This window comes from Rattus norvegicus, chromosome 9, assembly GCF_021556685.1.
Source record: "Rattus norvegicus strain SHRSP/BbbUtx chromosome 9, alternate assembly SHRSP_T2T, whole genome shotgun sequence".
In the NCBI taxonomy this organism is placed as follows: domain Eukaryota; kingdom Metazoa; phylum Chordata; class Mammalia; order Rodentia; family Muridae; genus Rattus; species Rattus norvegicus.
Window position 1 is genome coordinate 7,952,670 of NC_141542.1, and position 72,089 is coordinate 8,024,758.

A 72,089-nucleotide genomic window follows, 5' to 3' on the forward strand; every position below is an offset into this window, starting at 1 on the left:
GCACACACATGAGCTCACTCTCCCCAATGTATAAGCGGACTCTCTCCATAACAAGTACATCACACACACACACAGACACACACACACAGACACACACACACAGATATACACACACACACAGAAACACACACACAGACACACACACACAGATGCACACACACACACACATACACGTAAAGTCTTAAAATATCTGGTATAATTCAACAGTGCATCTGTCCCATCTTATCCTTATTGGAGAATATGGACACTTTTTTTTTTGCTACAGCTTCAATATCATTGCTTCTTAAATGCATATATTTGGAACAAGGTTTTAGTGTGCCTCTCTGGCTATCCTGGGACTTGCTCTGTAGACTAGGCTGATATAAAACTCACAGAGATCTCTGGGCTTCTGCCTTCCAAATGCTGAGATTAAGGTATGTGTGTCACCAAGATCAATAACATTGTTTTTTACATTTCATTTAGGTGTTTTTATACCCTGCAAATGGTTATGAGTCATGAAGTGGGTGCTGAGACTTGAACTTGGTTGCTGTGGAGGAGCAGCTGGTCCTCTTAACCACTGAGCTATCGCTCCAGCCCCTTACATGATTTTTGGTCAAAGGAATAAGATATGAATTATATTTCTCTCTCTGAGTGGAAACATGACAATCTGAATTATTCAAGGCCTATAATATAGATACATAGCATTTTGGCTCCTCCCATAAAATTAATTCAGATGGTCTTGTCAATCACATGGACAGAAAACAAACCTCACAAACTATAACCTTGAAACAAAAGTCATCTAAAGACCTTAAAAGGATACAAGAGATAACTATCCCTTTGATGAACTGATGTACTTATACATTCCAGGAGCCCCTCCCTTGATGCAGCTGCTTACAGATTGTCCTGGTTAGATTTATTTTTTCTTTTTGGTCACCTTGGCAAAAACCAGGATCCACAGGAAAGAAGAAACTTCTGTTGAAAAATTCTCTCCTTAAATGTGCCTATACAGAAATGTGTGCAGGAATTTTCTTGATTAAGGACTAATGCAGTAGGGCCCAGCCCACTGTGGGTGAGGCCACCTAGATAGGGGTTATTGTGTGGTATAAGGAAGCAAGCCATGAGCAAGAAGCCAATAAGCTTTCTTTTTCTCCCCAGCCTCTGCTTCCGGCCCTGCTCCAGGTTCCTGCCTTGATTACTGCTCAGTCCGTGTTCCATGGATGATGAAGGACAAGCTTTAAAATGAAATAAACCTCTCCCTTCCCACCTAGCTTTGGTCTTGTGTTTATCATAGCAACAGAAATCCTGACAAAAATTCACCTTCACTAAGTCTGACATCTTCACAAGTTCTAACTCAAAAACTGTAATTTTTATCATCCTGACCCCCCACACACATACACACCACGCCTTATAACTACTGATGAGATTCCTAAATCTGTTGGCCATAATATTGGGAGCATTCCCACTCTCTCTAAAGACACCACCCCCCCACACACACACCAATGCATCTGATTTTGCAAGCTTCCATATTGAAGCTGCCTGCTTTCGCGGTCTCTAACTTGGAAGACATGTCCCCCCCAGCCACCAGTCACCACCCACCACTACCTACCCATCACCCACCCACCCCCTCGCCTCCCATGCCCCTGAATATTATTCTGCAGGTCTCCATGCTGAACCTGCTTGCTTTCTTTATATCTAACCCTGAAAGCATGGGTTTCTTTCCTCTTTTGCACATTTCTCTCCTGGCAGTTGAGGAAGTTCTATGGTGCCTGCCATGTTGATACTGTCCTCTCAAACCCCATAAAATGGGCCTTCAGCCTCCTCTTGAGTTTGTTAAGTTTTTATATCTATGAGATGAAGAGCTCTCAGAAAGGCAGCCTGAATTTCCCAGGAATGATCATAAAGAAATGAAGACACAAGGGGGCAGCATATGGTTGTTGTTGTTGTTGCTGTTGTTATGGTTGTTGTTTTGTTTGTTTTGTTTTGTTTTGTTGACATGGTTGTGATAAAGAGTGGACAGGCATGACGTCAGCTTAGAGCAGAAGATAAAGGAGTGAATGGGATCTAAACGGGAATTTAGAAAGGATTGTATCAAATTTAGCAAATAGTTTTCTCCTCTGTGTCCCTGTGTTTGACAGGATGAGGTTGGTCCTTTACCCGAGGTATACTAAGGGAACTAACTTCTCAATGATAGCCACTTCTCTAATGCCAGCACACCTCAGCAGTGAGGGGACAGAGACACAACTCCATGCTTTTGACCTTGGCAACTTGGTAAGTTCCCTGGAAATTGTAGGAACCTTGACAAAGAACAAACCAGGATTCACAGCTTCAATAATAAAAAGAATTTTGGGATTATACGGTTTATAAAGAAGAGTTGGAGACTTTTATTAAACATATTTTATGATGGACTTAATCATGAGACACACTCAGAAGAAAGTAAGATACACAGGAGAGTACAAATGGGGGTTTCTAAAAGAGAGCAAAATGTACCTAGGTGTGGGAACAGTCTCCCCAAGGGAGAGGAACAACTGGTTGTGTGAGCATTAGCCATATGGTCAAGTTTGGTGGCTCTTGGGTGTTTGCTTCTCCAGAGAAGAAGCTGTTTCTGCAGAGAATAATTGACTGAGTAAAACTGCAGTCGTGTGGAGACTTTGGGATTCTGCCGACCCTGATGCTAATTCCCTTACCCAAAGCTAGCTTTAGTGTCTTGAATTCTGAGCCATGCCTTGCCCACTTCTATTACTGAAACCATAACAGTCCCATTCACAACAACAGTCTCTGCATAGGGAATGGGGTCAGTCCTCCTGCTTACAGAGGAAGTGAGACTTGGCTAGCTAGTTCTGTGTCAACTTAATACAAGCTAGAGTTATCTGAAAGGAGGGAAACTCAGTTGAGAAAATGCCTCCATAACATCAGACTGTAAGGTATTTTCTCAATGTCTGATATGGGAGGGCCCAGCCCACTGTGGGTGGGGCTATCCCAGAGCTGGTGGTCCTGGGAGCCAAAAGGAAGCAGGCTGAGCAAGCCATGAGGAGCAAGTCAGTAAGCAGCACCCTTCTGTGGCCTCTGCAGCAGCTCCTTCCTCCAGGTTCCTGCCCTGTTGAGTTCCTGTCCTGGCTTCCTTCAGTGATACTATGAGGTGAAATCCCTTTCCTCCCCAGACTGCTCTCCTTGTGGTTTCAGCAAGGTGGTGGAAACCTTGACTAAAACAGTTTAGGCCAGTACAGCCTTTGCTGTTACCTCAGACTTCATGTGCTTCCAGAATCCATGTTCTTATCCACACAGAATTCTGGGATAAAATTCACCACTGTGTATAAAACTTTCCACTCAAAGATAAGGAATATGGGAAGAGGCAGACAGCACAAAATGGCTACAACCAGGAACTAGCAGACCTGGACTGTCCACAGGAAAGCTGGGTCTTGATTCCCCTGGTAAACAGAAAGAAGCCTGAAGCCAGGAGGAATCAGAAAGGGCCTAGGAAACTCTTTCAGGAGCTTTGTAAGCTGACAGGATTCTTGTGTGTGGGTTCAGCTGCCCTTCCTTCACATTCCTTTCCATTTTCCTGAACCCATACCACTCTGCCCTGGAAGGATTTCAGTGCTAATCATGCTCTCTGAGACTGCATGGACTCACTGGGCTGCTTCCAAGGGCACCACAGGAAGAATTTACAATTTATCACACACTGCTTTGTTCCTCTCTAAGAAAAAAGAAAGAACGGTGTGATATAGGGTAAAGGGAAGGTCTTAAGAGGTAATGACTGGTTTTCTGTGAAGGCTTTTCCTTAAACTGCCTTTTACAGAACAGCAGGGTCCCCACACTTCCCAGGGGCTCCTTAGAACATTTCTTTCTTTTCATTCTTCAGTTGGAGTTGAGGGAGGGTTGGGATGGCTCTGCCTCCACCTTCACTGTCCCTTCAGGGAGCCCAGCAGGAGGCTCTGCTCTCCAGAGTCACCAGAAATGGCAGGCATCACCAACACTGAGCCAGGAGATGGAGACAGGAATTCAGTGTGCTAGCTAGCTGGTGGCCCTAGAGTAAGTCTCCTGTCAAAAACCTTAAGAGTGTGCTCTGCAACAGGACAAGCTTGGGAGCCACTTGATAAAGCAGAGAAACCTACTGGAGGAAGGAACCATGTCACCAGCGCTTCATGGATCCCTTTCCTCCACAACGGAAAGACACTGGCGAGAAACATAACTTTCTTCTACGAAAAGGCATTTTTTTAAAGGTTAACTAAAAGAAAAATTAGACCAGCCTGCCTAGTGGAAATAAAATACAAATCACATTTGTGATTTCAAGTTTTCTAATAGTCATATATTTTAAAAATAATAGGTCAAAAGAAGTGAATGAAATTTGAGAAATATATCATGATTCTAGTCAATGCATTATCATTTAACATATAATCAGTATAAAGATGTTACCAATGATGTCATTAACACTGATGTATTTCGTATTAAACTCTGTATTCTGGTATGCATTTTACATGTGTTGGCACAAAACAAAGCTCTTGCTTCCAAGGGGCTAAGAGTGAAATAAATGTGACCAGAAACATGGATTCAACTTGCTGGATATAAGATGAAAGAGAGGGGGAGAGAGAGAGAGAGAGAGAGAGAGAGAGAGAGAGAGAGAGAGAGAGAGAGAGAGAGAGAGCAGCCAGACGCATCTAGAAGAGTCCAGAGCAGAAAAAGAAAGCTGTAAACTGAACGTGGCCAACAGACTGGACAGGGCCAGACTCTCTGCAGGAGCATAGAGAACAGAGAAAAGAGGGAGAATAGCAGGGTTGGAAGGAATTTGACTGGCTGGGGGCAGGGAGCCTGTGAACTCAGGAGGCTGGGGTGCTGGCATGGACTCTGAAATGTGCACTAGTACTGGGTACCTGTAACATTGAAGAAGCCTGGAGCTCCCACATGGTAATGAGAACCACAGGTAGCCATGTGTGCCTTCTGCTGGGTAAGGGGAACAGAAGCTGTTTCACAAGTTCCAGAGGGATGCAGACTCTTACCTAACTGCCACAGGCTGAGCTGATTGGACTGCCCCTTGGGATTCAGGGAACTGGAGTTTCCTTCAGACCTGACACCAGGGGAGTAGTTCTTTTATAATGATAAAACAAAAGACAGTCTTGAATCAATTTACTAAGTGAATTATTAGGGAAATTAGGTTAAATTGGCTAATACCCCAGAAGGGAAATCTCTGGTACAGGTTTCAGATGCTGTCAGATGACATTTGCACCTTTAGGGTTGTTGTGATCTAAGTTAGAACATCTCAAACATTTTACCTAATAGTCACAAGTATGAGGGCCCATGGCTTACCAAAGAATGATACCCAGACTCAAATAGTATGAAAAGACATTGAGTGTTTTATTCTGCAGAAGTCCAGCATGTTGGAGTCCCCCATTAGCAAGTCAGAGACCACCAATGATCTTGTAGGCCTGATTTAAAGTACATTAGGGAATTCTGGGGTAGGTGACTGTACCGGCTGGTTTGCCTGTCAACTTGACACAAGCTGAAGTTATCACAGAGAAAGGAGAATCAGTTGAGGAAATGTCTCCATGAGACAAATATGCAGGGGAGTGATCTCAACTAGTGATCAAGGGGGGAGGATCCAGCCCATTGTGGGTGGTGCTGTCCCTGGGCTGGAGTTCCTGGGTTCTATAAGAGAGCAAGCTGAGCAAGCCAGGGGAAGCAAGGCAGTAAGTACCATCCCTCCATGACCTCTGCACCAGCTCCTGCTTCCTGACCTGCTTGAGTTCCGGTCCTGGCTTCCTTTGGTGATGGACAGCAATGTGGAAGTGTAAGCTGAATAAACCCTTTCCTCCCCAGCTTGCTTCTTGGTCGTGGTGTTTGTGCAGGAATAGGAACCTGACTAAGAGAGTGACCTCTATGTTAATGTGTCAGGTCCATCTCATCTGTATGAGAGTGTCAGGGCTGGACACTTCTCAGGGAGGTCTGGAAACTGATGCTGACCCATTGTCCTTGCCTCAGGCTAACTTCTGAGGCCTGGACTTGCTTGGAATTGCCCAGTTCGTGAAAACAGATATTTAGGCCTAGTCTCCTTAACTGCCAAGGTGAAGCCTGTCATGGAATCAGCCTATCTTTCTCAACAGTGATATCAGGGAACATATAGGTATTGATAACAAATAGCTATGAAGGGAACTAAATATAGGACAAGGTCTAGAACATTTCATCTCTTTACAATTTCCAAGTTCTAATCAGACTGTGATCTTTAACACAGATATGGCTTCTGCTGAGAACTGCAGTTCACATAGAAGACACCAAGGGCTCTACAGTGGCCCCTGTGGTGCTGAGACAGAGCAGAGACAGATGCCGATTAAGGTCCTTGCAGGTGTGCAAGTCTAGAGACTGACCTTCCTCCCATCCACTCTCTGGGGCTTTTAATTGAGTTTGAAGAAACAAATCAACAATTGGCAGAAATAAAGGAACAGAATTACTAATGTGCAAGTAGACAGCTGTCATGCTGAGCATGAAACTCAGAGATGAGCCCTGACGATTGTGGCTTAAGGATTCTTTATGAGGAGGACAGAAGTGAGGCCACACCAATTTCAGAGGAGAAGTCAATGATTTATAGGGGACATGGGCCAGGCACATAGAAGTGACAGCATCTGGGAACACAGTCTGCCTGGGATCTATGGGCGTGAGCTCTCCCCTTGTCTCCTGCTTGTTACCCTTCAGGGAGTTCATCCTTAGGACCTTTACACAGATAAAGGAGCTTCAGGAATGATTCTTAGCTTTTATTTCAGGTTCAAAGGAGGACTGCAAGCCAGGGCTCCTGAAGCCGGCTTGTTAATTAAAAAAGGAAAAAAAAAAAACAAAAAAGCAAAACAAAATAACAAAAAAACAAAAAACCAAAACAAAACCACCAGGCTTCACTTTGAAGTATTTGTGTTTTCTGAGTCCCAACACATTGCTTTACTCAGCTCTTAACAATAAGATCCAGAGCTTCTAGAAGCATGACGTGTAATTCCACATTTCTTCAGCTTTCTCTCAAGTAAATAGCAAACACCTTGAGAAAAGTGTCCTCTGTTAACCCAAGTCCTTAAGTCAATGTCTGGGCCCTGGGAGCTCTAACAAGTTTGGATCAATGACCACCAAATGTGTGTGTGTCTGTGCATGTGTGTGTGTGTGTGTGTGTGTGTGTGTGTGGTGTGTGTGTGTGTCTGTGCGTGTGTGTTTGTGTGTGTGTGTGTGTGTGTGTGTGTGTGTGTGTGTGTGTGTGTGTATACATATACAACTAGCCACATTAGGAGCAAACCAAATAATGAGACCCACTGACTCATCCAGCCAAGTCCATCTTCAGGGTCCTGCACAGGATTAGGCTTGAATACAAAGTGGTCAGGATGTGGTCCATCCCACCCATTGTTGATCCTGGCACTGTCTCAGTGGCACTCTCTCCTTGTGAAATCTCTTTCCAGGGAACAAGTTCCTTCCTTTTCTTCTTCTTCTCTTTTCCCCAAGGAGACTCCTTGGAAAAATGCAATTCCTTGGAACCTCTATTCCCAGGGACAAAAGGCATCAGGATGTCTTTCCTTAGAACATCTGATGCTACCAGGGTGGTGATAATTTGCAGCCTGATTTGAATTATTCCCATGTTTGAAAGCAGTGTTGAGAATTTAGTGGGTGGTTTATCTCTCTGTAGGGTTTATATAAATACTAATTACTAATCTTTCATATTATTTGTTTTTCTTTTAATTTTTCTAAGACAAGACCTGGTGTATCCTTGGCTGACCTTGAACTCCTGATCTTTCTACTTCTACTTCTGCCCAACTTCTGCGTGCTTGCAAGTATTATAATGTGCTTTTAGTATTACACGGCATGCATGTGGCACCAGGCCTGGCTAGTCTGCTAGTTTTTATGTTATTCTATTTTAAATGTCTTATTTTTGAAGTGATCTCCATACATTTGTATCCAACCATCTATACAACTCCAGGCAAATGTGCACCCATATAAAGAAGCCAATACATACATACATACATACATACACACACACACACACACACACACACACACACACACACACACATATATATATATATATATATATATATATATATATCCAAGATATATATATATATATATCCAAGAAAGACTTGCTCTGCTTTTCCTTCCTTCCATAGCCCAGGCTGACCTTGAACTCCCTATCTAAGCCTCTCATGTGCTGGGATTGTAGGTGGATGCCATCACTCCCAGTCTTGATAGTTTTACCTTGAAAAGCTCTTGTAAGTTTTTGAACTTTAAATGTCTGTTTTTGTCTCACACCAGCCTTCTTGGGTTGGTTCAGAATACACTATCCAACACAGGACCCCTTAGATTTAGTAAAAACAGCAGCATAAAAATGTAATTCTCACCTTCCCTTCTTCCCTTCACAAACTATAACATCTAGGAAAATTTTCCTAGATTTCCCATTTTCCTTCGCCATAGCAGATAATATGACCCTCATTTAAGAGGCGACTTTCCTGTACTCGGGTGAAAAGAGCACTCTACTCTTTTAATCTTAATCTCTTCCTTGTACTAAAAAGCCATCGATTATGTAATTTATGAACAACAGATTAGGTTGCTAAATTGCTCACAACTCTAAAGGTTGGCCTCCAATGCTATTTCTCCATGACAGCCCACTCTTCCTTAAGACTGAGCACGAAACTGCACAAGTCGGGACTGGAGAGTTGGCTAAGTGGTTAAGAATGCTTGGTACAATTACAGAGGATGCAGGTCTGTAGGTTGATGGTATTATGCAGGTGAAGGCAGGCAGGAAAAAACAAGGCCTGTCATTGGACGAGATGGAAGGGAAGTGGGAACTCTCTTTAGAAGTGAAGGAGAAGCAGGAGAGAAGGAGTCAGAGGGAGGGAAAGGACCTGGGAGAACATGGCACAGATGTTAAGATTCTTTTCTGTGCATTGATACAGGTTGTAGTGAATATTTCCAAGGGATGGGTATGTACAGGACTTTGTGATGTCTAGATGGGCAAATTATCTTATCAATTGGATCAGAGGTTATTATGTGATGTGTTCTTTCATGTGGTGACTTAATTGAGTTCAAGAGAAGGTGTGATGGCAGGAAGCACCATGCCTGGCTCGGAATTGGGATGTGTGTGCCTGGTGTGGAAACAACCTGCCTTGGGGACTTGATGGGTAGATAGATTGCTGCCGGTCTCAGAGAGTAGCCATCAGCAGTGTGAGATGGGAGGGAGCTTAGCAGGTGAGATATTTGCTGACTGAGATGAAAATATCCCACAGATGCCATGTGTGTTGATACTAGTGGGGAATAAAAAAAACATTTTTATTTTTTATAATAACACAGGTTTGTTACCCAGCACTCACATGGTGACTTCCAAACACCTTAACTCCAGTTTCAGGGACACAATACCCTCTGAAGACACTCTTCTTCAGAGAGCCCCACCACGACCACTCATCAAGGCTTGCTCGAATCTCCTATCTAAGGGGGACCAGCTTAATCCTGCTCTCCCAAATCTACTTCCTTCTCTATATTCCCAGTGTTATCCAGTCTACTTCCCTCCACATGTCCCTGAACACTCCTCTCTCATATACCACACCCCTTCCCTCACTTAGAGGATAGCACATGATATGAACCTGATAAATATTTATTGACTGCATGAATTTCTGCTATGAAAAATGATGTATACTGTCAAAGCTTCTAAAATAGTTTAAAATATTTATTTTCTTCTCACACCTTCCATAAAAAAACTTATGGGCAATTTTATTCAATTTCGTGGCATCATTACAGCAAAGTGCAATTTGATTCTTTGCAAATTTATGATGTCACTGTTTACTGAGGCACCTTGTCTTTTTTGACAAGGTGCCCTGATCTCTATGGTTTTCTCCTGTATGTTTAAGAAACTTTATTTAGGGCATTAGCCTGAGGGCAACAGAAAAGTGACAGAAATGTTCTTTGTCCTCATTGTTGAGTGCTGCAGCCACCCGGCAATGTGTGGTGACCAAATACTCAAATACTCCAATGTAGCACGTGCAAGTGAGAAGGCAAATTTTTTACATTATTTCACTGTGACAGGTTTGCATTTAAATGGCTGCATGGCTAATGGCTTGTGTATAGGAGAGAGCAGCTCCATCCTTAAATACTGTATATAAGCTGTTTTCTTACCAAACTGGTCGACAATCTCCTTCTTAGTTACGTGCAAGGAGACCAATTAAATCACCTCATATCTTGAATATGGGAAGGGTTTGCAGAAGAAATGACTGGTTAAGAATAAAATTTTCAGCAAACATAAAGTTTTTAATTAATCTAAGATGGTCAGTCCTCTGGAGCAAGGCGGGGCAGATCCCCAACTCTTCCTCTCTTCACTGCCAACCACAGCAACGACAATAAATAATACCCATGCTCCTCTGCAAGCATGGTCATCATCAGTCTCATGGGCACAGCCCCCAAAATTGTCATCACCCTATTTCCCAGATGCAGAAACTGAGGTTCCAAGAGCACTACTTCCCAACTGCAGACCCAAGACGCTAAAAGTTTATGTGGTCCCAGGGCCAGGCCTCTTGTGCCATATCACTTCCCTTCCCACACCAAGATCCCAGATATTCTTAAAATAGATGAAAGATCATTTAAGAGCATCTCTTGCCAGCACTGCTTCTTGTACACATCAATGCTGTACACACACAAAAGACTAGGTGGATTCACATCACAAAGCAAAGTTGACTTCCAAGTCATTCATTAAATTATTGAGCTTCTTAATAAAAGGAAGTGTGAGCAGGGGCACTGGAGACTCTAATTGTGCAGCACAAACACTCCAACCCACATGCCACCCCCTCAATATGATTCTGTGAAGGGGGCACAGAGGATATCCATAGCCTTCATTTCACTCAGCTCTTGCTAAAACTGTGAACATACTAAGTCATCACTGTAGTTCATAGCAACAAGGAATCCAGCCCACCCCATCGGGCTCTCCTCTGCCAGTGAGGGAGCCCAGCACTTCCTAATTCCACATTAATGAAGAGCAGAGTCCATCCTTGTTTCTATCTTGCATTTCATTTCCACAATAATTTGAAAAGCATGCGGAATGGGGCCCATGTGAGGAAATGTAAACAGTGGTCTGTTACCACAGCTCTGAAAGATGTGTTCTTCCAACAATGTAGGTGACTACTGTACCCAAGCCTCAGGGCCATGTCCTTGACCTGGTTACTCCCTGAACTAACACATGCATAAGAAATCCTTTTTCAAAAGGTGACTCCCTGAGTGTTCTCTAAACCTGCACACGTGCTACTGGAGAAATGGCCAGAGGAAATGCACCAATACCTACGACCTTTACGTTGTCCTTCGAGTGTATATGTGTTGTTCCCTAGTCTAGACATTCTGACTCTGTCCTACACTTTCCTACATGACAGTGGCTGCTCTCCATCTTCCTCACCCTCCTTCCCTATCTGTGCCTCAGCCATTGGCAAGTTTTTCAGAGAAAACAGAAATGGCCAGAAAAGAAGCTTTGCAAACTCCCTCGGGCAAGTGTCCCAAGGACCCTGTGTCCCCATCTGTGAACGGTGCTGCCTTTATCTGAAGCCATTTCATTCTCTTCTGTTAAACTCCCAGCCCATGAGTGCCAGGGTTAGTCTTGTGTTTGTCAGACTTGCTGGTGGGACAAACTATCTGTTAGAAATTACATAAGGGAGGGACATCTTTTGCTTTTGTTTCCTTGCTTGTGGTTTCAGTCCAGGTCAGCTGGTTCCTGTGGAGAGGCAGAATATCCTGGGAGGAAGCTAGGGTGGGAGGAAAGCTCCAATCTATGAACAGCCAATTGACGTGGGGGCCAGGAACCAGAGTGTAATCTTGACCTATCTCCCAACTTCCTTTATTTCACTTGGAACCCACAGCCTCTGGAGAGCCACCCACATCCATGGTGAGCTAATCCTCTCTAAGACAGCATCCCAGCCACTCAGAGGCATCTTCACTAATCTCCTAGGTGCTTAATACAATCAATTCCATAAGCAAGAGCAGTCATCACAATTCCCATTTTAAACATTATGTGCTACCTATCTTCTTATACAAACAAACACCTCTGTCAACCCCACTGCCACAGCTAATACCCCACCTTCTCCAATCTTTTAGAGCAGAACTCCCTGGAAGATCCCTTTCTGTGTCCTATCCCCCCTTTGCATTCTCAGTTGACTCACTGTGTAACAAACTGCTTTTGTTCAAATTAGCAGTGACTGCTACATCCCTAAATCCAGTGGCTGTTAGTCCTGATGTCTGTTTTCATACTGGCCGCTCCATTGTTTTGTATCTGCTCTCCATTTGGTCTTCAGGAACCCTGCTTTGCTGAGGACTCCGAAGTCTCCCCACTGTTCTCCCCTGGAGTGAGGAACCACACAGACCCTTGTTCCTCATCTCCTCTCTTCTCCCTTCCCATGCATTTTCACGGCTCTAGCTGCCTGCTGGCATGCTGACCTGTGTGATCCAAAGGCACTGTCCCCAGACGCATAGCCAGTTGTTCATTTCCCCTGGGAACTCCAGTGTCTGGTAGATCTCTCAAAACTTAGCTTGTCCCAAACTAGCCAGAGCCATTCCTGAACCTTGATGGACCCAGTCTTCTACTTCTGAGTCCATGGCAAGTCCAGCCTCCTGTTTACCAGGTCAAAGTCTTACCTGACTCCCCACTCCTTCTTCCTCTCATGTCCCAGGCAGTGCACCACGGTCCACAGTGTGTGTGATCCAAGTGTCCTGAGCCTCCGTCCACTTTTCACCCTCTCTGCTCTTGCTCAGCCCCACCAGGTCCTCATAGCTGACCTCAGCTGGGATGGCTTCCTGAGTAGTCTCCCTGCTCCTTGCGTTGCTCCATAGTAGTGGATTACAACAGCCAAAGTAGCTCCTGTAAAATGTCAGTGAGAGAATGTTCCTTGTATGTCATTTGCCTTAGTGTAAAAGCTGGAGTCTTGGGTGATGGGGAGATGGCTCAGCAGTTAAGAGCGTTTGTGACTCTTCCAGGTGACCCAGGTTTGATTGGTTTGACTCTGACTGCAGGTGATTGGATGCCTCTACCTTCCAGGAACCTGCACTAACATGCATGGATCCACATAGACATGCAGACATAACCAGAAATGAAATAAATGTTCAAAAAGATCCAAGCCCCATTATCTTCCCCCGGCCCCCAAACCTCCCACCCAATCCGCAGGCTTGCTCTACTGCACTGAGCTCCTTCATGTCTTCTGCACTGAGGGTCTCTAGAAGGCTCTAATGCATGGCGAGTGCATAGGCCAGATTGATAAACACAGCCCACAGCGCACAGGGCAGTCCTCTCTATGAAGAATTACCAGATCTGAAAGTTCAGAGTCAGGCAGAGACTCCATATAAACTGAGGCATAGACAAGAACTCCAGGCTAAGTTGGAGCCTTGCAGAAGTTGACTGGATGGCTATTCCTGCTTCTGATGTCATAGTGAAAGTATTCACTGCTGGAGGAAACACCTTTGTCACAGAGCTGGCCATGCAACCAACTCCTATTGGAGACACTGGGAAGGATCTAGCTGCAGGCATTTTTTCAACAGCTCAGCCCATGTCAGCACACAGGAACAGAATAAAAAGGCGATTAGGCTTGCTGTCCTTGCTCCCCCTTACTCTGATGAGACCCCAGCCTATGGGATGGTGCCGCTCACACTCAGGTGGACTCTCCTATGTCAGCAAATCCTCTGAAAATGCCCTCACAGACCGAGCGGTGGGTGTAGCAGAAACAAAAGATTGCAGGTGTTTTACATGGAGATAAACTTCTAAGAGCTAATACCCTACTTTTACTCAGCTCTCTAGGATCTCAACCTTCAAACCACATAAATTCAGCAGCAAAATAGTACATTCTGAGGTTGAACTTTCTCCTCTGCAGGAAGAAGAGAGGAACCTGGCAGCTGGTTTGGTCCAAGCATGGTGGCTTTCCCTGTGCTCTGCTGGAGGCATAAACTCCTTGAACTAAAAATAGCCAAGAAAACAACTATAATTGCTTCCTTGCTTCCTACAAAGGATTGAACAAAAGTGCTCAGGCCCTCCTGGGCGATCATAAAGAAGTTTTAAAATTTCAAATTACACTAAATAGGTAAGTAAATGGGCAAAGCTTCAATTTCTGCCAAGTTCATTTTTCTAGGATAATAATATTCTCTGGGGGCTGGAGAGATGGTTAAGAGCACTGGCTGCTCTTCCAAAGGTCCTGAGTTCAACTCTCAGCAAGCACTTGGTGGTTCAGGACCATCTGTCTGTGAGGGGATCTGGTGCCCTCTTCTGGCATCCCCGTGTACATGCAGCAGAGCACTCATTAAACAGGCAAACAAATAAAATTTTAAACAATCTGAGGTTATTCTGTTCCTTAAAACCAGAAGACCATTGCTAACTCATGAAATTCTGTGTGAGAAAAATACAGGCTCTGTTGCTAGGGACTTTTATACAAATGCCACTCCCAGGAAGGAAATTTGAGAGTGGCTCTCCCCAGGAGAGAGTGAGGTGGGCAGAAAACACCATAACATCTATTTAAAAGAGAGTCTATTGTGAGAAGTGCTGATATATTTTCAAACACTTTAATTTGGTCCTTAAAATAATCATATGAAGTATACAAACCACATGCTATACTCTTTTTCAAGCTCTCTGTGTATATGTGTGTGTACATGTCTGTGTGTGTGTACATGTGTGCCTGTGTGTCTGTGTGTGTGTGTGTGTGTGCGTGTGCGTATGCTCAAACATGTGCACCTGTGCATACATGTGCACTGGTTCAAGTGCTCCTGTTTGAGCATATATCACATATATGCAGGTGCCCACACAGGACAGAAGAGGGTACTGGGTCTTCTGGAAATGGAATGGTTTTGAGCCATCTGATTTGTGTGCTAGGAACTGAACTCAGGTCCTCTGTAAAATCAGCAAGTACTCTCAACTCCGGAGGCAGTGCCCCACATCCCTGCTTCTATTTGTAAAGTTTTTTTTTTGAAAACCTGGTCTTCCAGCACAACATCAGAAATATTCCAATACTGCTCTTCGCAGAATTCTATTCACCTTCAACCAAGCAGCAAGGCTTAGCACATGGCTCACCCAACCACAGAGCTCAAAGTTGTTTCCAGAGGTCCCCATGCTACAGCAGCTTGGCTCTTTCCACTTGGAATCTGGGCACTGAAGCATATTCTCCAGCCCAATCAACAAAGGCACGGACTCAGAACAAGAGAGCGACTGACAAAATACTTGAGTGACCCTAAGTGCTTGGAGATATCTGATGGTCAGAGAGGGCGGCAAAGGGAAACATAATGCTGGTTAACAATAAAAGTTCTCCTGCTTTAGAACCGATGGTTTCCAGAAACTTTGCTTCAACTGAGCCTGTTTCTTCATCCATCACAGGGTTACCCTGTAGGGTTAGGTACTTCAGACATCATGGTGGCACATGGTGCATTTCAATATAGAAAGCCTCATAAGTCACTTCTAGGAGATGCCAGAGAAGAAAGCAAGGAAGTACAGCCCTCTCTTGCTTCTCACAGAGGCAGAACAGGCAACCTCTGTCCTTCACTGTGCTATGGGTGTTGGGGCCCTGCTTCCAGGTGGGAGATAAACTCAGAGAGACTCCATAATTTATGGCTTTAAGTATGAAAAGAGATGCAAGTGAATTCAAATTAAGTAATTGTATCAATTATTTTAAGTGTTTGTTTGGTTTTCATTATATTTAGGAACCTTCGAAATCCTCTCACTTAATACTTATCTCAAAAACAAGACTCCTAAAATGATTTAGTAGGTGAAGGCCAGTGTTGGTCACAGGCATATGACAACTTGAGTTTAATTCCCTAAGATCCACATGGTAGGAGACCAGAGCTGATTCTAACAAGTTATCTTCTGTCCTCCTTGTGCCTATGTGCTCCCCTCCCCCACACAAAATAGCTACATTAAAATGAAATAAGAAAAAAAACAACCTCAAAAATAACTTCCTAGAATTCACACATGCACGTGAGCACACACCCAGACACACACATACCCAACCTGCTGATCTCACTTAGTGCTTTTTATATATACATTTGTCCAGGGCTGACTTGACTGAGCACTGGATAAAAGCAAGACATTCCCTCTCCCCTCCCCTTCTCGTGTTCAGATAATTACTCTGGACTCTGAAGGACCCTACCACTCACTCACAGGTGGTGAGCTCTAGACTTTATTCCTGCTTTGAGGTAAACAGTGACATTCCAACATGAATGGCAAAGAGGGAATCTCTCAGAATCCTCTTCACAGACAGCCATGGCCAACAAGTCCTTGACTTTGGATCTCTAAAACTCAGGCAACCCTTTATTAGCACACATGCCGTGGGTGTCTTAGAGTCCACTGAGCAACTCAACCAGGGAACATCTTCTGCTAGTTGCTGTTCAGTCATGATGGCGGGCCTGCTTTGCTTTGTAGTGCTATGTTAAACACCATGTAAACTCTGGGAGGAGGGATTTATTTGACGCACAGGTCTGATCATTGAGGGAAGCCAAGCAGGCACTCAGGCAGGAGCAGAGGTGGGGACTGTGGAGGAGTGCTGCTTGCTGGCTTCTCTCCAGGATCACATTCAGCTGCCTTCCTTATACCTCCCAGAACCACACGCCCAGGTACTTCACTGCCCAGAGCAGACAGGGGCCTCCCACACCAGTTAACAATCAAGACAATCTACCGAGACATTCCTACAGGCCAGGAAGATGGAAACATTTCCTCAACTGATGTTCCTGCTTCCAGACGACTCTAGTTTGTATCAAGTTGGCAAAACTAGCACAGGGAGTTTAGACGGCCAGCCATTGGGGCAGGGTGTGGGACAGAGAAGAGCTATTCTCTGCCTTGGAAATAGTGGCTCCAAATACTTGGCAGATTACTTGACAGGCAACAACACAAAAGGTCACAACTTCTTAGCATATCTCACTGGTGGGGCTACTGAGATGGCTCAGGAAGTAAAGGCACTTGTCATGAGGCCTGACAGCCTGAGTTCCATTCCCAGATTCTGTATGGCAGAAGGTGAGAATGACTTCTTCAACATTCTTCTAACATCTACATTGTGTGCTCTGGCACATGCATGTACACACAAATGTGTGCCTGTGTGCTCACTACCCCCACACACATATAAAAATCAACAATAATAAAATTCAGCCCAATCCCCCAAAGGAAAACTCATCCTAACAGGAGTCTTAGAACTCAGAGTTTTCAAAGGTAAATTGGAGAGAGACTCATCATCTCTGGAAAGGGAGCTCAACAAACACACATGACTTACAGGTTTCTAACTCATCTTCTCTCCTCAAGTTTAAACAGAAATTTCCAAGCCCTGGCTCAGTTCTTCATGTGTTCAAGATAATATACTAGCAAGAATCAGAGCCATGGGGCTAACATCATTCCTTTTCCAAATAAGAAATACAGTAATAACTAACTTTCTACAGAAGCAAATAATACAGTAAGAATTGAAGCAAAATCATTTTACACTAAATTATACACGAAATCTTTAAAAATTAAAACAACCTTTTCAAGGAGATCTCACACTTGTGGTAGTATAATGAACCACATTACTGAACCATAAACTCTGGGGCTCACTAGCAACACCATGGCCACCAGCCCTGTGGCTGCCCAGTACTTGCAATGTGGCTACTTCAGAGTGAGCTATGCTGGAAGACTAAATATGTCTCATATTCCAAGTATTTAGCACAACAGAAGAAATAAATACCAAAATAGTTTTATGGCTCCATGTTGAACTAATGTTTAGGATAAATTGGTTTAAGTAAATGACATTACTGAATTTAATTCCACTTGCTGCTTCTTGCTGTTTTAATGGAAGAAAGTCTCTTAGCAGCGGTCCACAGAACTTTCTCAAACTGAGCAGAACTTTGGAGTAGAAGGTAAAAGATTACAGAAAACACCTGTGGAGACGGTGCAGCACGGAATGTTCTTGGGAACATCAGGCTACTTGGGGATAGATTATCCGATGAAACGAATAGCAACCATGGGATTTGGGTTTGTGCGTGCATGCGTGCATGCGTGCCTGTGTGCGTGCGTGTGTATGTTTGGTACTTAAGAAATTGAGGAGTCGCCTTTTTTTCTCCTGCTAAATACTATCAGCCCCTGGCTAAACCTTAGCCTTCTGTGGAACTGAGTTTGTGAGGTAAGGGACCCAAAGCACAAATGTCTCTTCTGAGGTTAGTGTCATATTGCGATCTCTTCCAGTTCCAAGTAAGATCAGCAGCCAGACTGTGTTCCAGACAACAACCCCAAAGTGGAATTGGGTTATAGGAAACCATGCTCGTTTCTTTCTTTGCTTTATGCCTTTGTGGAGCTGACTTCCACACACTGAGCAGCCACTACCAGGGACATTGCTTGCTCGAGGGAGAGCAAGGAAAGCACATGCTATATCTGTATTCTCATCGCTCAGGAATGACACACACTTCACTGGTCTAAACAAACCAGACCATGCTGGCCATGATTATACGACACAAGTGTGATGCTCTCATGGGGAGATGATCTTCCACAGACCCATCAAGCTCCACAAACTCATGGCTCTTATACGGCTTCTGGTGGCCAAGCCATGGCAGCCCCCTCAGTGAAATATGTGAGAGCTTTTGAACATGGTCCACTGGAACCCTTGTCTTGATCAGAGTTATCTCATTCCACCGACTCTGTTGCCCTAGCTTTAAATCTCCAGTGTAGAGACTGGATCTCAGACTCTCTTTTGTAGAAAGCCATGGACTCCTTATGCAACCGTGTTTACTGTTGTGTATTCAGGGTTCTCCTGGCTGCCTGTTCTACAGTGATCCTCAGTCTGTTCAGAGAGCCATCTAAGCAACAGCTTGTGAGGTTCCAAGGGTGGTCAAGTCAACAGGCTGCTGACGTCTGAGCTACTATTTCCCCTGATTCTCTGTGCAGTAATGTTGAAGACTTATAGAATAAGTGTCACACTTGAATAGAAGCTTTGAACGAGTCTAGCCTGGTGCCATAAGCCCATAACCCTACACACGAGGATCCCAGGTTCAAGGCCTGCATAGGCTGTAGAGTGAGTTCACAGGGCAACGTAGCGGTGATAAATATTAGTCCTCTTGGTAGGTAGATAGTGAGGAAAAGAGAGCCCTGGGTGGATTTATTCTCACAGGCATGTCCTAAAATGGCCAGACATGGTGTCCACTTCTTGATTTCTTCCTCACCGAGATTCACTTTCTACAAAGGACTCTGAGGGCAGGTGTTTCCTAGGCATGGGTTTTATGTCACAGGCTGTATACCAACCAGCCCTTCCACATCCAAACAAGTCAGGAGGACCTACAGGGCACTCTTGTCTCTTCCCAAGTCTCTTTCACACCAGTGGGGGAAAAGCCTTCCTCAGGAAAGATGGCTTCTGGATTTGCATCTGTCCTCTGCTGAGGAGTCTGATCTCTTTCTTACTTCTATCTTAATTAAACTCAGGCTGTACAAACCTTCTTTATTGCCGTTAAAAGAGGGCTGGCTCCAGCATGAGATCACTTTGCTTGCACGTCCCAGTCCCTAGATTCAATCTGTAGTCATCCCACTCAGTGCGAAGGAATCCAGTAACAGGTGACAAGAAATAGCACACTGGCAGCCGGCCGAGAAGCACGGGGTGGGCACAGGAGGACATGCAGGGCTGCTCAGCCGTCCACCTGACCGGCGACCATGTCGGACATCAGGGACGGGTTCAAGAGCATCCCTGCCATCACGCACTACTGGTTTGCTGCCACAGTCTCGGTCCCCTTGATCGGCAAGCTCGCTATTATCAGCCCGGCCTACTTCTTGCTCTGGCCCGAAGCCTTCCTCTATCGCTTCCAGATATGGAGGCCGTTCACTGCCACCTTTTATTTCCCCGTGGGGCCCGGAACTGGATTTCTTTATTTGGTCAATTTAAATTTCTTTTATCAGTATTCTACACGGCTTGAGGCAGGAGCTTTTGACAGGAGGCCAGCAGACTATTTATTCATGCTTCTCTTCAACTGGATCTGCATTACTATTACTGGCTTAGCCATGGATATGCAGTTGCTGATGATTCCTCAAATCATGTCAGTACTTTACGTCTGGGCCTAACTGAACAGAGACCTGATTCTATCATTTAGGTTTGGAACACGATTTAAGGCCTGTTACTTACCTTGGGTTATCCTCGGATTCAACTATATCATTGGAGGCTCAGTCATCAATGAGCTCATTGGAAACCTTGTCGGACATCTTCATTTCTTCCTGATATTCAGATACCCAATGGATTTGAGAGGAAGGAATTTCCTGTCCACACCTCAGTTTTTGTACCACTGGCTACCCAGCAGGAGAGGAGGGGTGTCAGGGTTTGGTGTGCGCCCTGCAAGCATGAGGCGAGCTGCTGATCAGAATGGCGGAGGCAGGAGACACAACTGGGGCCAGGGCTTCCGACTTGGAGAGCGGTGAGGAGCAGCCCTGGCCTGCTCACCAGCCATGCTAAGCAGATGACTGTCTCCTCCCAGTGCTGGGCACGCTTAATGGCCGAGCTCTTGCTGCCGCTGATCGACCTGACCCACGCTGAATGTAGTCTTTTGGTACAAGACACATTTTTAAATCCCGAAGGAAAATACAAGTGTTCCTCAAGTTTCCTGATTCTCATTCAAGTCCTTTCTGCTGTGAAGAACAAATGTCAGCTGTGCAGAGTTCAGAACTGACTCATGTTCTGGTGCCTTCTCCTCTCCCCTTCAATGTGCATAATGAAGTGGGCAAGCGGGGCTGATGAGCCAAATCCTGTCAGAGGGCCCTCTCCTCTCTCACGTCCCCGGAGCTGCAGCTAGCATTGTCCACAGAAGGATTTTGCCTTTGACAAACTTACTGACTTGCCAAAGCTTGGTCACAAAGAGCTGGCTCACACATGGTCCTTGGCTATCACTGCAGGACTGTGACGGTAGGGAGAAGACTGGAGCAGCAGAGGAAGAACTTTCTCCGCTGTGGGGCCTCATCAGCCTGTCAGCAGTGCCGCCATTGCTGCCTTTCACATATTTATACACAAAGGACCTCTGAGTCAGTGAGGGCCCGGACTGGGAGTAAGGAGGGTTAGGACTTGTTGCTCCGCCCTCCTATCCCTCTGAGCTGAGCGATCAAAACCATAGTGGAGTTGCTCCTGACGCAGGGGATGAGTTTAAACGTGGTCCCTTGTGTTTCTTCATGGGGTGAACTGGCCTTGTGTGCCCAGAGCAGCTGTACTGTGCTGTGCTGTGTTAGGAGGTTCCTGATCACATGGCCAGACAGACACACGTCCCTGGAGGCACTGACCACATGGCCAGACAGACACATGTCCCTGGAGGCACTGATTCCGTTTGGTCCTCATTGCAGATGTGTGTTCACTCAGTTGGTGGAGGAGAGAGGTTTAGACTCTAAATTTTTAGTTAATTGTTTTTTGCACCATGCCTTTTCTGGTCAAGTGTTTATGATAATGCTAAGTGAAGTACCTCTTCAGATGGGTGTCAGTCAGTTTTTAAGGCTAATGGAGGCACATCTGAACAGGTCGCTCATAATTAGAGGTTCCAATAGCTTTAGGACCTTTTGCATTTGAAGGTCTTTATTACCTTGGGTCATGCATGTATACACTTTGTGAATCAGACCTGCTCCCTTTTTATAGGTGGGCTTTTACCGGCAGAGCTCAGTTTATCACTAAATAAAGTGTTCTGAAGGCTACAGGGCTTTATACAGTTAATTTATGTTTTCATTCTGGAATCAGGCTGCTGGCTGCAGTGGGATGGGGCCAGTATGCTCTCAAGGCTTTTGATACTTTGGTTTTTCCCTTGAGGAAATGTGCCCAAACAGGGTGACTTACCCTTCTCTGCTCACTAAAACTGTGATGTGTATTATTTTACGAAGTGGGAGTTTGAAAAAGAGCTCCCCTTTCTCATGTGACCCTCTCCATATTTAATTTATATGATGAACTATTGAGTGGAGAGAGGCTGATCCTGAACCACCTGGTTCTCCTGCTGATCTGAGGCTGTGATAAAGGTGTGTCTGTCAGATTCAGGAAGGACTGCCATTTGAGTGAGCAGGAGATTGTGCTTCGTCCTGGTACCAGGCTGGCTCCTGAGAGCACTGGCTTTTCTAAGGATCTGCAAGTACAGAGAGCTTTTCTGTACAGGGAAAATGTTCATAAGATTCTTCCTCCTGGACAGGATTTGGCAGCTGATAATTTTATTACCTTGCCTGGATTACTAGTCCTTCCAAGATAGTTTCACCAAAGTGAGCTGTTTGAGTGTTGACTTCACAAGGTAAGAATTCACAGTGGGTTCTCTTTATGAATGTGAAAAAAAAACCCTTATTTTATACAAACAGCTTTCCTTTTTGTAACTAATCCTTTTTACTGGTAAACACTGTAAATTAAAATGTGCAACTTGAAGGCTGTCTGTGTTAAGTTTCCATACCTCTGCTATGGCGTGTTCACGATGTAATTTATGTTATTTTCTTCACTGGATTGGTTTTATTTGACTGCCAGTAGTTTTTGACTATCAGGACAGCAGGCAATTTTGTATGTGATTGGTATTCATGTATTAGAGAACATCTGAATTCCTGGAAGAAATTGGTACTGAGTATTCCTCTGTGTGCTCATGCATGTGCTTGAGGGGGTGTGGAGGTGCGGAGAGAATGTGTGGGAGGGAAAAAAATGGTGTGTGAGTGCCTGTGTGTCAGAGAGAGAACAGCTGAGCATGCACAGGTTGGGTTTTGGTAACTAGCCTAGACTGTCTGCAAACTTGGAATCTCCTTGCCTCAACCCTTCCGGCATATCCCACCACAATCGACTTGGTCTTTATTAATGAAGCAGGGTGTTTACAGGTTTTAAATTAGGAGTCACAGCCGACAGTGCTATGCTTTATAGCATTTCTGTAGCTTTCACCAATGAGTGTGAGTTTTGGAACTCTGGAGTTAGATTAACCATTTCTTTAGGTAAAAACACCAGACAAGAACACACAGGCCAAGTTTTTGTCAAAGGCGAGCCATTTGAGTATGGCTTCCTGGCCTTGTGATGCATTCATTCCAAGATAGGTCAACACCAGGAAGCAGAGCTGCGCACCTTTGTCTTAATAGAGAAATAATGGGATGAAAAGAAAAAGACAGGACAGTGCAAAAAGGGTAGATGAGCTTCCGTTTAGATAGCTAATAATGGGCAGTGTCTTCGCTGCCAACTGTATGTGAGGTCCCTTGCCGTTTTACGTTTTCAGTAGCAACAGTACTGGATAATGAAACTTGCTCGTCCTTGGGGAAAGGCACAGGTCTTTTTGGACTTCTTGCAGGTAGTGTCTTAGAGGCCTGGCTTAGGCAAGCTTGCTTGCTTTATCTGCTGGATTTATTTGCTTTCCAGAGTGGCTCTGGATTGGGATTGGGGTGACAACAGGGTACGTGCCCAAATTGGTTGTTATGTTTGCTCCTATATGTCCTGACATATTAACGTCTGGATTCAGTTGTATTCCATTTTGAATATTTTAAGACTCTGTAGTTTCCTTTCTGCTTCATGATGAGAATCATTTGGGATCAGAGGGGAGAAATTGTCTTGTCGTGCCCTTTCTATGTGTTTTTAAACTTCCTGGTGATTTAGTTGGCTTTGGGAACCAATGTTTAAACCAACTTCCTTTTCTTTTATTAAATGTGTTATTTTGACAATTTAAGAAAAAGAAATAGCATACTGGCAATATTCTGCTTATATATTTCTATCAAAAACTCTCATATTTTATGATTGTTGTATCAGTTAAAATTGCATATATTTGTAAATAAAAACTTTATAATGACCTAAAAATTATGCCTTAACAAGATATTTAAAAAAGAGCTTTGTTTACTTTCATGTATGAGAAACTTCACACTAAGCAGAGCTAGGACAAAATGAAGCTCAATGACCCCATTAAAGACACAGGCTCTTCTTCTTTTTCTCTCTTTTTCTTAAACAACAAAAGTGACAAAACAACGTACCATAAATTAAAAACAAGAGCTATCACATCAAATTTGGGCACAGTAAAACAACAGAAGAAGAAGAACCCAAAAGAAGACACAAGAATCAGAGACCCATGAGTTCACACACTCAGCTTCAGTAAAAGGCTGAACCAAAAGCTGTGACATATGCAGCAGACATGGTGCAGACCTGCTATAGCCCCATGTCTGCTGCTTCAGTGTCTGTGAACTCATATGAGCTCCGAGGGGAGGGGTTTGGTGGGGACGTCCCATTTAGAGCTGTGTGCGTCAGGTTTCTCCCTCTACATGATGTCTGGCTGTGGCTCACTGCATCACTTCCATCCACCACAGGAGGCTGCTTCTCTGATGATGACTGAATAAGGCACTCACCTGTAAGAATAGCAGGATGTCATCAGGAGTCATTTCATTGGCTTTTTGGTTGGTTGGTTGGTTTTGTTTTTTCAGATCAGTACTATTTGCTTTCATCCCAGGTCCCTGGGATATCTGGCCTGGTTCTTGGTTACCAAGGCACTGCTGGGTATGGACTCTGTTTCATGGAGTGGGCCAATAGATCAAATAAGTATTGCTTGGCTGTTCTCACAGGCTTTATTCTTCCATTGTCCTAGCATATTCTGCACACAGAACAGAATCGTAGATCAGGTTTGTGGCTGGGTTGGTGTTTATGTTTCCCTTTTGGTAGCCAGAAGAGTATCTTCCTGTACCATCTCCATGTTTATCAAGTTGTGCACACGTCACTTTCAGCAATCAGGACTTGCTGTGCAGAATAACCTGCTGTCTTGGAGACAGCCTGGGTTGTTTGGGGATTTCCATAGAAACAGCCTGGGTTGTTGGGGATTTCCATAGGACCCCTTTGGCCAACAATCAATTGGATGAAACCCAATCCCAGCTCTAGATGCTTCATTTGGGCCACTTGGGGATTTGTCTCCCCCATTATTTGAACACTTCATTAGGATCACCTTTGTATATTTTAGGAACTTTCCACGGCATTAGGTTTCCATATTGCTCCTCAAATGCTCGACTCCAGCCGTCTCTTTCTGCCTTCTCCCCCTCAATGCCGTCTTTCCTCCCCGTCCCAGTTCATTCTCATTCATGTCCACATTCAACTTCAGTCAGCCCACAGAACCTATTCGCTTTCCCCCTCTAGAGAGATCAGTGAGGCTACAGTTGCCCAAGTCTTTCTGTCATCATAAAATGTGATTTTTAAATCCAAATCTTGCTTTTCCGGGGAATTTGGAGATCCAGTCTTTTCTTTGCTCAGAGAACTGGGCTCTGATGATGCCAAGTGGTCTTGTTTGCTGTTGCTTAGGTTCCTGTACTAGCCTCTCTCCATCAGGTTGGCTCTGGTGTTGTCCTGTCTGGCTGTCTCTGACAGTGGCTTGACCCTCCTGTAGGCCTGTGTGTCAGCACTCCTGTAGACTTGCTTTCTTTCAGCCGGATACGTGAACATAGGGTGCTCCTGAGTTGGTGTGACCTGAATCCTCCTGGCACAGAAGAGGAGGTCACACCTCTGCTCTCAACTCTGTCTCACACGTGGTGACTGGATTTTACCTCTGGGCCCAGGCACTAGAAGTGTCCCGCCCCGACTGCTCCCAGGTCCCTTCGCCCAGAGGGCACAGATGGCACTAGGCAATTTCCTCTTGTGTCAGGAATATGGGCAGAAAGTAGTTGTGTCCTCTGACTCTCAGGATTGACTGCACTTCTGAGGGTCCAGCTCTCTACCCCACAGGATTTGGGTGCAGGGAGCTGTGGGACTGATTCAGATCAGTTCTGGACATAGACAGAAGCCAGCAGCTTCCTAACACTGACTACTCTTGTATTCCTGTTTCCAGAGGATACAGAGGCAATATCCAGATGCTTCTTTACAATGTCTCCAAGGTCCCCAACAGAGAAAGCAGCCTATTGTCAAAGGCAGAAACTTTATTATTGATCTTTTGGTCCAGAATGTCCTTAGCAGTAAAGCCTTCACCGAGGATACAGTAGTCAAACTCTTTCTTAGTAAAGCTGATCACGGTTCTCAATGTGCCTAGAAAACCTAGAGATGGAATTAAATTATCGCCAGCTCTCACAAGGTCACCGTGTCCAAGAACTCTGAATGTTGTCTCCTCGGAGTGGTAGAAACACTCCCAGCACAGGGACACTGCTGGCTGGACCCATGGAGAAGCCAATACCATATCCTGAGGAGCACCTGGCCCTCTGCATCCAACTGCACTGTCAGCAGCCTCTTAAAGTCCTCTGCAGACCCCTACCTGAGGTGACTCCTAGCTGCTGGCTGAGGAGTGATGGGGGCAATGGCTACAGGGACTGATCCCAAGGCAACTATTTTAAGGACAACATTTAATTGGGACTGGCTTGCAGGTTCAGAGGGTCAGTCTATTATCATCAAGGAGGGAACATGGTGATACACAGGCAGGCATGGTACAGGAGAAGCTGAGAGTTGCACATCTTCATCTGAAGGCTGCTAGCAGAATACTGGCTTCCGGGCAGCTAGAATGAGAATCTTATAACCCAAGCACACAGTGACAAACCTATTCCAACAGGGTCACACCTTCTAATGCTGACAGTCCCTTGGCCAAGCATATACAAACCATCACACCCATCTCAGGCCTAAGTCTCTTTACTACTGTAGCTGAGCTGCCTGAGTTTCCTTGAGGCTAGACACTATAGTCACTGGCTTTAACACCTCAGCAGGGGACAGAAGAAAGTAGCCTTTATTCTCTGTCTGCAGGAACTGAGCAGCTCTAACTCCCTGTTGCTTGTTAAAGGCTCAGGAAAAGGGACACCTTGAGAAGTGATTTTAACCTTTATTTATAAGTTATTCAGGTCTCCAAAAAGTTTCTACAAAAGTTTGCCTCCAAAAAGTTCGCTTAAAATGTTCTCTTTGCTCTCTTCCTCTTATCTCCTTTCCTCTTGCTCTTATGTCACAATAATTTCCTTACTCTCAAGGCCTTACTTTCAACACTCTGCCTTTACTTCTAAGTTCTTCTTGAGTTCTGTTCTGTTCAGTTCTGTCTAAAAAGCTTTCTCTCTCTTTGTCCTCAGCATTTGTATATCTTTCTGAACACAGTATCACATGGTAAAAAAGTTCACCTCAAGCTTGCACAGGAATTCAAATCATAAGTTGAATAATAAGTTGATAACAGGGAATGTTTATATGCATATCCGATAAGAGTAATTATCAGGATAACTTGTCATCATCTGTCAAAGGCTCTACAGGTTCATGGAGAGAGTTAAAAGCTGTAATTTTTGTGACAAAGGAATTAGTGGAATTTCCTATAGGCAAATCCAGTCAATTTTTTATGTTCAGTCCTTCCACCTATAGTAAATCACTCATTCCCTTTTTATGAACTGTGGTTAATTGGTTTATACGCTCTTAGAATGGGCTCTAATTTGTAGATTCCTGCTTGGTATTGCAGAAGCAATTAACTCATAACACTTTAAGCATGGCAGAGTTCTCAATGCAATTTTGATTATCAGAGAGAACATAATAGCAGTCCTATTGTAAAAGAGCTTAAAAATACTAATCTAATTTTAGGAATTCTTTTACAATCATCAATAAGAAGTAATAAATCAAGACACTGCCAGAACCTGAAGGGACCGACCTGATAAACAGTTCTCTGCACCCAAATCCCATGGGAGGGAGAGCTAAACCTTCAGAGAGGCAGACACGCCTGGGAAACCAGAAGAGACTACACCCTGCCCACATTACTGATTACAGAGGAAAACACCAAATGCCATCTAGAACCCTGGTGCACGGAAGCTCCCGGAAAGGGCAGCGCAGGTCCTCCTGGTTGCTGCCCTCATGGAGAGCTCATAAGCAACACCCCACAAGCAAACTTGAGCCTCTGGACCACAGGTAAGACCAACCTTCCTGCTCCAAGCGACCTGCCTGGTGAACTCAAGACACAGGCCCACAGGAACATCTGAAGATCTGTAGATAGGAAAAACTACACGCCCGAAAGCAGAACACTCTGTTCCCATAACTGGCTGAAAGAAAACAGGAAAACAGGTCTACAGCACTCCTGACACACAGGCTTATAGGACAGTCTAGCCACTATCAGAAATAGCAGAACAAAGTAATACTAGAGATAATCTGATGGCGAGAGGCAAGCACAGGAACCCAAGCAACAGAAACCAAGACTACATGGCATCATCGGAGCCCAATTCTCCCACCAAAGCAAACACGGAATATTCAAACACACCAGAAAAGCAAGATCTAGTTTCAAATTCATGTTTGATCATGATGCTGGAGGACTTCAAGAAAGACATGAAGAACTCCCTTAGAGAAACACAGGAAAACATAAATAAACAAGTAGAAGCCTACAGAGAGGAATCACAAAAATCCCTGAAAGAATTCCAGGAAACACAATCAAACAGTTGAAGGAATTAAAAATGGAAATAGAAGCAATCAAGAAAGAACACATGGAAACAACCCTGGATATAGAAAACCAAAAGAAGAAAGAAGGAGCCGTAGATACAAGCTTCACCAACAGAATACAAGAGATAGAAGAGAGAATCTCCGGAGCAGAAGATTCCATAGAAATCATTGACTCAACTGTCAAAGATAATGTAAAGCGGAAAAAGCTACTGGTCCAAAACATACAGGAAATCCAGGACTCAATGAGAAGATGAAACCTAAGGATAATAGGTATAGAACAGAGTGAAGACTCCCAGCTCAAAGGACCAGTAAATATCTTCAACAAAATCATAGAAGAAAACTTCCCTAACCTAAAGAAAGAGATACCCATAAGCATACAAGAAGCCTACAGTACTCCAAATAGATTGGACCAGAAAAGAAACTCCTCCTGTCACATAATAGTCAAAACACCAAATACACAAAATAAAGAAAGAATATTAAAAGCAGTAAGGGAAAAAGGTCAAGTAACATATGAAGGCAGACCTATCAGAATCACACCAGACTTTTCGCCAGACACTATAAAAGCCAGAAGATCCTGGACAGATGTCATACAGACCCTAAGAGAACACAAATGCCAGCCCAGGTTACTGTATCCTGCAAAACTCTCAATTAACATAGATGGAGAAACTAAGATATTCCATGACAAAACCAAATTTACACAATATCTTTCTACAAATCCAGTGCTACAAAGGATAATAAATGTTAAAGCCCAACATAAGGAGGCAAGCTACACCCTAGGAAAAGCAAGAAACTAATCATCTTGGCAACAAAACAAGGAGAAGAAAAGCACACAAATTTAACCTCACATCCAAATATGAATATAACAGGAAGCAATAATCACTATTCCTTAATATCTCAACATCAGTGGTCTCAACTCCCCAATAAAAAGACATAGATTAACAAACTGGATATGCAACGAGGACCCTGCATTCTGCTGCCTACAGGAAACACACCTTAGAGACAAAGACAGACACTACCTCAGAGTGAAAGGCTGGAAAACAACTTTCCAAGCAATTGGTCAGAAGAAGCACGCTGGAGTAGCCATTCTAATATCAAATAAAATCAATTTTCAACTAAAATTCATCAAAATAGGTAAGGAATGACACTTCATATTCATCAAAGGAAAAATCCACCAAGATGAACTCTCAATGCTAAATATCTATACCCCAAATACAAGGGCCCCTACATACATAAAAGAAACCTTACTAAAGCTCAAAGCACACATTGCACTTCACACAATAATAGTAGGAGTTTTCAATACCCCACTCTCATCAATGGACAGATCATGGAAACAGAAATTAAACAGAGATATAGACAGACTAAAAGAAGTCATGAACCTAATGGACTTAACAGATATTTATAGAACATTCTATCCTAAAACAAAAGGATATACCTTCTTCTCACCACCTCATGGTACTTTCTCAAAATTGACCATATAATTGGTCATAAAACAGTCCTCAGCAGTTACAGAAAGATAGAAATAATCTCATGAATCCTATCAGACCACCGCGGGCTTCTTCAACAACAATAGGGAAGAACGTCCACATATACATGGAAGTTGAACAACGCTCTACTCAATGATAACCTGATCAAGGAAGAAATAAAGAAAGAAATTAAAGACTTCATAGAATTTAATGAAAATGAAGGTACAACATACCCAAACTTATGGGACACAATGAAAGCTGTGCTAAGAGGAAAACTCATAGCTCTGAGAGCCTGCAGAAAGAAACTGGAGAGAGCATATGTCACCAGCTTGGCAGCACACCTAAAAGCTCTAGAAGAAAAAGAAGCAAATAAACCCAGGAGGAGTAGAAGACAGGAAATAATCAAACTCAGAGCTGAAATCAACCAAGTAGAAACAAAAAGGACCATAGAAAGAATCAACAGAACCAAAAGTTGGTTCTTTGAGAAAATCAACAGGATGGATAAACCCTTAGCCAGACTAACCAGAGGACACAGAGAGTGTGTCCAAATTAACAAAATCAGAAATGAAAAGGGAGACATAACTACTGAATCAGAAGAAATTCAAAAAATTATCAGATCTTACTATAAAAGCCTATATTCAACAATACTTGAAAATCTGCAGGAAATGGACAATTTCCTAGACAGATACCAGGTACCGAAGTTAAATCAGGAACAGATAAACCAGTTACACAACCCCATAACTCCTAAGGAAATAGAAGCAGTCATTAAAGTTCTCCCAACCAAAAAGAGCCCAGGTCCAGACGGGTTTAGTGCAGAATTCTATCAGACCTTCATAGAAGACCTCATACCAATACTATCCAAACTATTCCACAAAATTGAAACAGATGGAGCACTACCGAATTCCTTCTATGAAGCCACAATTACTCTTATACCTAAACCACACAAAGACCAAACAAAGAAAGAGAACTTCAGACCAAATTCCCTTATGAATATCAACGCAAAAATATTCAATAAAATTCTGACAAACTGAATCCAAGAGCACATCAAAACAATCATCCACCATGATCCTGTAGGCTTAATCCCAGGCATGCAGGGATGGTTTAATACATGGAAAACTATCAACGTGATCCATTATATAAACAAACTGAAAGAACAAAACCACATGATCATTACATTAGATGCTGAGAAAGCATTTGACAAAATTCAACACCCCTTCATGATAAAAGTCCTGGAAAGAATAGGAATTCAAGGCCCATAACTAAACATAGTAAAAGCCATATACAGCAAACCAGTTGCTAACATTAAACTAAATGGAGAGAAACTTGAAGTAATCCCACTAAAATCAGGGACTAGACAAGGCTGCCCACTCTCTCCCTACTTATTCAATAGAGTTCTTGAAGTTCTAGCCAGAGCAATCAGACAACAAAAGGAGATCAAGGAGATACAGATTGGAAAAGAAGTCAAATATGACTATTTGCAGATGATATGATAGTATATTTAAGCGATCCCAAAAGTTCCACCAGAGAACTACTAATGCTGATAAACAACTTCAGCAAAGTGGCTGCATATAAAATTAACTCAAACAAATCAGTAGCCTTCCTTTACCCAAAAGAGAAACAAGCCAAGATAGAAATTAGGGAAACAACACCCTTCATAATAGACCCAAATAATATAAAGTACCTCAGTGTGACTTTAACCAAGCAAGTAAAAGATCTGTACAATAACAACTTCAAGACTCTGAAGAAAGAAATTGAAGAAGACCTCAGAAGATGGAAAGATCTCCCATGCTCATGGATTGGCAGGATTAATATAGTAAAAATGGCCATTTTACCAAAAGCAATCTACAGATTCAATGCAATCCCCATCAAAATACCAATCCAATTCTTCAAAGAGTTAGACAGAACATTGTAAATTCATCTGAAATAACAAAAAACCCAGGATAGCTAAAACTATCCTCAACAATAAAAGGACTTCAGGGGGAATCACTATCTCTGAACTTAAGCAGTATTACAGAGCAATAGTGATTAAAACTGCATGGTATTGGTACAGAGACAGACAGATAGACCAATGGAACAGAATTGAAGACCCAGAAATGAACCCACACACCTATGGGCACTTTATTTTTGACAAAGGAGCCAAAACCATCCAATGGAAAAAAGATAGCATTTTAAGCAAATGGTGCTGGTTCAACTGGAGGTCAACATGTAGAAGAATGCAGATCAATCCATGCTTATCACCCTGTACAAAGCTTAAGTCCAAGTTGATCAAGGACCTCCACATCAAACCAGATACATTCATACTAATAAAATAAAAACTAGGACAGCATCTCAAACACATGGTTACTGGACAAAATTTCCTGAACAAAACACCAATGGCTTATGCTCTAAGATCAAGAATCGATTAATGGGATCTCATAAAACTGCAAAGCTTCTGTAAGGCAAAGGACACTGTGGTTAGGACAAAATGGCAACCAACAGATTGGGAAAAGATCTTTACCAATCCTACAACAGATAGAGGCCTCATATCCAAAATATAAAAAGAACTCAAGAAGTTAGACCTCAGGGAGACAAACAACCCTATTAAAAAATGGGGTTCAGAGCTAAACAAAGAATTCACAGCTGAGGAATGCCGAATGGCTGAGAAACACCTAAAGAAATGTTCAACATCTTTAGTCATAAGGGAAATGCAAATCAAAACAACCCTGAGATTTCACCTCACACCAGTCAGAATGGCTAAGATCAAAAACTCAGGTGATAGCAAATGCTGGTGAGGATGTGGAGAAAGAGGAACACTCCTCCATTGTTGGTGGGATTGCAGACTGGTACAACCATTCTGGAAATCAGTCTGGAGGTTCCTCAGAAAATTGGACATTGAACTACCTGAGGATCAATCTATACATCTCTTGTGGATATATCCAAAAGATGCCCCAACATATAAAAAAGACACATGCTCCACTATGTTCATAGCAGCCTTATTTATAATAGCGAGAAGCTGGAAAGAAGCCAGATGCCCTTCAACAGAGGAATGGATACAGAAAATGTGGTACATCTACACAATGGAATATTACTCAGCTATCAAAAACAATGCCTTTACGAAATTCATCGGCAAATGGTTGGAACTGGAAAATATCATCCTGAGTGAGGTAACCCAATCACAGAAAAACACATATGGTATGCACTCATTGATAAATGGCTATTAGCCCAAATGCTTGAATTACCCTAGATGCATAGAACACAGGAAACTCAAGATGGATGATCAAAATGTGAATGCTTCACTCCTTCTTGAAAGGGGGAACAAGAATACACTTGGCAGGGAATAGAGAGGCAAAGATTAAAACAGAGACAGAGGGAACACCCATTCAGAGCCTGCCCCACATGTGGCCCATACATATACAGCCACCCACTTGGACAAGATGGATGAAGCAAAGAAGTGCAGGCCGACAGGAGCCGGATGTAGATCTCTCCTGAGAGACACAGCCAGAATACAGCAAATACAGAGGCAAATGCCTGCAGCAAACCACTGAACTGAGAACAGGACCCCCGTTGAAGGAATCAGAGAAAGAACTGGAAGAGCTTGAAGGGCTTGAGACACCATATGAACAACAATGCCAAGAAACCAGAGCTTCCAGAGACTAAGCCACTACCTAAAGCCTATACATGGACTGACCTTGGACTCTTACTTCATAGGTAGCAATTAATAGCCTAGTAAGATCACCAGTGGAAGGGGAAGCCCTTGGTTCTGCTAAGACTGAACCTCCAGTGAATGTGATTGTTGGGGGGAGGGCGGCAATGGGGGGTGGATGGGAAGGGGAACACCCATAATGAAGGGGAAGGGGAGAGATTAGGGGGATGTTGGCCCGGAAACCGGGAAAGGGAATAACACTCGAAATGTAACTAAGAAATTCTCAAGTTAATAAAAAAAAAGAAGTAATAAATCATCTATTTGTCTATACAACATCACTCCAATACAATACATCTTCATTGTTCTATGGTGATCTGCTCAAAAAGCATGACAGATACAGATGCAGATGCTTGCAGCCAACCATTTAGCTGAGAACAGGGTCCCCAACAGAGGAGTAAGAGAAAGGATTGAGGTAGTTGTAGGGCTTTGCAACCCTATAAGAACCGCAATACCAACAACCCAGAGCTCCCAAGACCTAACCCACCATCCAAAGAGTATACAAGTACAGAACCACGGCCTCAGGGGCATATGTAGCAGAGGATGGCCTTGCTACAATGGAAGGAGAAGCCCTTAGTCTTGCCAAGGCTTGATGCCCCTGTATAGGGGAAAATAAGGACAGGGAGACAGGTAGGGTGGGTGGGTGGGTCAGTCAGTAGGTGGTTGTGGGAACACCCTCGTAGAATAAGGGGAAGGTGGAGGGATAGGGAGTTTTGTGTATGGGAAACCAGGAAAGGGGATAACATTTGAAATGTAACAAAAGCCCTCACTGGGGAGAGGACAGCAGCTACGGTGCACCGAGCCCCAACTGCCATGTAGAATCCCTTTGCTCAAGACTCTGACATGAGGAGTCCACCTCGAACTTGCCCTGAGACTGCTGCTGGCACTGGTGCTGGCACTATGGGCTTGGTTCAGCCCGATTAGGAGCTGAGCGAGTGGCAGCCCAAGAACAACTATGGCTTCCAGTACGATCAAGAGGTCTTCCTGGGCATGGAGGACTCCAAGACCTTTGATCAGCTAAGACTGGATGAGAACAAGGAGAGGCTGGGGAAAAGTGTTGATCAAATTGACAGAGATGGAGATGGCCTTATTACTACTGAGGAGCTGAAAGTTTGGATGAAATGGGTAAAGAAAAGATACATCTACAATAATGTGGCTAAAGTCAGGAAGGATTATGTTTGGAACATAGACAAAAAGATCTCCTGGGAAGAATACGAGCGGCCATCTATGGCTAGTACCTGGGAAACCATGCTGAATTCCAAGACAGCTCTGATCATCATACCTTTAAATGTTGCTGCCATGAGATTAATGGAGGTTTAAGGCTTCAGACTTGATGGCGACCTGACAGCTACTCAGGAGGAGTTCACTGCTTTTCTGCACCTGGAGGAGTTTGAACATATGAGATTGTAGTTCTGGAAACCCTGGAGGAGATCAATAACAACGGGGATGGTTTTGTGGACCATGATGGACACACATACATTATGGACATGTTTTCCTACAAGGACCATGGCCCTGAGCCAGACTGGGTTTTGTCTGAATGGGAGCAGTTCAATGATTTCTGAGATCTGAACAAGGAGATGAGATTTGCCACTGGATCCTCCCTCAGAACTATGGCCATGCGCAGGCTGAGGCCCAGCATCTGGTGTATGAGTCAGACAAAAACAAGGATGAGATGCTAACCAAGGAGGAGATTCTAGACAACCGGCACATGTTTGAGGGAAGCCAAGCCACCAATTACAGGGAAGATCTTAGCAAAAATCATGATGAAGTTTGAAAGACACTCATCCCCATCTAGCTAACAGTCACAGGCTTACAGCGAATGTTCTGGGTGATTGTTATAGTTGTAAATGTACAGAATTATGTCCCTAAACCTTGAAATTATACCTCAGATTGGACTAAAAATTATTTTTCACTCCATATTTACTGGAAAACAACCAACCCTATTTATTCCAGTAGGATTTCCCATGAAGCACATTAAACTCTTCAGAGATTGCACGTCTCTGAGGGATACATTGCTACAGCATGATTTCCTACACATTTCCCTACATAATTAATAAATTAATGGCAAGAAATCATGAAAGGGTTCAGTAACTCAAGGTGGTTGGTGGGGACACTATGGATAATCACTATGTATTTGAATTATTAAATTTTGGGTTTTCTTAGTTGCCACTTTTAAATGGTGGTGAGGGTAAAGGCTTGAAGGACTCAATGTTATATTGTCGGATGTCAGCCAACCATGTTATTTCAAATTCATTATATTTAGAGCTGTTATTGTGATTGGTACATATACTTTTGTGCATTTTCCTGTATGGACCTGCTAATGTGCACAATAAGCCCACATCTTTGTGGTTTTGTTTTGCTTTGTTTTAATACAAAGAAGCAGAGTTCCCTGCACTCAAATCCTGTCAGAAGTGTGGCCACTCCTGAGAAATCAGAGGAGACTACCCTCTGCCCACATTCCATACCCAAGAGGAAATTGCCTAGTGCCAACTGTCCCCCTGGGTTCAAGGACCCAGGAGCAATCATGGGCAAGACCCTTCTCATTCCTGTCTGTGGCTGACAGTCACCAGGAGCACCTAAACACCTGAGATACAGCATGTGTTCTAAGAAAAGGCTGAAAGAAAATAGGAAAACAGTTCTAGAAGGGTGCAGACACAGAGGGCTACCAGAGGGTCAAGCCACTCTAAGAAACATCAAAACAAGCAAATACCAGAGACAACCCAACGGCTAGTGGCAAGCTCAGGACACTTAGGAACAGAAAGCAAGCCTACTTGGCATCATCAGAGCCCAGTTCTCTCTTGAAAGATAATACTGGATCCAAACACACCAGAAAAGCAAGATTTAGATTTAAAATCACGTTTTATAATAATGATGGAGGACATAAGTAAGTCCCTTAAACAAAGGTAGGACAACCCAAGTAAACAAGTAGAAGCCCTTATAGAGGAAACACAAAACTGCCTGAAAGAATTATAGGAAAACACAATCAAACAGGTGAAGGAATTAGACAAAACCGCCCAGGATTTAAAAATGGAACTAGAAACAATAAAGAAAGCACAAAGGGAGAGAACCCTGGACAAAGCAAACCTAAGGAAGAGACAAGGAATCATAGATTCAAGCATCACCAACAGAATACAAGAGATAGAAGAGAGAATCTCAGGGGCAGAAGATATAAAAACATCAACACAACCTTCAAAGATAATTTAAAATGCAAAAATCTCCTAGCCCAAAACATCCAGGAAATCCAGGACACAATGAGAAGATCAAACCTTAGGGTAATATATAGAAGAGAGTGAAGACTCCCAACTTAAAGGGTCAGTAATATATTCAACAAAATTATAGAAGAAAACTTCCCTAACCTAAAGGAAGAGATGCCCATAAACATACAAGAAGCCTATAGAACTGCAAATAGATTGGACCAGAAAAGAAACTCCTCCTGTCACATAATAGTCAAAACACCAAATACACAAAACAAAGAATATTAACAGCAGTAAGGGAAAAATGTCAAGTGACATATAAAGGCAGACCTATCAGAATTGCACCAGATTTATCACCAGAGACTATGAAAGCCAGAAGATCCTGGACAGATGTCATACAAACCCTAAGAGACTACAAATGGGAGCCCAGGCTATTATATCCAGCAAAACTCTCACTTAGCAGACAGGGAGAAACTAAGATATTCCATGACAAATCCAAATTTACACAACATCTTTCTACAAATTCAGACATACAAAGGATAATAGATGGGAAAATCCAACACCAGGAAAAAAACTATGCCATACAGAAAGGAAGAATATACTCTCCTTGCAATGAAACCAAAAGAGAGATGCACAAACATAATTCAATCTCTAACAATGAAAATAACAGAAAGCAATAGTCACTATTTCTTAATATTTCTCAACATCAATGGACTTAATTCCCCAATAAAAAGACATAGACTTACAGACTGGATATGTAAAGAGGACCCAGCATTTTGCTACATATAAGAAAGAAACCTCAGAGACAAAGACAGAAACTACCTCAGAGTAGATGGCTGCAAAACAACTTTCCAAACAAATGGCCCAAAGAAAAAAGCTGGTGTTGCCATCCTAATATCAAATAAAATTGAGTTTCAACCAAAAGTCATTAAAAATGTAAGGAAGGACACTTCATATTCATCAAGGGAAAAATCCACCAAGATGAACTCTCAATCCTAAATATCTATGCACTAAATGCAAGGGTACCTACATTCATAAAGGAAACCTCACTAAGGGTCAAAGCACACATTGTACCTCACACAATAATAGTAGGAGATTTCAACAACCCACTCTTATCAATGGACAGATCAGGGAAACAGAAATTAAACAGAGACCTAGGGAAACTGACAGACATTATAAACCAAATGGATTTAACAAATATTTATACAACATTCCACCCTAAAACCAAAGGATATACCTTCTTCTCAGTACCTCATGATACCTTCTCCAAAATTGACCTTATTGGTCACAAAACAGGCCTCAACAGATACAGGAAGATAGAAATAATCCCATAAGTCCTTTCAGATAACCACGGACAAAGGCTGGTCTTCAATAACAACAAAGACGACAGAAAGCCCACATATACATAGAAGTTGAACAACCCTCTATTCGATGACAAGTCAATCAAGGAAGAAATAAAGAAAGAAATTGAAGACTTCTTAGAATTTAATGAAAATAAAGATACAACATACCCAAACTTATGGGATACAATAAAAGCAGCGCTAAGAGGAAAACTCATAGCTCTGAGTGCCTGCAAAAAGAAACAGGAGAGAGTATAGGTCATCAGCTTGACAGCACATCTGAAAAGCTCTAGAAAAAAAGAAATAAATAAACCCAAGAAGAGTAGAAGGAAGGAAATAATCAAACTCAGGGCTGACGTCAACTAAGTAGAAACAAAAAGGACTATACAAAGATTCAACAAAACCAGGAACTGGTTCTTTGAAAAAATCAGCAAAATAGATAAAACCTTAGCCAGACTAACCAGAGGTCACAGAGAGTGTGTCCAAACTAACAAAATCAGGAATGAAAAGTGAGACATAACACCAAAATCTGAGGAAATTAAAAGTATCATCAGATCTAACCTCAAGTGTCTATATTCAACAAAACTGGAAAATGTGGAGGAAATGGACAATATTCTAGACAGATACCAGGTAACAAAGTTAAATCAGGAAAAAATAAACCATCTAAACAACCCCATACTCCTAAAGAAATAGAAGAAGTTATTAAAAGTCTCCCATCCAAAAAGACCTAGGACCAGATGGGTTTAGTGCAGAATTCTATCAGACCTTTATAGAAGACGTCACACCAATACTGTCCAAACTATTCCACACAACAGAAACAGACAGAGCACTACGAAATTCCTTCTCTGAAATCACAATTACTCTTATACCTAAACCACACAAAGACGCAACAAAGAAAGAGAACTTCAGACCAACTTCCTTTATGAATACTCATGCAAAAATACTCAATAAAATTCTTGAAAACCAAATCCAAGAACACATCAAAATGATCATCCATCGTGATCAGGTAGGCTTCATCCCAGGGACTCAGGGATGGTTTAATATATGGGAATTCAATAACGTAATCTACTATATAAACAAACACAAAGATAAGAAACACATGATTATTTCATTAGATGTTGAGAAAGGATTTGACATCATTGAACACCCTTTCATGATAAAAGTCCTGGAAAGATCATGTAGTCAAGGTCCATATCTAAAAATATCAAAAGCAATATACAATAAACCAGTAGCTAACATCAAACTAAATGGAGAGAAACTTGAAGTAAAACCACTAAAATCAGGGACTACACAAGGCTGCCCACTCTCTCCCTACTTATTCAATATGGTACTTGAAATCCTATAAAGAGCAATCAGACAATGAAAGGTCAAACGGATACAAATTAGAAGGGAAGAAGTCAAAATATCAATATAAAAGATAAAAAGATAGTATACTTAAATGACCCCAAAGTTTCACCAGAGAATTATGTAACCTGATCAACAACTTCAGCAAACTCTCAGCTTATAAAATTAGCTTCAACAAATCAGTAGCCTTCCTCTACTCAAAGGATAAACAGGCTGAGAAAGAAATTAGGGAAATGACACCTTTCACAATAGTCCCAAATAATACAAAATATCATGGTATGAAAGCAAGTGAAAGATCTGTATGACAAGAACTTCAAGTCTCTGAAGAAAGAAATTGAAGATCTCAGGAGATGGAAAGATCTCACATGCTCATGGATTGGCAGGATTAATATGGTTTAAAAAAAGGTCCATTTTGCCAAAAGCAATCTACGGATTTAATGCAATCCCCATCAGAAATCCTACTAGATTCTTTATAGAGATAGAAAGAGCCATTTGCAAATTCATTTGGAAAAACCCAAAGCCGGGATAGCAAATAACAATAACAGAACTTTTGGGAGAATCACCATCCCTGACCTCAAGCAGTATTACAGAGCAATAGTCGGAAAAACTGTATGGTATTGATACAGAGAAAGGCAGATAGATCAGTGGAACAGAATTGAAGACCCAGAATTGAACCCGCCTACCTATGGTCACTTGATCTCTGACAAAGGATCTAAAACCATCCTATGAAAGAAAGATAACATTTTTTTTTGTCACTCAGAATATTTATTCAAACACGGGGATTGAAAAAACTGTACAGAGTGTCTGCTGCTGAGAACTGGGCCCCTGCCCCCAGGCCATAACCCCTGCTTTAGGCAGAGCCCTGTCTATGGCTTACCCCCACCCCCAAATCCCCCCAGAAGCCCAGCATGTCTATTCCATTCAAAAAGGGTGTCAGTGGAAGCAGCAGGATCTGCAGGGGATGAAGAGAATCTTGGCCCCAGCCACCCCTCACTCTCCTTCAATTCCCACTGGGGCAGCAGGAAGAAGCACAAAGGGATGGAGAGGACAAGAGTAGCCTCTCCCATGCACTGCACTGGGGAGGCTCCAGCCACTCCCTGCATCCAAGCAGAGGTCTGAAGGGTGGAGCCCCTGCTCTGGGGCTGCCAAACTCCTAGAACCCTGGGCCAGAAACTGTCCCCTCTCTGAGGAGGATCTCCAAAGATGGGGCATGTAGGGGGTGCATCCATGCATCTGGCATTACTGGTGCTTGAGACACTGTGGTGGAGTCTCCTCGGGCAGGAAGGATGTAGAGGCAGCCCCTGCAGGCTGTCCTGCCTGCCCCTGCCTGTGCCTCAGTAGGGGGAGAATTTCTGCCTTTCAGCTTTCTTGTTCCCACTGGCCACTGCCATCTTGGCAATGTAGGCATCCAAGCCTGGCGGTGGCCCATGGAGTGATGTGGTACTAAGCCAGGGCAATGGAGACCGGTGAGCCAGTGATGGTCACAAGCCGCTCCCCAGCACCCTCTGCTTTGTTCCTGATCTTAATGTGTGCCCCTGACATCTGCCAGATCTCACTGATCTTGCTGCCCTGTAGCCAGATCACACAGCCAATCAGATCATTGGGAACCAGAAACTCCTGCAAGCTGGTCTGTGTGCTGGGATCCAGTCCTGGCACCACCCTGGATGATGCAAAGGGAACTGCATGGCCTGAGAGCTGCTGGAGCTTGGTGACCTCTGCAAGGGTCACTGCTCCATCCTGACCCTGGACAGAGAAACCCTGGTTCCTGGAGAGGAGGCCGGTACCTAGGGGACTCCAGGATAACAGCACAGATCTGGCACACACACATGATGATGGCGTCAGGCACCCCAGACACAGTGACAGCTCGCTCTGTGGAATTTGAAAGCAGGACCCTGCCACCTGCACCTGGGCTCCCAGTGTCTCTCGGATCTCCTTGATTCTGATGCCTGCCTTCCCAATCAGTGATTCACACTGGCTGGCAGGGATGACAAGGCGCGAGGTCACTGGCGGTCTGCAGACACTAACACCATTTGCAGGAGCAGCACAAAGGTCCTCATCCAGCTTGAAGGTCATCACGGAGACTGCATGGAAGACGGCAGCTGTGGAGCCAGTGATGGTGGTAATTCGCTCAGGGCAGGAGCCCTCGGAGATGGTGATCCGGGCATTGCTCTGCTCCTGGATTCGCTTTACAGTCTCTCCCTTCTTCCCAATGATGCTGCCCACCTCCTTCCCGTGCATCAGCATCTGAAGGGTGAGGGTGATACTAAGCTCTGGCTCTTCCTCCAGCCCGCACATCTGAAATGCTCATCCTCTCAGGCAGGGCTGGGCCACAGTGGCCTGGGAGTGTGTCCACACTGTGGTTCAGCTGGCTCTAGCTGGGGCTGTTCTGAGGGGGCAGCAGTGACAGCAGGGTGGCTGGGCCACTCAATCCCACATTGTCCCTGGGAAAGGTGGCTGCTCACAGCTGAGAGTGACATCAGCAGGGGTCCCGGATCTTCCCTGTGTGGCTCTCACCCAGCCTGTCCTTCCAGCCCAGCTCTTCTGCCAAGCTCTCCTCAGATGTCATCTCAGTCCTGACTGCCTAAAGATAGCATTTTCAACAAATGGTGCTGGTTCAGCTGGAGGCCAGCATGTAGAAGAATGCAAATCGATCCATTATTATCACCCTGTACAAAGCTTAAGTCCCAGTGGATCAAGGACCTCCACATCAAACCAGAAACACTCAAACTAATAGAAAAGAGTGGGGAAGAGTCTCGAATACATGGGCACTGGGAAAATTTCCTGAACAAAACATCAATGGCTTATGCTCTAAGATCAAGAATAGAAGATGGGACCTCATAAAACTGCAAAGCTTCTGTAAGGACAAAAACGGCAACCAACAGATTAGGAAAAAAATCTTTACCAATCTTACATCTGATAGAGGACTAATATCCAAAATATACAAAGAACTCAAGTTAGACTCCAGAGAGCCAAATAACCCTTTTAAAAATAGGGTACAGAGCTAAAAAAAAAAAAAACATTCTCAGTTGAGGAATATTGAATGGCTGAAAGGCACCTAAAGAAATGTTCAACATTCTTAGTCACCAGGGAAATACAAATCAAAGCAACCCTGAGATTCCACCTCACACCAGTCAGAATGGCTAAGATCAAAAACTCAGGTGACAACAGATGCTGGTGAGGATGTGGAGGAAGAACACTCCTCCATTGTTGGTGGGATTGCAAACTGGTACAACCATTCTTGAAATCAGTCTGGAGGTTCCTCAGAAAATTGGACATTCCACTACCTGAGGACACAGCTATACCTGTCCTGGGCATATACCCAAAAGATGCTCCAACATACAACAAAGACACACGCTCCACTAAGTTCATAGCAGCCTTACTTATATTAGCCAGAAGCTGGAAAGAACCCAGATGCCCTTCAAGAGAGGAATGGATTTGAAAAATGTGGTACATCTACACAATGGAGATGACTTCATGAAATTCATAGGCAAATGGAATAAACTAGAAAATGAATGAGGTAACCAAATCACAGAAAAACACACTTGGTATGCACACATTGATAAGTGGATATTAGCCCAAATGCTCGAATCACCCAAGATGCAATATGTAGACCTCAGGAAGCTCAAGAAGAAGGCTGACCAAAATGAGGATGCTCCCACACCTTCTTAAAAGTGGGAACAAAAATATACAAAGGAAGGGATATGGAGTCAAAGTTTAGAGCAAGGACTGAAGGAACAGACGTTCAGTGTGTGCCCTACATGGGGCCCATACATATGTGTGTGTGTGTGTGTGTGTGTGTGTGTGTGTGTGTGTGTGTGTATGTATATATATATATATATATATATGTATGTATGTATATATGTATATCCACCAAAGCTAGATATGGGTGTATAGATATAAGTCCCTAGGAGGTCCTCTAGGAAAGCAGCAGTGTGCCCTTAGGTACTCTCTGTGACCTCACTTAACTGTGCCAGCTTTGAGGGCTTCCACTCTGCTGTTCTCAGAACTGGAAACTCCTGGAAGAGATGTGTAGTGTCCTATTACCTTTGTCATTGTAGGATATTAGTAGGAATACGTTTGATGGAAATATACTGTCAAGAATATTAACAAAACAATTGCTTCTTCTGTACCATCTGGATGAAGTTCCAAGTTCACACAGTTCTGCACCAACTTCCCAAAGCCAGCAAAGTGGAGCATGAAGAAAGGCAAGTCCAAGGCATTCATTACCAGCATCCTCAGCAATGCCCCCAGGAAAGGTAAATTGGCTTTGGTGAAAGTACTGAGATAGCTGGCCCTCATACACTCAGAGAAGAATGAGCGAGGAGAATTGAGGAAGGATTGTGGGAGAGAGTAATTAGGTATAAGGGGGCAGTGAGCAGCATGTTAAGTAAATAAGAAATATATATAAATAAAAATAAAATAAAGTTCGTTAACAAAATGGGACACAATGTATTGCTGAACTAACTCTACTATGTTTACACTAGCAAACGCTTTAACATGGAGAGAGACTGGATGTGATGAAGTAGGATGCCCTTGTCATTCACACATACTGTGTACACAGCAAAGATAAATGAAATGGAGAATTTGCAGATCAAAAATCCACTGTTCCCGTCACATCTGTGTGGCTCTGCTTCCCTTTATCAGGACTCTGGAGGCCTCTGTTCATCCAGGTCCCACAACTCACGCAAAATGCAGTCCCCTAACAGCTCTGGCCAAGTGCTCTTTTGTTCCTGGCAGACCACTGCCTCAGGCTGCAGAGGTACTGAAGGGCCAGCCTTCACCTTCAGGGGACTGCCATGTTGTTGGCCATTCCAGGCACTCTGCCACCCAACTAGAGACTTCTGCAGGGACTGTCATCTCAAAGCCAGGAGCTAGAGGAATCCAAAAGATTGGGATACAGTCCTACACTCAGGATGTGTTGGCTACCTGAGACCATACAGTTAACACTATTCTTTCTGTCTGTTTTCCTTATTTGGAAGTAAATAATGTGATCATCTGTGGTGTGCACAGTAAGAATAAAATCAGTGACATGAATCATAGGAACGTGCAGAGCATGGGCTTAGTATTCTAGGTACAGAGCAAATAGGTAGAGGGAATTACCAAAGGAAACAACATGAATTATAACAATTACAAAATAATTTTTAAAAAAACACCTAGTGGGTGCTGGGATTAAAGGCCTGTATCAACTCTGACCAGCTTTGTAGGTATTTCCAATAAAAAGCAAGCAAACAAACAAACAGCCTTATTACAGTTGCAGCAGGTGCAGGAGAGAAAGCTGGGAGATATCCTGTGCTGCTGCCCCCATGCTGTGATTCTGCAGCAACAACTTCCTTGGGAATAGGAACCTGTATGCAGTGGGATCCCTTGCTGGGCCTGTCATCTCAAAAATAGGGGCTTGCCTAATCCAAAACCTTGGAATCCAGTTTACTTCAGGCCAGGAATGAAGTCAACCATCATTAGTGAAAGAGCAAGGGAAAAATTACATAGGAAAAAATATGTGCCTTAATCAGAAAAGATCCTCAACTTCTAAGGCCTCCACAATCTCCACACCTCTCCTCTGAGCTTTGCATAGTGATGTTGTATAACTCCAGATGGTAGGAAAAGGCAGAGTTCTTCCCAGAAAAGTCATACATGATTTTCACCCTGACGTCTGTGAGGTTAGGTGGCATCTTATCACAGATTCAGCACACCCAGGATAAGAACACAGAAGCCACAGATGACAATGCCAAATGGACTCCCTCCTGAACGTATGGACCCATTAAAATTGAGGCTTAGCCTAACCTTAGGCCATTCCACTCCCTGCCCATCCGCCTGATTTTTATGTTTGCTATGAGTATAAGTTCAGCGTGTAGCCCCAATATCCTCATGATTGGAACTGGAAATTCAGGAAGAATGATATTGGAGAAGGGATGGCTATGTGGTTACAATGTGGTAACACATGGTCCAGGTTGATGTTTGTTCAGTGATGTCCAATTTAATTGTCTTGTTATATTTGTGAAAGGGAGGATGTCCAACTTAATATATAAAAGGTATAGAAATTTATTATTTTATAAATGGCCTGAAGTTGATCCATATGTTCCCAAGAAAAAGGAGTTTTTATTGCAAAAAATAGGATTATACACCATTCATTCTGTGAAATACATGGATATGTAAATGGAAACAATGTCAGCTGTCAAGGAATGCACAGCAAGCAAATATTCCCAGGTTTTATACACTCAAGGGTCTAGAAGAAATATATTGGCCTCCCGAAAAAGGGAAAACCTTAGGAATCGAAATGTGTGTCACATGCATTGTTTCCAGTAGTAGATTTACTTTTAAGAAAAAACTCCCTCCTCCTTAGTCCCTAGAGATTTGGATGCTAAGAAAAATCTGTTCTCTAATTCAGGGTTGTAAGCAGCTCTCCCCAGCAAAAGTATTGATGACCTCTAATGAAGCAGAGAGAAACATCTAGCTTTGGAATAGAGGTTGCCAAACAGTATTCCCAGTGACATATGAGAGACTGGAGGAAAGGGCCCCCACAGAAATTGATCCATTTGGGGAAAGCTAGTTAGCAGGTAGGCCTTAGAACTTCCCAGTGACATCATCAGTAAGCCCCTCACTGGACAATCTATTGTATCTAAGAGATCCCTAGAATCTTCTGTGATGTCACCACTGTTGTGGTGACACCAACTGCCTTTGGGATATTCCTTCAGTTCCCTTTGGGTTCACAAGCAGGCATGTTTCGCCAGCTGCTCAGGCTATTTCGCAAGGAAAGTGTTGATCAAGGAGAGACCACACCAAGGCAGAAGGAAGATGACCTCCTCTCTAGTAAAACAGGAAGGAGGAAATCATTCCGGGGAAGGCTTGGTGAGTCCTGGGCAGAGTTGGGGAACATCCTCAAGGAGGTAGTTTTGAGATGTGCCTTCTAAGACTAGGCCTTACAAGCAGGAGCCTTGGTATTTCTCAAAGGCAAACCAAGATCAGGAGTTCCTGATCATTAATTTGAGAGAAAGTCAGAAAGTGGTAAGCCTTCAGTTTCTTTTCTGGAAGCTTTTTAATTGTGAGTGTCAATGAATGGCAGGAGGAGGCACTGTGAGATTAACAATGTGACCATCCATGGTTGGGAGTTGAAGCACTTCATCCTCTAGATTACTGTAGGTTACATAAGCCTCTGATGACCAGAACAAGGAAGGATGCACCCCGGGAAATGAATTGAGTTCTCAGACACTTTGGGCTGGAACACACATGATTAGAGCTTGATGCTGCTAAGCATTATGAACTCCAGGATTATCTGCACCACAGCTGATATGAGATAACAACGTCCCAGATGTTTATGTCTCAGTCAGGTTATAACTTTCAGTGCCAGGGGTCCTGTAATAGTGAGTGTGGCACGTGTATGGCATTAGAGCTTGGGAAGAGGGACATAGCTTAAGAATCCAGTTCAAGAAAGCTTTTCTGCTCTTTCAGGGATTCACCCAGTCTCTACCATTTCCCCTTCCTCAACCTCCTCTTGAGATTCAGAATGATCTTTTCTGCCCACGGGCCATAAAATATGCAAATTCACTTGGGTTTATCTATCTATCTATGTATCTATCAGGATTTGGTAGGAAGACATCATCCCAAATTGTCATCAGTGAGCAAGAGAAGTGTCGAAAGGAACTGGAGGAACTCAAACTTGAAATCCAGAAGTGTAAATTCGAGAGGGATGAACTTTATCAAATCCTGGACCTTTATATCTATGATGATTGGGACCTCAGGTAGTCATTATGCCCAGTAACCTGTTCACCGTCTTGTGTTCTGTTCTCTCTCTGCTAACCCAAGATTTCCTCATAGCACCAGAGAGTTTCACCTCTCATCCTGGATTTTAAGGAGCCTTGGCAGGCATTTGCTTGTGAGATAAGCTAGGTGCTGTGTGTTTAGGGTCAACCCCCTTTGTACTTGACCCTGAGCTCCTTGGATTAGCATTGGTTCTGTTAATAGCTAGAGGGACCTGGTCACACTTGCTGCCTGTAAGTGAGGGAATGAAATGCCTGCACGACATCACTCTTTTACTCTGATTTTGTTCATTATACACTGATTCTATGGCACCTCCATGCATGTAGTTGGGATTCTCCTTGTGTTTTATATGGGTTGGTATGTATGTATGTGAAAGTATTTGTGGGTTTTATGGTCACGGTCAGGGAGTCTGGGGAGTTTGATGGGATCTGAGGATTTGTGTGATGGACAGTTTGCAGGTCATGATGGTGTGGAAGCCCACAGGGATCAACAGAGCACTTTGCATCTTCTATTTACTTAGGTGGTAGATAGGACTCTCCTGAGGGAAGGAGGGGTTACAAATCCTCTTCCCTGTCAAAGTAGTTATGCCCTCTGGTAATTCAGGGAACAGTAGGAAACAAGGTTTGAGAATCCCTGTTTTCAAAACAAAAGAAATGTCATCACAACTATCTGTTGGACCCAAGCCACTCCAGTACAGAGGGTCTTTGCAGAACCATATCTCCACAGTCTTTGAAAGAGTCCTTATTTCAAAATAACTCTTTGCTGATTTGCATAGAAACATTTCCTTGAAAGAATTGTTGTTGGAGTCTCACTGTTGTGTTTTTGCTCTGGTCTTTGTGTTTGCCACATGATTCCCTACACCCTCCTTTCTTAAATTTGAATTTTTTATTGGTTTTTTTATTTACACTTCACCTAATTCTGAAATCAGGAGTTCAGATTGTTATTTCTTCCTTGGGCCATGTCCCAACACAGGCTGGATGTCGAATTGCCAATACTTCAATCCGAACATGAGAGGAGAATGATGGCTATGCAAATGATGACCAACTCAATAAGTGATGCCATGGAGAGGTACAAGGAGCTCATACAAGCGAACAGTTCCTACCGGTGAGTCACTGACAAAGATGAGAACCCAGCACTAGGCAGGAAATGCTTCTGTCCTGTATGACTTTGAACCAGATTCAGGGCTCTGGTTCCGTAGTGTCTGACTCTTAACAAGAAGCCTGCCTCCTGGCAAGGGTCTTAGATTAGTAACTAATGGACTCATTTGTCGTACATGCGAAGTGTGTAGAAGACCCTCCAATTGTTATTTTCCCCATTGAGGATCCTCTAGATAGAAAGTTTTGAACCATGATGGGAATATCAATCAACTCTGAGCCTGTAGGACTCTGACAGCAGATTTAAAGATCTGTGATGCATGAGAAACACATGGAAAGATTGTATAGCTATTGGGTCTTCAACTAACCCTCAGAGGGGATTTCCCCACTATGTGAAGATGGTTTTAGCACACCATAGATATATAAGCACCCATATGGACCATCTCTTCTTCCTTGATTTAGGTAAACCGTCTTAGTGTCAGGATTTTCAGAAGTACTTTGACTCATGTGGATTGTGGATTCTGGATTTGACCCCCTCTAGTTGGTGCTAACTTGTATAGTGTGGCTCTATTCTGGGGATGTCTGGGGATGAGGACCCATGAAGGGATGATTGTACTTGCAAGAGTGAGAGGCAAATAGAAGCTGGCTGGGATTTACCATTGTTTGTTTGTGGTTCAGCATCAGGCACTCCCAGCTCCTGCGTGAACAAGCTCAATTGAAGAACAAAATACAGATTTTGCTGAATGAGAAGAGAGAACAGCTGGTGGAGCAGACTGAACTGCCAGCATCCTCTGTGGAGGCAAAGAGGCTCTGTGAAGAGGCCGGAATGAACATCTGTGTCCCCAGTGCCAAGCAACAGCAGGTAGGATTAGACCTCAGGGTCAGGATGTCCTCATGTCTTACCATAACCATAGACAAACCAATGTAACTGTCTATTGACTGATCCATGTACTGTCCTCTGTCTCATCCAAGTGTTCATTTATGTGATGGCTTACAAGGCTTTATGTGGAGATAGCCCTTTTTCAAGAAACGGCATGTTTGGAAAGCAAAAGCTCCTGCTCTTCGAGAATCTGCAGTTTATTAAGGGAGATAAGTTGATCACACATCACAGCACTACATGCCATTATGTGTGCAGGGTGCTATGTGCAAGCCCCTCTTTAGACTAGAACAGGGCTTTGAGGGATGAAGCAAAAGCCTGGAGCTCATTTTCTTTACAGGGATCATTTGAGACTCCAGGAAGTAAGTAGTTTTCAAGGAGGAGAGCCTGGTGGAAATGGCAAAAAAAAGGTTCTAATTGTCATTTGTGGTAGCTTTTGTTCTTCCTCCCCCATCCCCCTCTATATGAAGATGGTGTCTGCATGCTTCATAGATCTTGGGTAACTACAGAGCCTGAGGAGCAGCATGTCAGTCCTGTCTTATTTGAGTGCTCCTGGAGAGTTCACATCTGGGCCTTACAATATGAAGCTGGTTAGAAGAGCAAGGATGTGGAAAAGGTTTCTCAAAGGCTGAGGGTTGGCATGAGAGATTTGAGACTTCAAGAACAAAGTTATGCGTATGTACCCCCAATTCTCACCAAGAAAGCTGCATTGCTGTGCTGACCTGCATCTTGGGGAACATGCGGGGAGGCCAGTTCATGACAAGCAATTTTGTCTAGTCATCATCCAACTTAGTCCTTTAAGCCTAGGTCTCTCAACAAACCTGAAGCTTCCTGTTTTGTGCTGGCCAGCAGTCTTTGCATTACTGGTCCAGTTCCAGGTGGAGCCCCCTCTCTTATTTTCTCAACACATTCTTAAAACATTCAGTGATTTTCAAAATAAGGATTAGATTTCTTCACTTTACCTGAACATAGGTATCCCCCTGGAAGACTCTGGTTTGTCTTATTGGTTTTGCCATGATCTTGCATGGAATCCTAGAGTGCATCCCTCTGCTGACATTTCTTTGCTGACTATATCATGGGCATGGCATTCTTTTAGGATAGACTCCCTCTCAATATTGTACAGTGCTGCATTTCAGAAAAGTCACTGTATGTTATTTATTTAGCCTTTTTCTGACTGACATTTAGGTTGTTTTAATATCACATGAACTCTTTGTGATGAAAAGTTCCTGGTAAATGACCATGAGTCACTGCCTTCTCTGATGCTTCCAAGGTCTTCTATGAAGGAAACAGTGTAATTTTAGTGAGGGGCCTATGATGAGTCAGCATAGAGCTTGATGGAGTCTTTTCCTAGAAATCTCTGTCTTGGGAATTTGATGTGGTGTTGTTTAGGCTATTTGTGCAGAACATGTAACTTACTTGTAGGACCATCAAGTATCTGCATAGAAAGGTTTCCTGAAGTGGAAATGAGTACAGGCCAGGGCAGCACAGCCTGCTTGAGTCTAAGAGACTTGTACACAGCATTGTTCCCAGTAATTCCTCACTCAACAGGAAATGTGGTGCATAAGAGCAAAGTTTTCATTTGTGCATGTGAGTGTGTATCTGTGTGTGTGTGCCCGCGCACGTGCGCATGTGTGTGTGTGTGTGTGTGTGTGTGTGTGTGTGTGTGTGTGTTTACCAGCAGTGGCTGAGCATGTTTATTCTCATGTTGTGTCTTTTTCTAATGCTGGATGATTTTTCAAGTCTTTTTGGTATGGGAATTTATATATAGGAGTGTGGGTGAGTGTGTGTGTGTGTGTGTGTGTGTGTGTGTGTGTTTGTGTGTGTGTTTGTGTGTGTATGTGTTTCTTCAGTAGTGAACGTCTGTTTCCCTCTATTTCCAAGTTTCATGAGAAACGAACTCTAAGAGTTCACTTTACATCCATGAAACATGAAATACTGCTGCCCAGTCATTTGGCATCTCCATCTAGCTCTGTATAGCCAAAGGACACTTAACGTATTAACTAATTCTGTTTTCAAAAAATTCATAACAGAATTATCTTGCGAAGTCTGGGGAGGAGTGGGAAATATGTTCAAGTGAGTCCGGTTTCACAGGGGTAACAAATGTCCCTTGCAGGTCCTTTTTTGTTATGGTGTAGAAGCAGGACAATAAAGTTCTTTAGAAATGCAACCCCCCAAAAAGAGGACACAAAAACACCTGTAAAGTTAGATTTTCAAGTGATTAGGGGAAAAGTACTGATCTGCATTGAAATCCTTTGGAGCACATCAAAGGAAAGGAGTACAGGGAGGTAAGGGCAAGGCTTCTCTATAAAACCATGAGTTTATGCTGCTTCTCTGTTCTTTGTGAATTGTGAAAGCCCACTGGAAGGTTGTGTCACTCACTGTGTCTTCTCCGAGGTTGCTTTCCACATTGCCTGCTACCATTTCTTTCCAGCTACCTTGGCAACTCCAGCTTCCCCTGGGCTGTTGGCTTGGATTTTATTCATTGAGAATTTGAGTTGCTTGGAGTTCTATCATCATACAGCAAAAGTCCCATATGCTGTGGTGCAAGAACAGGACAGTTTCAGGAGCCCCTTTAGGTGCACAGATAATCCAAAGCACTCCCCTATGTTATCTGTGTAGTATTCTGCAATTGCTGTTAATCAACATCATTGTCTCTCAGTTAATTTCAGCCTCAATGAGGTTAGGAGAAATGATGAACTTCAGATGGGTCTGGGAGTGTAAGAACAGGTAGCCCTATGAGAAGCCATGTTCAGAAATTGGAACAGAAGTTTTAGTTAACCCAGTGATTCCACAAAAAGGAGTAGGTGTTGCCACTGCAACTAGGGAGCATCAGTGTTGTAGTTGTCCCAGAGCAGCCTGGAAGGAGAATCAATCAAGACGTCCATCAGCCAAGGAGTAAAAATGTACCATAGGGTGGAGCCCTTTATGGATTCTTATTCAGTGTGAGATAATCCATGCAAGCTTTTACTTACGTACTCACTCAAAGTATCTGTGGCACAATCACATTACCTGGAGAAAATTTATTGATTTCGATCCTGGTTATGGAGATTTCCTATGATTCTAGCTTTGGGCATGAAGTCACTCAGGCTATGGTAAAGAGAGCTTCGATTAGAAGAAGCTGCACACTGTGGGGAAAGTCTGAAAGAGTGAACAAGAACAAGAGTCTAGTCCACCACGAACATATGATCCCTTGCTGGGGAACAAGACTGCTCTACATAGCCTTGGGAACTTGCTAAGCAAGATTGGTAATAGGGAAAGAACCCTGAGTCTATATCGATTTATAAGAGGACAGCACATCACTGACTGAGCTGTTTATAGGCTCTTGTCACTATGCCACACAACATTTGTTTTTATGCCTCCAGCATATCCTGGGGAATCTTTACATTAAGCATTAATGTTCAGGTAGGAACACAGGCTGGAAGAAGCCATTTGAATATCCTTCCCTATATAAATACCCTTTTTGGGTGAATGACCACCCACATGGTTTTCAGCATCAGGCAGCTAAAGAGCTACTCAGAGTATTGTTCTGGTACAGTTCATGTGAATTTTCCCCATGAAACAATATATATGATCCTTTGGATTTCTTGGTATTTTCTACTCCTTTCTTCCTGTGATCTCTCCGGAAATATCTAAGGTCATTTTTTCTTCTGTCCTCTCACAAATTGCCTTGCACTAGCAATAGACTTACAGGGGTGCTGGTGTGTTTCTACATCACAATCACCTTTAATGTCCATGTGTACGCTGGGAAGATTTGCATGGAGCACATTCTCAGTGATTACAGGATCTATGCAATTCCCATGGATTTGATGTGAGATGGCTTCTCTGTGTATTTGCAGGTACAGCGGTTAAAATGGAACCTAGGCAGCTTCCTTCACTGCAAACATAATCAGAACTTTCACCTCAGTTCTGGGCATGTACTCCAGAAGGCATCCACATGGTATTCTAGGTTGCTCATAGCTCTCTTGAAGTCCGATTCAGAGACAGCTACAATGTTATTATTCAATATATTATACCTGGACCAGTGGAAAAATATGCTCATTTTTTCTAAATTCCAGTACAGTGCATAGTCCACAGTTTAAATTCTAGCAGTTTTTAAAAGCTGAGATATAAATCCAAGCCCAAGTACTCTATGACACTTGAGGATGCAGGGACTTACCTCAGCTGACAGGTCATGCTGGATTGTCCAACTGAATAGAGCTGATGTAAGAGGGAGAGCAGAATAGACAACCCGTCACTAAACCTTTTTTCCCTTGCTCTGCCAGGTCTGAAATTCTCCAGCAGAAACTCAAACATGACATAGACCAGGACAAGATCTCCCTTGGTGAGAAGTGGTACAGGAGGAGCGCTAAGTGTGCACAGCAAATACACCACTATTGCATCTCATCTGTAATGTCCATAGCAATTGTGGACTGCATTTTCCTCCTTTAGATTGATTTCTTTGGATTGAATAGGCTGTACTTTCACCTCGCCTCTCTCCAGCAAGTGTACAGTTTTGGAGGGACCCAGAGAAGTGCTGATGCACATCAATCAAGAGCTGCTGGTCATCCAGAAAGACTGTGCACGTGTAAATTTGTACTTGTCCTGATGGGTCATCCAAAAGGGTTTCATGGAGATCAGTTCACAACATTGGAAAGACATTGAGACAAAGACTGTGATGTATTTTATACTCGGTATTGGATGGTCTTGTCCTTCATACCCCACTCCAATAGAAGAGACCTCCTTACATTCCACTTGAAAAGATTATTACCATCAGTAACTGCTTATCTATTATGTTCCAAGGCCAACTACGGGGTATAAATCTGTTCTGCAGAATGAATAGCAAAAGAATGTTTAGCACAATTCCTCTGTTTAGATTTTGGTTTGAGTTTTGATTATTTTGGTTCTTTGGTTTTTCTTGTATTCATTTGAAAGTTTGTTATTTATTTGTTTTTGTTTTATTCTTACAGTTGATTCGCTATTTTGATAAGGATATAGACTGTATATATTGACTACCCACATCTGGTTACTATTGAGTAAACTGGATGTATTCTTTTAAATAAAACAGTGATCTCAAACTCTTCACTCTTAAGAACCTTTTTATTGATCATTAGTGTCACCATCTGAAATCCCACAGCTATCAGGTAGCGATGGATCTCTGCATTCTCGTGGGGACTGGGCATCATAATTACTTCCCAGTCAGACTGAGATACAAAAGCCATTATACAGTCACTGTAGACTGTGTTTCCAACTGTGTGAATACCATGTTCATCATGCAAAAATTACCCACGGTGTAACCTTGTTGTCAGTATTTAGATACCACTTAATTATGCTGTTTTGTGGATGAGAGTGTTGAATATATTAATGGGATATACATCAGGTTTTCTGTAATATTTCCCAGGAAATAAAAGCATGGGATAAGGGAGATTAAAAGCAATCAGGAAGCCAACACCCAAATTTTGTTTTGGAAAGAACTGAACACCCAGAAATTTGGATGATCCTGACCACAGCACAGACCGTCACTTCTGTCCACCTCTGCACACATCCCTGGCCCAAGAGGAAACTGCACAGTGCCTCGGATACAGGAATATGAGAGCAGTCAGCGACAGGAACCTACTTGGTCCAGCCTGGACCCAGAACTGAACTGAGTACCGAGAATATTTGAAGAAAACCAAAGGCATAGTATTCTGTGTTTCCTGATTGTGGCTTTTTTTAACACTCTAAATGCGATTTTGTTTTGTTTTGTTTTGTTTTTGGATATTTTTTCATTTCCATTTCAAATGTTATTCACTTTCCTTTTTTCCCGGAAATAAGACCCCCTATACCATGGCACTCCCTTCTTCTATAACGTGTTCCCTTTCACATCGACCCCCTTTCCCTACTCCTGACATTCCCCTACACTGAGGGTCCAACCTAGACAAGACCAATCGTTTCTCCTTCTATTTGTGCCCAATAAGACCATGCTCTACTACATAAGCATTTGGATGATAGGTCAGTCCATGTATTGTCCTTGAGTAGTGGTTTAGTCCCTGGGAGCTCTGGTTGGTTGGCATTGTTGTTCTTATGGGGTTGCAAGTCCCTTCAGCTCTTTTAACCCTTTCTCTAATTCCTCCATCTTGGATCCAGTTCTCAGCTCGATGATTTATTGCTAGCATTCGCCTCTGCAATTGACATGATTTGTCTGTACCTCCCAGTAGATTGTTATAGCAGGATCCTGTCATCATGGTCTCCTTAGCTGCATCAATCTTATCTACTTTTGGTTGATATATATACATATATATATACATATATATATATGTATATATATATATATATATTCACTGTCTGCTCCAAACTTTTGCCTCCATATCCCGACCTATGAATATATTTGTTCTCCCTTTTAACAAGGAGTGAAGCATCTGCATTTCAGTGGTCCTTCTTCTTGAGAGGCAAATGCTAGCAGCAAACATTGAACTGAGACTGGGCTTCCCATTGGAGGAAATAGTGAAAGTATTGGAAGAGCTGAAGGGGTTTGCAACCCCATAAGAACAACAATGCCAACCAACCAGAGCTCCCAGGGACTAAACCATTACCCAAGGTCTATACATGGACTGACCCATGGCTCCAGCTGCATATGTAGCAAAGGATGGCCTTGTTGGGCACCAATGGAAGGAGAAGCATGTGGTCCTGCCAAGGCTGGATCCCCCAGTGAAGGTGTATATGGGGGGGGGACAAATTGGGTGGGGAACATTGTTATAGAAGAAGGAGAGTGGGATGGGATAGAGGGCTTATGTTTGGGAAACCAGGAAAGGAAATAACACTTGAAATGTAAGTAAAAATTATTCAATAAATGAAAAAAATCTGAAAAAAATGAATTTGTGACCAATGGTGCTGGGTTAATTCCTCACAAGTTGATCAGTTCTTGAAGAAGTTCACATTGATAGATTTCTAGGGTAGGAACTCCCAACATTCCCTGCTTCAGTAAAAATAGGGCTATGTATTCAGGCCCTTCTCAGCGTAAGAGACACAGGCTGTCCCTTCACAGATCATGGGAGACAAAAAAACAGTGAAAGTTCCAAGCCTATACAGCTGGGTGTGGTCGTGGTTTGGCCTTGTCTACCTGGATGGTTAATCACAAGAGTTCCACTTTTCTGTATTTGAAGTATGGAAATGAGCTGGAGAAACGAATCAGCAGTTAAGCACAGTGGCTGCTGCTCTTTCAGAGGACCTGGGTTGGAGTCCTAGTACCCACATGGCAGCTCTCAACACTCCATAACTCTAGTCCCAGGGATCTCATGCCCTCTTCTGATCTTTCTACACACCAGGCACACACTACTGCCCAGATATACATGCAAGCAAAAGACCTGTGGACATGAAAACAAAGAAACAAATACAAGCGAATAAATAAATCTGTGGAAACCACTATATCTCAACAGAGCATAGGTTTGCTACAAAAATAAATGAACTTTTTTTTGTCATCTACATGAATTTATTCATACTTTCTTAAATAAAAGATGAAAAGGAGGAGAAGGAGGAAGAGGAGGAGGAGGAAGATGAGGAGAAGAAAGAGGAGGAAGAAGAAGATGAGGAGAAGTTGGAAGAGGAGGAGGAGGAAGATGAGGAGAAGTTGGAAGAGGAGGAGGAGGAGCAGGAGGAGGAGGAAGAGGAGGAGGAGGAGGAAGAGGAGGAGGAGGAGGAGGAGGTGGTGGTTCGGGTGGCCAGGGAAGTTATTCATAAACACTGAACAGGAACCAAGACTCCAAAACTTGAGTACTCCTTGTACCATCAGCCTCCAACCCTCCCGGAGTTCCTTTCCAACAAGACACCCAGATCAGCAGCAGAGGTACCTGGGGTCAGCACTCAGATTGTGAACAATGGGATGGAAGGGGAAAGTTCAAAAATGGGAGCTGAGAAGGGGAAGGGATGAAGAAGAGAGATCCTAGGCTCTAGAGGACAGTCTGCCACAGGAGGGGAATGTGAGCCAGTATGGGGGAGCCCATACTGTGGCCCATGCTCCCTGGACCCCAGAGCACCCCATGGTTTGTTCTTCAGTCCACTCCCCTATTCCTGAAGCCTCACAGGCCCAACTCCAAGTCCTCCAGCCCCTCCTCCAAAACCCTGTGCCATGTCAGCTTTTCCAGCTGTTCTCTGTTGAACTTCCCAGCCTGGAGGCGTTACTGCAGCTTCTCCACCTGTATCAGCTTCTTCCTTAAGTTCCTGATCTTCTTGTCTTTCTCTGTGGTGGCAGCAGAGTCGGGTGCATGGAAGGCAGCTAGAGAGGTGGCCTGGGGGCCATGGTGAGCACTGGGTGTCTGGGCTGAGAGTCCCAGAGACACCTTATCAAGAGTCCTGCTCAAGGCCTCTGTGTCTTTCTCCTGTGGCTGTCTCCTATTCTCCTTCCACTTCAGGTTGCGTTTGGCTGTCTTGGAGAGGCCTGCTTCACCACTGTCAGGTCTGGATGAGGTGACCTGTGTGGAGGCCTCAGGGCTCTGTCCTGGGGAAAGTTCTGGTTTACTCTTGAAAAACTTCACTTGTTTTCATAGGCTTGGTTTCTTGGAGCACATATCCTTCTTTGACCCTCCGCTACTTGTGCTATGTCCCATCGGGTCTCTGTGTTGATTCAATGTAGTTGCCGACGGTCTTGTCAGTTACAATGGGAGTCACCATCTTGAGAACCAGAACCCGATAAATGAATTAATAGGGGTGATAAATGGAATTGTCCTTCATTTAAGTTCTTGATAAATGGCAGCATTCATTCCTTTTTAAAATTGCTTTTTAGGTGACCTGGGTTGGATCTGGAATTGTGTTGGGTGGTTTTGAGTTTGAGAACTCAATAGACTATGCCTTTTATATGCATCATTGTTGCTGTCTAGTGGATGAGTTAGGTCCATTTTAAACCTAATGCAGGCACCACAAAGTGAGTTTGGAGAGGACGTACTGAGAACAACTCCCTGGGCTCTAGCTGTCTTCTAGATAACCCACTGTCTCTACATGGAAACCATGCTCAGGCTACCTTCCTCATTTCCACCACCTTATGTCACTGACATGACAGATGCCTGAGAAACACTTTTCTTCAGCCAGATCTGCCTCTTCCCAGGTGCCCCCTTGTTCTATGTCTAGAAGGTTCATTCAGGTTCGTCTCCTCCCACAAACCCTGTGTATCCTTCAGAACACAGTTGAGTTCTTCCCAGCATATGGAAATAACACCAGACAATGGAGACTCTAGAGTCAGGAAAACATCTAAGAAGCCAGGGCACTCAGATTGCACAGGATCCTGATAACCAATGGGGAAGACAGGGTGGATAGACAGATGGCCACTTCTCTATTCAATATTTGAAAGCACACATGCACTTCATAATTCAGGAAAGTCTCTACATGTATACCTGTAAATAGCTCAGCTGATTACTACTAATTGCTGGTTTGCTCTGAGTTAACTTCTAATCCAGGAATACTTCAAGAGGAATACTTCAAGGTTTGGCGGCCATTGCGTATTCAAACCAGTTGCAGAAATACCAAGGAGGGAGAGCTACAGGAATATTAAATACAGAAGGCCCTAGCATGAATCTCAGGAACAAGGCAGCCACCTGACCAGAGGAGCAAGCCTGAGCTTTAAAATGAAGGACTTTGCTCCCACTCACTCCTGGCTGGAGATGAGAAGGAAGGTAGGACATTAATCTCAGATCTCTAGCTCCCAGAGCATAGCACAGCGTCAAGGTTCAGTTCTTTGTTCGCTATTGTTTTTTTCATGCTGCTTTTAGGATTATTTCTTTTAGTTTTCTTTCCTTTTCTTTTTTCCTTTCCTTCCTTCCTTCCTTCCTTTGTTTCTTTCTTCCTTCCTTCCTTCCCTTCTTCCTTCCTCCCTCTCTCTCTCTCTCTCTCTCTCTCTCTCTCTCTCTCTCTCTCTTTCTTTCTTTCTTTTTTAATACAGGGTTTCACTGTGTAGCTCTGGTTCTCCTGGAACTCGATCTTTTGACCACTATGTCCTTGAACTCATAGAGATCTGCCTGCCTCTGCCCCACAGGTGGTAGGATTAAACACAAGGCATGCACTATCACTGCCTGGCTAGAATTATTTCTTTATTTTGTATTTTTGACCTCATGATTGAATGTCACAGAGAGTTTCTTCTCTGATTCTGTCTGTTTGGACTTCTACATGGCTGTTACACCTGCAAGCTTAATTCTTTCTATACATTTGTGATGATTTCTGCTAGAATTTCACTGAAATATAAGTCTGTCTCATCCATTTGATGTTACTTCGGCTGTTCCCTGCCATACCCCATGAATTCTTAGGTTTGGACTCTTGAATGTGTCCCAGGCTCTTTGGGGATATTGTTCATGCTTCTTATTTTTCCTCCTTGTCCTCTACCCCTGAGATTTGTTCTTGTGCATGATCTTATCTCTTAATGACAGTCTTGGTTGTGGTTTCTACCAGTTTGACCATCCTCTTCAAATATTTTTATTTATTTAGTTTTTAATGTTTCAACCTCGTTGCAAAGTTTTTCCTCCATATTTTGAAATTCTACTACTGTGCTCTGAACTATTACATTTCCTTTTGAGGCTGTCTGGACAAGAATTTGGTTAGATTTCCTTAATTCATGAATTTATTTGACTCTTTATGATCATCAATTCTTTTGAATAGTAAGGCTGTAGATTCTTTCTTGGACATTTCAATTACTTCTGTATGGGATACTGTGGTTTCTGTAACTTAGATCTGCATGCAGTCCAGCTATGATGACTGGGGGAATTTGACTTTGATTTCAGATGAGTGACAGAGGCAATCTAGTCCTTGCTATGTGCCAACAGGATCAAGCATGGGGCAGCACCTTAAGCACCAAGGTGACCAGATGGAGTCAAAAGTTTGGTCACCCCCAGATTCTACAAACCTGTTGGAGACTGGATACCCAATTTCAGACCAGATAGCCTGTCTACAATCATGGGACTGAACACAGTGCTACAGGCCCAAAGTAACCTCTAGGACCGTAGAAAGGGAGACTTGAGGCCTGGCAGTAACCTTTGGCACCTCAGACTTCAGGATTTCATACCCACTTTGATGTCAGATACCACTGGAAGCAAAACTGCAGTATTTCGAGGGAACCCTGAGCAAACTGGAACCACACCTCAGACCCTGTACTGACCTGTTCTGGAAATGTGGTTGCAAGGTACTCTCTGGTCCTGCAGGAATTGGAAGTCTGGATCCAAGACTAAGTCCCACATAAGCTGGAGGATCAGTCACAGGCACACTCTAGACATCAGGCATTTCTGCAAAAAAAAATAATTTTTCATCGGTTCATGTGCTGATAAACTCTGAGGCTGACTCCACATGTTCCCTTGAGTACCCACCAGGAGTGGTACATGTGGATTATGATAGTGGTTCTGTTTTTAGTTCCTTCAGTAGCCTCCACATTAGTCTCTACAGGCTTTATGATAATTCACATTCCTACCAGCAATGTAAACCTATAGTCATTTATTTCTGTATTAAAAACAACAAGCACAAATACTATTTGGATGTGTGACTGATATATATGTCAGGGGATATGTGTACCACAGGGCAGAGCTGAGGGTTAGAGAGAGTCTGTATGGAATCGGTTCCTTCTCCCACCTTTACATTAGTTCTAAGAATTAAACCTGGTAATCAGGCCAGGATCTAAGTTTCTTTACATACTGAATCATCATTTTGCCTGGGATGACATGGAATTTCAGTGGAGTTTCTATTTGTATTTCCTTGGTGGCTAAAATCATATTTATTGGTTATTTGCACATCTGTTTAGCAGTTGAGGGCTGGAAGTGTGACTTAGTGGTAGAATATTTACCCAGCATCCAGTTCTGACTGCAGGCCCGAGTCATACACACACACACACACACACACAATCACACACACAGAGAGAGAGAGAGACAGAGAGAGAGAAACACACACATGTTTACACATGAGACACAGAGTCACAAAGACACAGAGAGACAGAAACTGACAGACAGACAGGCAGACAGACAGAAATTTCTGTTCAGATCATTTGCTCATCTCCTAACTATATTGCTTATTAGCTATTGTTTTATTTTGGTTTGGTTTTGAGATAAGATCTTACTGTAAAGCCCTAGACGGTCTAAAACAAGCTATGTAAAGAGGATGGCCTAGACTTCACAGAGTTTGCCTGTTTATGCAGACACGAGTTGGGATAGGATGTGCCACACTGTCCTTCCCTACTTTACTTCTTTATAGGATGGAGATTTATTCTGGGTTAGATGAATGATTGAGGAAAGATATCCTCCCCAAGAATACTTTGGGGCTTTAGTTACAGTGTTTGATCTATTTTGAGTTGATTTTCATAGAGCAGGAGAGACGGGGATCTACTGTTACTCTTCAATGTGTAGCTACTCAATTTGCCTGACATCACCTGTTTAAGAATAATTTTCTCCAACTTTTCTCCAGCACACCTTTATTAAGTAAGAATCAGATGGCTGTGACTACATGGCTTATTTCTCAGTCCTCTCTTCTATTCCATTGACACATAATGTATGCGTTTCTACAAAATCCTGTCTTTTGTTATCCAGACTCTGTCTAATTTTGAAATTAGGTGATGTGGTACTGGGAGCATTTGTGGTTTTGAGCAGGATTCCTATAGCTATTCAATAGAGTCTTAACAATAAAAGAAAGACATTCATTATTGATCTCTAGCCTCTATATCAGTGGTTCTCAACCTTCCTCAAGCTGCAGCCCTTTAATAGAGTCCTTGTGTTGTGGTGACCCCTAACTATAACATAACAAAGGGGCTGCAATCCACAAATTGCAAAATGCTGCTCTACACACATGCACACACATGAGCTCACTCTCCCCAATGTATAAGCGGACTCTCTCCATAACAAGTACATCACACACACACAAAGACACACACACACACACAGACACACACACACACACAGATATACACACACACACAGAAACACACACACAGACACACACACACACAGATGCACACACACACACACACACACACATACACGTAAAGTCTTAACATATCTGGTATAATTCAACAGTGCATCTGTCCCATCTTATCCTTATTGGAGAATATGGACACTTTTTTTTTTGCTACAGCTTCAATATCATTGCTTCTTAAATGCATATATTTGGAACAAGGTTTTAGTGTGCCTCTCTGGCTATCCTGGGACTTGCTCTGTAGACTAGGCTGATATAAGACTCACAGAGATCTCTGGGCTTCTGCCTTCCAAATGCTGAGATTAAGGTATGTGTGTCACCAAGATCAATAACATTGTTTTTTACATTTCATTTAGGTGTTTTTATACCCTGCAAATGGTTATGAGTCATGAAGTGGGTGCTGAGACTTGAACTTGGTTGCTGTGGAGGAGCAGCTGGTCCTCTTAACCACTGAGCTATCGCTCCAGCCCCTTACATGATTTTTGGTCAAAGGAATAAGATATGAATTATATTTCTCTCTCTGAGTGGAAACATGACAATCTGAATTATTCAAGGCCTATAATATAGATACATAGCATTTTGGCTCCTCCCATAAAATTAATTCAGATGGTCTTGTCAATCACATGGACAGAAAACAAACCTCACAAACTATAACCTTGAAACAAAAGTCATCTAAAGACCTTAAAAGGATACAAGAGATAACTATCCCTTTGATGAACTGATGTACTTATACATTCCAGGAGCCCCTCCCTTGATGCAGCTGCTTACAGATTGTCCTGGTTAGATTTATTTTTTCTTTTTGGTCACCTTGGCAAAAACCAGGATCCACAGGAAAGAAGAAACTTCTGTTGAAAAATTCTCTCCTTAAATGTGCCTATACAGAAATGTGTGCAGGAATTTTCTTGATTAAGGACTAATGCAGTAGGGCCCAGCCCACTGTGGGTGAGGCCACCTAGATAGGGGTTATTGTGTGGTATAAGGAAGCAAGCCATGAGCAAGAAGCCAATAAGCTTTCTTTTTCTTCCCAGCCTCTGCTTCTGGCCCTGCCTCCAGGTTCCTGCCTTGATTACTGCTCAGTCCGTGTTCCATGGATGATGAAGGACAAGCTTTAAAATGAAATAAACCTCTCCCTTCCCACCTAGCTTTGGTCCTTGTGTTTATCATAGCAACAGAAATCCTGACAAAAATTCACCTTCACTAAGTCTGACATCTTCACAAGTTCTAACTCAAAAACTGTAATTTTTATCATCCTGACCCCCCACACACATACACACCACGCCTTATAACTACTGATGAGATTCCTAAATCTGTTGGCCATAATATTGGGAGCATTCCCACTCTCTCTAAAGACACCACCCCCCCCCACACACACACACCAATGCATCTGATTTTGCAAGCTTCCATATTGAAGCTGCCTGCTTTCGCGGTCTCTAACTTGGAAGACATGCCCCCCCCAGCCACCAGTCACCACCCACCACTACCTACCCATCACCCACCCACCCCCTCATCTCCCATGCCCCTGAATATTATTCTGCAGGTATCCATGCTGAACCTGCTTGCTTTCTTTATATCTAACCCTGAAAGCATGGGTTTCTTTCCTCTTTTGCCCATTTCTCTCCTGGCAGTTGAGGAAGATCTATGGTGCCTGCCATGTTGATACTGTCCTCTCAAACCCCATAAAATGGGCCTTCAGCCTCCTCTTGAGTTTGTTAAGTTTTTATATCTATGAGATGAAGAGCTCTCAGAAAGGCAGCCTGAATTTCCCAGGAATGATCATAAAGAAATGAAGACACAAGGGGGCAGCAAATGGTTGTTGTTGTTGTTGCTGTTGTTTTGTTTGTTTTGTTTTGTTGACATGGTTGTGATAAAGAGTGGACAGGCATGACGTCAGCTTAGAGCAGAAGATAAAGGAATGAGTGGGATTTAAACGGGAATTTAGAAAGGATTGTATCAAATTTAGTAAATAGTTTTCTCCTCTGTGTCCCTGTGTTTGACAGGATGAGGTGGGTCCTTTACCCGAGGTATACTAAGGGAACTAACTTCTCAATGATAGCCGCTTCTCTAATGCCAGCACACCTCAGCAGTGAGGGGACAGAGACACAACTCCATGCTGCTGACCTTGGCAACTTGATAAGTTCCCTGGAAATTGTAGGAAACTTGACTAAGGACAAACCAGGATTCACAGCTTCAATAATAAAAAGAATTTTGGGATTATACGGTTTATAAAGAAGAGTTGGAGACTTTTATTAAACATATTTTATTATGGACTTAATCATGAGACACACTCAGAAGAAAGAAAGATGCACAGGAGAGTACAAATGGGGGTTTCTAAAAGAGAGCAAAATGTACCTAGGTGTGGGAACAGTCTCCCCAAGGGAGAGGAACAACTGGTTGTGTGAGCATTAGCCATATGGTCAAGTTTGGTGGCTCTTGGGTGTTTGCTTCTCCAGAGAAGAAGCTGTTTCTGCAGAGAATAATTGACTGAGTAAAACTGCAGTCATGTGGAGACTTTGGGATTCTGCCGACCCTGATGCTAATTCCCTTACCCGAAGCTAGCTTTAGTGTCTTGAATTCTGAGCCATGCCTTGCCCACTTCTATTACTGAAACCATAACAGTCCCATTCACAACAACAGTCTCTGCATAGGGAATGGGGTCAGCCCTCCTGCTTACAGAGGAAGTGAGACTTGGCCAGCCAGTTCTGTGTCAACTTAATACAAGCTAGAGTTATCTGAAAGTTGGGAAACTCAGTTGAGAAAATGCCTCCATAACATCAGACTGTAAGGTACTTTCTCAATGTCTGATATGGGAGGGCCCAGACCACTGTGGGTGGGGTCATCCCAGAGCTGGTGGTCCTGGGAGCCAAAAGGAAGCAGGCTGAGCAAGCCTTGAGGAGTAAGTCAGTAAGCAGCACCCTTCTGTGGCCTCTGTAGCAGCTCCTTCCTCCAGGTTCCTGCCCTGTTGAGTTCCTGTCCTGGCTTCCTTCAGTGATACTATGAGGTGAAATCCCTTTCCTCCCCAGATTGCTCTCCTTGTGGTTTCAGCAAGGCAGTGGCAACCCTGACCTAAACAGTTTAGGTCAGTACAGCCTTTGCTGTTACCTCAGACTTTGTGTGCTTCCAGAATCCATGTTCTTATCCACACAGACTTCTGGGATAAAATTAACCACTGTGTATAAAACTTTCCACTCAAAGATAAGGAATATGGGAAGAGGCAGACAGCACAAAATGGCTAAAACCAGGAACTAGCAGACCTGGACTGTCCTCAGGAAAGCTGGGTCTTGATTCCCCTGGTAAACAGAAAGAAGCCTGAAGCCAGGAGGAATCAGAAAGGGCCTAGGAAACTCTTTCAGGAGCTTTGTAAGCTGACAGGATTCTTGTGTGTGGGTTCAGCTGCCCTTCCTTCACATTCCTTTCCATTTTCCTGAACCCATACCACTCTGCCCTGGAAGGATTTCAGTGCTAATCATGCTCTCTGAGACTGCATGGACTCACTGGGCTGCGTCCAAGGGCACCACAGGAAGAATTTACAATTTATCACACACTGCTTTGTTCCTCTCTAAGAAAAAAGAAAGAACAGTGTGATATAGGGTAAAGGAAAGGTCTTAAGAGGTAATGACTGGTTTTCTGTGCAGGCTTTTCCTTAAACTGCCTTTTACAGAACAGCAGGGTCCCCACACTTCCCATGGGCTCCTTAGAACATTTCTTTCTTTTCATTCTTCAGTTGGAGTTGAGGGAGGGTTGGGATGGCTCTGCCTCCACCTTCACTGTCCCTTCAAGGAGCCCAGCAGGAGGCTCTGCTCTCCAGAGTCACCAGAAATGGCATGCATCACCAACACTGAGCCAGGAGATGGAGACAGGAATTCAGTGTGCTAGCTAGCTGGTGGCCCTAGAGTAAGTCTCCTGTCAAAAGCCTTAAGTGTGTGCTCTGCAACAGGACAAGCTTGGGAGCCACTTGATAAAGCAGAGAAACCTACTGGAGGAAGGAACCATGTCACCAGTGCTTCATGGATCCCTTTCCTCCACAACGGAAAGACACTGGCGAGAAACATAACTTTCTTCTATGAAAGGCATTTTTTAAAGGTTAACTAAAAGAAAAAATTAGACCAGCCTGCCTAGTGGAAATAAAATGCAAATCACATTTGTGATTTCAAGTTTTCTAATAGTCATATATTTTAAAAATAATAGGTCAAAAGAAATGAGTGACATTTGGGGAATACATCATGGTACTAGTCAATACATTATCATTTAACATATAATCAGTATAAAGATGTTACCAATGATGTCATTAACACTGATGTATTTCGTATTAAACTCTGTATTCTGGTATGCATTTTACATATGTTGGTACAAAACAAAGCTCTTGCTTCCAAGGGGATAAGAGTCAAATAAATGTGACCAGAAACGTGGATTCAACTTGCTGGATAGATGATGAGAGATAGAGATAGAGATAGAGATAGAGATAGAGATAGAGATAGAGATAGAGATAGAGAGAGAGAGAGAGAGAGAGAGAGAGAGAGAGAGAGAGAGAGAGAGTAGCCAGAGGCATCTAGAAGAGTCCAAGGTAGAAAAAGAAAGCTGTAAACTGAACGTGGCCAACAGACTGGACAGGGCCAGACTCTCTGCAGGAGCACAGAGAACAGAGAAAACAGGGAGAATAGCAGGGTTGTAAGGAATTTGACTGGCTGGGGGCAGGGAGCCTGTGAACTCAGGAGGCTTGGATGCTGGCATGGACTCTGAAATGTGCACTAGTACTGGGTACCTGTAACATTGAAGAAGCCTGGAGCTCCCACATGGTAATGAGAACCACAGGTACCCATGTGTGCCTTCTGCTGGGTAAGGGAACAGAAGCTGTTTCACAAGTTCCAGAGGAATGCGGTCTCTTAACTAACTGCCACAGGCTGAGCTCATTGGACTGCCCCTTGGGATTCGGGGAACTGGAGTTTCCTTCAGACCTGACACCAGGGGAGTAGTTCCATGATCTTTTATAATGATAAAACAAAGGACAGTCTTGAATCAATTTACTAAGTGAATTAATAGGGAAATTAGGATAAATTGGCTAATATCCCAGAAGGGAAATCTCTGGTACGGGTTTCAGATGCTGTCAGATGACATTTGCACCTTTAGGGTTGTTGTGATCTAAGTTAGAACATCTCAAACATTTTACCTAATAGTCACAAGTATGAGGGCCCATGGCTTGCCAAAGAATGATACCCGGACTCAAATAGTATGAAAAGACATTGAGTGTTTTATTCTGCAGAAGTCCAGCATGTTGGAGTCCCCCATTAGCAAGTCAGAGACCACCAATGATCTTGCAGGCCTGATTTAAAGTACATTAGGGAATTCTGGGGTAGGTGACTGTACCGGCTGGTTTGCCTGTCAACTTGACACAAGCTGAAGTTATCACAGAGAAAGGAGAATCAGTTGAGGAAATGTCTCCATGAGACTAATATGCAGGGCAGTGATCTCAACTAGTGATCAAGGGGGAGGATCCAGCCCATTGTGGGTGGTGCTGTCCCTGGGCTGGAGTTCCTGGGTTCTATAAGAGAGCAAGCTGAGCAAGCCAGGGGAAGCAAGGCAGTAAGTACCATCCCTCCATGACCTCTGCACCAGCTCCTGTTTCCTGACCTGCTTGAGTACCGGTCCTGGTTTCCTTTGGTGATGAACAGCAATGTGGAAGTGTAAGCTGAATAAACCCTTTCCTCCCCAGCTTGCTTTTTGGTCGTGGTGTTTGTGCAGGAGTAGGAACCTGACTAAGAGAGTGACCTCTATATTAATGTGTCAGGTCCATCTCATCTGTATGAGAGTGTCAGGGCTGGACACTTCTCAGGGAGGTCTGGAAACTGATGCTGACCCATTGTCCTTGCCCCAGGCTAACTTCTGAGGCCTGGACTTGTTTGGAATTGCCCAGTTTGTGGAAACAGATATTTAGGCCTAGTCTCCTTAACTGCCAAGTTGAAGCCTGTCATGGAATCAGCCTATCTTTCTCAACAGTGATATCAGGGAACATATAGGTATTGATAACAAATAGCTATGAAGGGATCTAAATATAGGACAAGATCTAGAACATTTCATCTCTTTACAATTTCCAAGTTCTAATCAGACTGTGATCTTTAACACAGATATGGCTTCTGCTGAGAACTGCAGTTCACATAGAAGACACCAAGGGCTCTACAGTGGCCCCTGTGGTGCTGAGACAGAGCAGAGACAGATGCCGATTAAGGTCCTTGCAGGTGTGCAAGTCTAGAGACTGACCTTCCTCCCATCCACTCTCTGGGGCTTTTAATTGAGTTTGAAGAAACAAATCAACAATTGGCAGAAATAAAGGAACAGAATTACTAATGTGCAAGTAGACAGCTGTCATGCTGAGCATGAAACTCAGAGATGAGCCCTGACGATTGTGGCTTAAGGATTCTTTATGAGGAGGACAGAAGTGAGGCCACACCAATTTCAGAGGAGAAGTCAATGATTTATAGGGGACATGGGCCAGGCACATAGAAGTGACAGCATCTGGGAACACAGTCTGCCTGGGATCTATGGGCGTGAGCTCTCCCCTTGTCTCCTGCTTGTTACCCTTCAGGGAGTTCATCCTTAGGACCTTTACACAGATAAAGGAGCTTCAGGAATGATTCTTAGCTTTTATTTCAGGTTCAAAGGAGGACTGCAAGCCAGGGCTCCTGAAGCCGGCTTGTTAATTAAAAAAGGAAAAAAAAAAAACAAAAAAACAAAAAAAAAAAAAAAAAAAAAACAAAACCACCAGGCTTCACTTTGAAGTATTTGTGTTTTCTGAGTCCCAACACATTGCTTTACTCAGCTCTTAACAATAAGATCCAGAGTTTCTAGAAGCATGACGTGTAATTCCACATTTCTTCAGCTTTCTCTCAAGTAAATAGCAAACACCTTGAGAAAAGTGTCCTCTGTTAACCCAAGTCCTTAAGTCAACGTCTGGGCCCTGGGAGCTCTAACAAGTTTGGATCAATGACCACCAAATGTGTGTGTGTCTGTGCATGTGTGTGTGTGTGTGTGTGTGTGTGTGTGTGTGTGTGTGTGTGTGTGTCTGTGTGTGTGTGGTGTGTGTGTGTGTGTCTGTGCGTGTGTGTTTGTGTGTGTGTGTGTGTTGTGTGTGTGTGTACATATACAACTAGCCACATTAGGAGCAAACCAAATAATGAGACCCACTGACTCATACAGCCAAGTCCATCTTCAGGCTCCTGCACAGGATTAGGCTTGAATACAAAGTGGTCAGGATGTGGTCCATCCCACCCATTGTTGATCCTGGCACTGTCTCAGTGGCACTCTCTCCTTGTGAAATCTCTTTCCAGGGAACAAGTTCCTTACTTTTCTTCTTCTTCTTTTTTCCCCAAGGAGACTCCTTGGAAAAATGCAATTCCTTGGAACCTCTATTCCCAGGGACAAAAGGCATCAGGATGTCTTTCCTTAGAACATCTGATGCTACCAGGGTGGTGATAATTTGCAGCCTGATTTGAATTATTCCCATGTTTGAAAGCAGTGTTTAGAATTTAGTGGGTGATTTATCTGTCTGTAGGGTTTATATAAATACTAATTACTAATCTTTCATATTATTTGTTTTTCTTTTAATTTTTCTAAGACAAGACCTGGAGTATCCATGACTGACCTTGAACTCCTGATCTTTCTACTTCTACTTCTGCCCAACTTCTGCGTGCTTGCAAGTATTATAATGTGCTTTTAGTATTACATGGCATGCATGTGGCACCAGGCCTGGCTAGTCTGCTAGTTTTTATGTTATTCTATTTTAAATGTCTTATTTTTGAAGTGATCTCCATACATTTGTATCCAACCATCTATACAATTCCAGGCAAAGTTGCACCCCATATAGAGAAGCCTATATATATATAGATATATATATATATCTCCAAGAAAGACTTGCTCTGCTTTTCCTTCCTTCCATAGCCCAGGCTGACCTTGAACTCCCTATCTAAGCCTCTCATGTGCTGGGATTGTAGGTGGATGCCATCACTCCCAGTCTTGATAGTTTTACCTTGAAAAGCTCTTGTAAGTTTTTGAACTTTAAATGTCTGTTTTTGTCTCACACCAGCCTTCTTGGGTTGGTTTAGAACACACTATCCAACACAGGACCCCTTAGCTTTAGTAAAAACAGCAGCATAAGAAATGTAATTCTCACCTTCCCTTCTTCCCTTCACAAACTATAACATCTAGGAAAATTTTCCTAGATTTCCCATTTTCCTTCCCCATAGCAGATAATATGACCCTCATTTAAGAGGCGACTTTCCTGTACTCAGGTGAAAAGAGCACTCTACTCTTTTAATCTTAATCTCTTCCTTGTACTAAAAAGCCATAGATTATGTAATTTATGAACAACAGATTAGGTAATTTAGCTCACAACTCTAAAGGTTGACCTCCAATGCTATTTCTCCATGACAGCCCACTCTTCCTTAAGACTGAGCACGAAACTGCACAAGTCAGGACTGGAGAGTTGGCTAAGTGGTTAAGAATACTTGGTACAATTACAGAGGATGCAGGTCTATAGGTTGATGGTATTATGCAGGTGAAGGCAGGCAAGAAAAAACAAGGCCTGTCATTGGACGAGAAGGAAGGGAAGTGGGAACTCTCTTTAGAAGTGAAGGAGAAGCAGGAAAGAAGGTGTCAGAGGGAGGGAAAGGACTTGGGAGAACATGGCACAGATGTTAAGATTCTTTTCTGTGCATAGATACAGGTTATAGTGAATATTTCCAAGGGATGGGTATGTACAGGACTTTGTGATGTCTAGATGGGCCTATTATCTTATCAAGTGGATCAGAGGTTATTATGTGATGTGTTCTTTCATGTGGTGACTTAATTGAGTTCAAGAGAAGGTGTGATGGCAGGAAGCACCATGCCTGGCTCGGAATTGGGATGTGTGTGCCTGGTGTGGAAACAACCTGCCTTGGGGACTTGATGGGTAGATAGATTGCTGCCGGTCTCAGAGAGTAGCCATCAGCAGTGTGAGATGGGAGGGAGCTTAGCAGGTGAGATATTTGCTGACTGAGATGAAAATATCCCACAGATGCCATGTGTGTTGATACTAGTGGGGAATAAAAAAAACATTTTTATTTTTTATAATAACACAGGTTTGTTACCCAGCACTCACATGGTGACTTCCAAACACCTTAACTCCAGTTTCAGGGACACAATACCCTCTGAAGACACTCTTCTTCAGAGAGCCCCACCACGACCACTCATCAAGGCTTGCTCGAATCTCCTATCTAAGGGGGACCAGCTTAATCCTGCTCTCCCAAATCTACTTCCTTCTCTATATTCCCAGTGTTATCCAGTCTACTTCCCTCCACATGTCCCTGAACACTCCCCTCTCATATACCACACCCCTTCCCTCACTTACAGGATAGCACATGATATGAACCTGATAAATATTTATTGACTGCATGAATTTCTGCTATGAAAAATGATGTATACTGTCAAAGCTTCTAAAATAGTTTAAAATATTTATTTTCTTCTCACACCTTCCATAAAAAAACTTATGGGCAATTTTATTCAATTTCGTGGCATCATTACAGCAAAGTGCAATTTGATTCTTTGCAAATTTATGATGTCACTGTTTACTGAGGCACCTTGTCTTTTTTGACAAGGTGCCCTGATCTCTATGGTTTTCTCCTGTATGTTTAAGAAACTTTATTTAGGGCATTAGCCTGAGGGCAACAGAAAAGTGACAGAAATGTTCTTTGTCCTCATTGTTGAGTGCTGCAGCCACCCGGCAATGTGTGGTGACCAAATACTCAAATACTCCAATGTAGCACGTGCAAGTGAGAAGGCAAATTTTTTATATTATTTCACTGTGACAGGTTTGCATTTAAATGGCCGCATGGCTAATGGCTTATGTATGGGAGAGAGCAGCTCCATCCTTAAATACTGTATATAAGCTGTTTTCTTACCAAACTGGTCGACAATCTCCTTCTTAGTTACGTGCAAGGAGACCAATTAAATCACCTCATATCTTGAATATGGGAAGGGTTTGCAGAAGAAATGACTGGTTAAGAATAAAATTTTCAGCAAACATAAAGTTTTTAATTAATCTAAGATGGTCAGTCCTCTGGAGCAAGGCAGGGCAGATCCCCAACTCTTCCTCTCTTCACTGCCAACCACAGCAACGACAATAAATAATACCCATGCTCCTCTGCAAGCATGGTCATCATCAGTCTCATGGGCACAGCCCCCAAAGCTGTCATCACCCCATT

The 72,089-nt window shown here is 43.2% G+C and overlaps 1 protein-coding gene and 4 pseudogenes across 1 annotated transcript; 3 read left to right on the plus strand and 2 right to left on the minus strand.

Moving 5' to 3' along the window:
- Positions 1-19,582: 19,582 nt before the first annotated feature.
- LOC148003275 (derlin-1 pseudogene) lies at positions 19,583-20,353 on the plus strand (annotated as a pseudogene).
- A 56-nt stretch (positions 20,354-20,409) lies between these two features.
- On the plus strand, positions 20,410-35,148 carry LOC148003276 (reticulocalbin-1 pseudogene; annotated as a pseudogene).
- Positions 35,149-40,547: 5,399 nt separating this feature from the next.
- Positions 40,548-41,547, minus strand: LOC148003277 (poly(rC)-binding protein 4 pseudogene; annotated as a pseudogene).
- A 4,379-nt stretch (positions 41,548-45,926) lies between these two features.
- LOC148003278 (uncharacterized) lies at positions 45,927-54,035 on the plus strand. The gene is made up of 5 exons (XM_087568253.1): positions 45,927-46,098; positions 46,829-46,988; positions 47,980-48,111; positions 48,780-48,963; positions 53,241-54,035. The coding sequence occupies exons 1-5, from the start codon at positions 45,969-45,971 to the stop codon at positions 53,244-53,246; spliced, it is 612 nt and encodes a 203-aa protein (XP_087424379.1). The 5' UTR covers positions 45,927-45,968; the 3' UTR covers positions 53,247-54,035.
- Positions 54,036-56,732: 2,697 nt separating this feature from the next.
- LOC134480313 (partner of Y14 and mago-like) lies at positions 56,733-57,600 on the minus strand (annotated as a pseudogene).
- Positions 57,601-72,089: the final 14,489 nt, after the last annotated feature.

Excerpts from the sequence above, each read along its gene's own strand:
- LOC148003278 (XM_087568253.1), top strand. The coding sequence starts at position 45,969 with ATGTTTCGCCAGCTGCTCAGGCTATTTCGCAAGGAAAGTGTTGATCAA. Across the intron at positions 46,099-46,828 it reads ATCATTCCGGGGAAGGCTTG|GATTTGGTAGGAAGACATCA; the intron begins GTGAGTCCTGGG and ends TGTATCTATCAG. Across the intron at positions 46,989-47,979 it reads TATGATGATTGGGACCTCAG|GCTGGATGTCGAATTGCCAA; the intron begins GTAGTCATTATG and ends GTCCCAACACAG.